The 65,853-nt window shown below is 37.9% G+C and overlaps 1 protein-coding gene across 2 annotated transcripts; it reads right to left on the bottom strand.

Moving 5' to 3' along the window:
* Positions 1-38,354: 38,354 nt before the first annotated feature.
* LOC121248772 (transcription factor JUNGBRUNNEN 1-like) lies at positions 38,355-41,340 on the bottom strand. 2 transcript variants are annotated; one of them, XM_041147327.1, is made up of 3 exons: positions 41,086-41,340; positions 39,904-40,220; positions 38,355-38,921 (listed from the first exon to the last, which is right to left on the bottom strand). In XM_041147327.1, the coding sequence occupies exons 1-3, from the start codon at positions 41,291-41,293 to the stop codon at positions 38,514-38,516; spliced, it is 933 nt and encodes a 310-aa protein (XP_041003261.1). In that variant the 5' UTR covers positions 41,294-41,340; the 3' UTR covers positions 38,355-38,513. The 2 variants fall into 2 exon arrangements, with proteins under 2 accessions (XP_041003261.1, XP_041003262.1); XM_041147328.1 differs by having other exon boundaries at positions 39,904-40,217.
* Between the last annotated feature and the right edge of the window lie 24,513 nt (positions 41,341-65,853).

Genomic DNA, 65,853 nt, shown 5'->3' with positions numbered 1-65,853 from the left:
AAGTCTAGTCTTTACACTTGCAAGAAGACGAGTCCCTTGACTCGCTATGTGATAAGCTCCTAAGTTCCCGAACTGGGTACTGACACCCCGTACAACAAAACTAAGTCTTTACACTTGCAAAAAGATGAGTCCCTTGACTCACTGCGGGGTAAGGGCAATTCTCAGGACAAGTCTCAAGACTTGGTCTGGAGCCCCCGTTCAACAAAGCCGAGTCGTTACACTCGCAAGAACAAGAGTTCCTTGACTCGCTGCGGGGTAAGGTCCTAAGTCCCCGTACTGGGTACTAACTCCCTGTACAACAAAGTCGAGTCTTTACACTCGTAAGAAGACGGGTCCCTTGACTCTCTACGGGGTAAGGGCAAGTCTCAGGACTTGGTCACGACCCCCCATTCAACAAAGCCTAGTCCTTACACTCCCAAGAAGATGGGTCCCTTGACTTGCTAAGCCGAGTCTCTACATTCGCACAAAAAAGGGTCTCTTGACTCACTGCAGGGTAAGGTCTGAAGTCTCCTGACTGGGTACCAACGCCCTGTCCAACAAAGCTGAGTATTTACACTCGCAAGAAGACGAATTCCTTGACAAGGTAAGGGGCAAGTCTTAGGAGAAGTCTTAGGACTTGCTCCTTGTCCCCTTCCAACGAAGTTGAGTTGTTACACTTGCAAGACGACGAGTCCCTTGACTCGTTTTGGGTACGGGCAAGTCATAGGACAAGTCTCAGAACTTGGTCCCAACCCCCATCCAACAAATTCGTGAAGTTACAATCGCAAGAAGACGAGTCCCTTGACTAGCTGCGGGGTAAGGGCAAGTCTTAGGACTTGGTGCTGATCCCCTGTCCAAAAAAGTCTAGTCCTTACACTCTCAAGAAGACAGGCCCCTTGGTACGCTAAGCCGAGTGTTTACTCTTACAAGAAGACTTGTCCCTTGACTCACTTTGGGATAAGATCCCAAGTCTCGAACTGGGTACCGACCCCCCATCCAACAAAGTCAAGTCTTTACACTTGCAAGAAGACGAGTCTCTTGACATGCTGCAGTGTAAGGTCCTAAATCCCCAGACTGGATACCGACCCCCCATCCAACAAAGCTGAGTGTTTACACACACAAGAAGATGAGTTCCTTTACTCGCTATGAGGTAAGGTCCCAAGTCCTCGTACTAGGTACCGACCCCTCGTACAACAAAGCTGAATCTTTACACTCAAAAGAAGACGAATCCCTTGACTCGTTCTGGGGTAAGACCAAGTCTCTGGACAAGTCTTAGGACTTGGATCCGATCCCCTGTCCAACAAAGCTGAGTCGTTATACTCGAAAGAAGACGAGTCCCTTGACTAGTTCTGGGTAAGGGCAAGTCTCTGGACAAGTCTCAGGACTTGGTCCTGACCCCCAGTCCAACAAAGTTGAGTTGTTACACTCGCAAGAAGACAAGTCCCTTAACTCTATGCGGGGTAAGGGAAAATCTCAGGACTTGGTCCAGACCCCCATCCTTACACTCGCAAGAAGACGGGTCTCTTGACTCATTGCGGCGTAATGTCCCAAGTCCCCGGGCTGGGTACTGACCCCACGTCCAACAAAGTCGAGTCTTTACACTTACAAGAAGATGAGTCCCTTAACTCACTACAAGGTAAGGTCCCAAGTCCCCAGACTGGGTAGTGACTGCCCGTCCAACAAAGTCGAGTCTTTACACTCACAAGAAGTGGAGTACCTTGACTCACTGCGAGGTAAGGTCCTAAATCTCCGTACTGGATATCGACCCCCCGTGCAACAAAGCCAAGTCTTTACACTAGCAAGAAGACGAGTCCCTTGACTCATTGTGGGGTAAGGGAAAATCTCAGGACTTGCTCCTGACCCCCCGTCCAACAAAGGTTAGTGGTTACACTCGCAAGAAGATGAGTCCCTTGACTCGTTCTGGGTAAGGGCGAGTCTCAGGACAAGTCTCAGGACTTGCCCTCGACCCCCTCTAACAAAGTCGAGTCATTACACTCGCAAGAAGATGAGTCCTCTGACTCGTTGCGAGGATAGGGCAAGTCTCAGGACTTGGTCCCGACCCCCGACCAACAGAGCCTAGTCCATACACTCGCAAACAGAGGGGTCCCTTGGCTCACTAAGCAGCGTCTTTACACTCGTAGGAAGACGAGTCCCTTGACTCACTGCGGGGTAAGGTCCCAAGTCCCCAGACTGGGTACTAACCCCCCGTACAACAAACTCGAGTCTTCACACTCGCAAGAAGATGAGTCCCTTAACTCGCTACCGGGTAAGGTCCCAAGTTCCCTAACTAGGTATCGACACCCCGTACAACAAAGCCGAGTCTTTACACTTGCAAGAAGACGAGTCCCTTGACTCACTACAGGGTAAGGGCAAGTCTTAGGACAAGTCTCAAGACTTGTTCCGGACCCCCGTCCAACAAAGTTGAGTCGTTACACTCATAAGAAGACGAGTTCCTTGACTCGCTGCGGGGTAATGTCCCAAGTCCCCGTACTGGGTATTGATACCCTGTACAACAAAGTCGAGTCTTTACACTCGCAAGAAGACGAGTCACTTGACTCGATGCGGGGGAAGGGAAACTCTCAGGACGTGGTCCCAACCCCCCATCCAACAAAGCCTAGTCCTTACACTTGCAGGAAGATGGGTCCCTTGACTTGTTGCAGCATAACGTCCCAAGTCCCCTGACTGGGTACCGACCCCCCGTCCAACAAAGTTAAGTTTACACTCGCAAGAAGACGAGTCCCTTGACTCACTGCAGGGTAAGGTCCCAAGTCCCCGAACTGGTAGCGACCCCCCATCAAACAAAGCCGGGTCTTTTCACTCGCAAGAAGAGGAGTATCTTGACTTACTGCGATGTAAGGTCCCAAATCCCTGTACAGGGTACCGACCCCCCGTATAACAAAGCCGAGTGTTTACACTCGCAAGAAGACGAGTTCCTTGACTCATTCTGGGTACGGGCAAGTCTCAGGACAAGTCTCAGGACTTGGTCCCAACCCCCCATCCAACAAATTCATGTCATTACACTCGCAAGAAGACGAGTCCCTTGGCTCGCCGCAGGGTAAGGACAAGTCTCAGAACTTGGTCCCAACCCCTCATCCAACGAAGCCTAGTCTTTACACTGGCAAGAAGACAGGTCTCTTGACTCACTAAGCCGAGTGTTTACACTTGCAAGTAAACAGGTCCCTTGACTCGCTGCGGGGTAAGGTCCCAAGTCTTGGGACTGGGTAGACACCCCCGGTCCAACAAAGCCGAGTCTTTACACTGGCAAGAAGACAGGTCTCTTGACTCACTAAGCCGAGTGTTTACACTTGCAAGTAAACGGGTCCCTTGACTCACTGCGGGGTAAGGTCCCAAGTCTTGGGACTGGGTAGACACCCCCGGTCCAACAAAGCCGAGTCTTTACACTTGCAAGAAGAGGAGTACCTTGACTCGCTGCGAGGTAAGGTCCCAAATCCCCGTACTGGGAACCGACCCCCAGTATAAGAAAGTCGAGTCTTTACACTCGCAAAGAAGACGAGTCCCTTGACTCGTTATGGGTATGGGCAAGTCTCAGGACATGTCTCAGGACTTGGTCCCAACCCCCCGTCCAACGAATTCGTGTCGTTACACTCACAAGAAGACGAGTCCCTTGACTCGCTGTAGGGTAAGGACAAGTCTTAGGACTTGGTCCCGACCTCCTGTCTAACAAAGCCTAGTCCTTACACTAGTAAGAAGATAGGTCCCTTGACTCGTTAAGCGAGTGTTTACACTTGCAAGAAGATAGGTCCCTTGACTCGCTACAGGGTAAGGTCCCAAGTTCCCGGCCAGGATATCAACCCCCCATCCAACAAAGCCGAGTGTTTACATTCACAAGAAGATAAGTTCCTTAACTCGCTATGAGGTAAGATCTCATGTTCCCGTACTGGGTACTGACCCCCCATACAAAAAAGCCCAGTCTTTACACTTGCAAGAAGATGAGTCCCTTGACTCATTTCGAGGTAAGGCCAAGTCTCAAGACTTGGTCTTGATCCCCCGTCCAACAAACCTGAGTCATTACACTCACAAGAAGACTAGTCCCTTGACTCGTTCTGGGTAAGGGCAAGTCTCAAGACTTGGTCCCAACCCCCCGTCCATCAAAGTCGAGTCGTTACACTCGCAAGAAGACGAGTCCCTTGAACTCGATGCAACATAAGGTCCCAAGTCCCCAGACTGGGTACCGACCCCCCATCCAATAAAGTCAAGTCTTTACACTCGCAAGAAGACTAGTCCCTTGACTCGCTGTGGGATAAGGGCAAATCTTAGGACAAGTCTCAGGACTTGGTCCAGACCCCCCGTCCAACAAAGTCAAGTTGTTACACTCGCAAGAAGATGAGTCGCTTGACTCGCTAAGGGTAAGGGCAAGTCTCAAAACCGCAAAAAGAAAAAAGAAAGAAGGAGGAGAGGAAAGAGAAACAAAAGAACACAATAGTTGCAAGAAACAAGTTTTCATTTAATTCATAATCAAACATACACAGTCACAAGAAAAACTCGGGAAGCGATATACGAAGTACTACAAAAAAAGAAGGGAATGGGAGGGGGGCAGAGCCCATCACTAGGGTGAAGGAGGCAAAGGAGTGCTCGGGGGGAACGAGGGATACCCTGGCTTCCCAAACCCAAAGTTTTTAATGTAAGCTTGCACCTCAGAACTCAGAGTAAGGGAGGATAGAGACAAAGTGCGCAAGTCCAGCTCGGGGGGGGGGGGGGGGGGTTCTGCAACAAGTGCTTGTGCATCCGATTGAGGCCATCTCGATAGTTGTGAGGTCAGGCTGCATCCCGAATTGCATTTGCATTCATGACCTGAGATCGGATCTCCCCAGACTATTTGGTGACGTCATCCAGATGAGACCTCAGGCAGGCAATCTCCATGTTACGGGATTGGAGGTCCATGTTCTTTTGGATCCCCAACTGTGGAAGCTCACCAATGCGTGCCTTTGCCTGTCGTAGCCGCTCTCTTAAGTGTTAGGCCTCATGAGAATGCCTAAAATGCCCAAACAACTTCCGTGAACATTGTTCGATGGCTAGAGCCCGATCCCATCGGGCTTCCTCTAGCTCCCTTCGGGCGGACTCCGTCTCCTCCCTAGACTCTCACAGTTCCTTATGAGCAGACTCCAACAACTCCTGAATGGCCTCCAACTCCGTTTCCCTAGTGACCAAACTCCGTTTGGAAGTTTGGCGAGCCTCTTCGATGTGCCTCTTCGCCGACATCAACCAAAGGATGTCCCGATTGGCATCGCGCAATAAACCCTTAATGGCCTTCTTCTTCTCTTTACACGTCACTGCGATCGCCTCCAGTTGCTGGTTTTATTCCTTCACATACACTACCTCCTGATAAGCTCATTATGCTCAGTCTTGAGGTTCTTTATTCTTCAGGCCGCCTGCTTCATCTTGAAATATCCAAAGCGTGACAAGGTCTCGAGCTCCCGGTTGGCCTCCTCCAGCTCGACAGAATACGCCAAATGAAGGAAGAGCCTACCTAGGCAAAAAGGGGTTGCAACATCTGGCTCACACACTCGGTGGCTACAACACGAGCCTCGTCTAGGGTCAAGGCCAGAGCCTATGTCCCTTCCGCTCCGAAGGAAGATGAGGGGCCAGCGACCGCTAGCTACCAAGAAAAATATGGATGGGATCCCTAGGTCTCACTGCATGGCCCGAGCACCATAGGAGATAGAGTTTCAGTGTCATCATCGTCACTCAGATCTATGACAATGGGAGGGTTTTGGAAATCTGAGCCGCAATCGGTCTCGCTCAGCCCGGTAGGCGAAAAGCGGAATAACCCCCACGACTAGAGAGGCAGGTCTGGCAGCCTCCTCTGAGCTCCGAGTTGTAGCAGGAGGAGCTTCGGATCTCAGCCCTTCTCTTTCTCCGCCGTCTCCATCTCCTTCTTCTTCATCTTCTGCCTCCATCCCTTCTTGGCTTGTGGCTCGGTAGGGGCTTGGCTCAGCCTCCCGCGACCCAGGCCCAGGGGCTGTCTCATCTTCATTACCTTCAGCGTCTCCATGGCTTGTGTCCTGGGAAGGAGTCTACATTATGTCTAGGGGCCCAGACACCGAGCTAGCTTTGGGGACCTTGCAGACCATCTCCTCTCGAAGTGTATCCTTGAAAGAAGTGAAGGGCTTGAACGAGCTAAGCCTACGAGAGTAAAAAAATACCACTTAAAGGTCGCAAGCATCCAATTCTTCTGTGGAAGGAAGCAACGGGTCTAGAAAACATTTAGCAGGAGCTGGCTGAGAGCACGCTGGTGTAGAGGGCCCGACAACAGAGCTTGAACCACTAGGAAATGATGTTGTGCTCCCCCATGATGAAGGAACCGGGATCTTCACACGTGTGAACACTTGGTCGCGAGGCAGGTGGGATCGACTTTCTGGTTCCCCAATGATACCACCGGAACAAGAAGAACCCCCAACCTCACCACTTTGTGGGAGAGGATTGTGGCGAACCTTTGGCCGCTTTGCCTGATGACTAGAAGAACTCGAGGCGCACTTTTGGGTCTAGGGAAAGAGTTGGGCTTGGGGAGAAGGGATACCAACCAAGAAATTTCTCTCGATAGCATACGAGCGATTAGGTGTAGACAAGTAATCGCGGATGTTCTCGTCTGAGAGGACCAGATCGGTCTACGACTGATTAGGATGGGCTCGCACCCAAGCTATTACCAACTCCTACCGAGCCTCTCCCTTTGATTAAGGGTAAGTTCCAGGCTCTTCGTGGAAGGGAGGAATCCCCAACACACCTGAATAGGATACTCCTTGTGGGTAGCCTCTCCCTTGGAGTACTCCCAATCTAGGCCTGACACGAAGAAAAACTTCCGGGACCACTCCTTTATGCTTGAGTGGCCCTGCTTGAGCGAGGTGATCTTTCGGCTGGGAGACCTGGCTTGGAAACTGCAGATGCTACATGGTCGGTAGTTAAGGCGGTATACGTACAAGAACTCCTGAGCCGTCAGATCTGGCTATTCTTTAGGGTTCTTGCTAAGTTTCATTCGGAAGATGATAGAACTAGATATCAGGAGCCGCCACGCATTAGGATGGAGCTGCATTGGGGCCAGCCCAAGATAATTTAGAACCTCGCGAACCGGACTATAGAACGAGAGGCAGAGACCATTGGCGAACATTAACTGGAAAAGAGCAACCCTCACCACTATGCCATTAGGATTCACCGCATGCTCGCCACTCCGAGGAATCTCCAGAACAACGGAAGGAGGAATCCTGTACTTAGAACGGAATGCCTTGTGGTCATTGCTGGAGATGGAGGAAACCCAGCATTTCCCCCCAAAATACGGAGGAACAGGATCGACTTTGGGTGCCATGACAGTGGTAGGAAGCAATGGAAAAGCGTGATGGCTTGGAAGACGGTGGCTGGAGAAACAAAGGGGAGAAAAGAGTGATGGCTAGAGAGAGGATGGGAGAAATGGTAGGAACACAGTGGCTGGAGAAAGAAACAAAGTGAAGCGACTAAGACACGCAGAACAATCGAAGGAAGAAATGGAGGAAGAAGAAGGAGAGGAGCACTTTATATAGGAGAGGAAGGCTGGAGGGAGTGCGGGAAACGAAGTGGTAATGACAGCAATGATGTTAGCAAACGCCATGAGGCACCAGCGGCCAAAACAACTGCACACATGGTAGCTGTCGGGTTAGACGATTGGGCGGCACTGACCAATGAGGTCCCAAGGCGTGAAGAAAGATAGTCGGCACGTCCAATCAATCATCAGGAGATGGGACGATTGCTGGAAATGAGGAGAAGCATTCATTCATTGAATGGGCAAGTGGCTTCTGGAAGCTGAATCAGTAGGAACCAAACGGGTGACCTCGAGAAACTTGAAGTGATGGAAGCCAAACAGGCGACCCCATAATTAAAAGTGTTATGAATTCCCATCATGTGCCTGTGATAGGATTTCGCAGGGCACTGTGAGGGAGGAGCCCTTCCCAGAAGGGCCCGGCCCAAGGAAGTCAAGCTACGGAACTTTAGGCCTAAAGACGAAACCCAACAGTGCGTTGTGAGCTCGGGCCAGAGGACCCCGTGCCGAGCCCGTAACCACAAATCAACTCGAGAAGGCCTTTCGACACTGAACTCAGATACACCAAGGAGAGCATCTCAGGACTTGGTGACCTATTGAGCCCTACTGTATGGCACCAAGCAGGACGTATTGTATGTGGACATCTGGTCCTGCCCAATCGTGGTCTCGTTAGACTCAAGGCACATCGCATCCAATGCATGTGTTAGAAGGCCAAGCATGCAACGGCGTGCCCCCAGAGCGTGTAGGACGGCTCGACCACGAACTGACACCCAGTCTTGGCAGAAGGGTGGCGACAGGTCTGACCTAGCACGACATGACACGCCATGATCTGCCTCGGCTGCCTAAGCCGCAGACTGACATACTGTTGCAGTAGGGAATGAGTGGTAGCGGGTCTGACTTAGGTACGGCCTGACACGCCACGATCTCCCTTAACTCAGGTATAAATAGTAGGCATCCCTTCTATGGGGAGGCTCTCTAACAAGCCTTTACTATTCTAACTTATCTTTTGAGCTTTACTCGTCACTAGAGGATTGTTCACTGACTTTGGCATTGAAGTGACCCCGAACGTCCCCGGAGCCTCTTCTCCCTTTAGTTGCAGGTGGCGTGGAGCTTGGTTATCGTGGTACTGCTCAGGCTACGAAACAAGACATCAAAAGGTACCATAGGCTATATAAGGGCATCGTATAATCTATAACTATTGAGTATTAACTTCCTCAAAAGTCTAGCCAAATTTAAAATATGATGAATTTGATCAAAATCCAGCCGCATTTGGATTCATCAAAGGGATGGATGGGAAGTTGTGAGTTACAATAAATCCATAAGATCCTTCAAATTTGTAGGGTTACTGTTCACCAAGCAAATTCATTTTTTAATTCTATTTTAATCAAGCAACGACCTTATTTTTTTTCTTTCTCTCTCTCCTTTTCCTCCCTTAGTCTTTTCTCTCGATTTTTGTTTTCCTAGTGCCCCCTTTCTCTCTTTCTCTTGTTTTCGCAGAGTCCAAAGATTCTTCATCTCTTCGCAATTCAGGTTCACCCGAGCAAAGTGCGCAAGAAATAGAGCAGAGCCACATTCAGGTTCACCCGATTTAGGTTCATGTGAGCTTCTTTCATGTACAGTTCATCTCCTTTCTTTTCCCCTACAACCCTAGTTTCAAGAAGAAATGGAACTGGTCAGTCCCGATAGGGCCTTTTGCTATTGATGAACGGCTAGGAACTTCATCTATTAGATCCAGCATACATTTTACTGACTTTGGTTAAATTCTTTTTTTGGCTGATTTTCTCAGGTGCACTCAGTGTTACGGATTGTCAAGCAACCACTCGGAAAAGGGTATTGTGTTTTTTCTTTCTGTAATGTATTGTTGGTATATTTCTAGATTTGCGTCTCCAGTGTGTGATAATTTATCTGTAGACTGTAATGTATTGTTGGTATATTTCACAATTTGCTATCACAGCTCATACATTACCAGTAAATTGAGATATATTATTCTTAACTTGAATTGCCTGTAAAAATGAAAGTTGAAATTTACACAAGTAAGATTGGTGTAGTTAATGGTAACATCTCGGACGAATCACAACAAAAAATCCAAAATATTTCATTAAGTAAATCCTCATTACCAACTAGAAAGGTGGGGATTCAATAATCTTATTATTGAAATGGACTCTCTTATAGTAGTGAATTGGATTAAAAACGACAAATGCACTCTTTGGTACCTAGAGGACTTTTGGGAAGACATTGTTAATATGTTGGCAGAGATGAAGTTTTATGTTTAGCACGTCTATCAAGAAGGAAATAAGGCTGCTGACTTTTTGGCCCGGCTTGGAAGTAGTGGTATATCCCATGAATGGTTAGGATAGATGGAACTCCCTCATCTGCTGAAGGGTATAATCCGAACAGACTCATGTGGGCTAGCTCACCTTTGGAAGTGTTGAAGGTCCTGGTATGAGTGATGAAATCATTGCTTGCGGCTTTGACGTTGCGTCTAGCTAGTTTTGTCTTGTTTTCATTTATAGCTGGTATTCTGGTTTTGATTGGTATGTTTGATATGGGGTTTTGTTTGGTACTTGGGGTTTTTATGTTTAGTTTCCCTATTCTTTGTAAAACCCAAGTACTATGATTGTTACCACAGTATTTCTTTGCCACAAGTGAGGGTTTATTAATAAATTTGGGTGGGGGTTACTATTGGACATGTGACTACTCTCTTATATATATATATAAAAAAAAAAAAACTAGAAAGGTGGAAAATAAAAAACCATAAGTACATACAGAAGCAACACTAAAGCCTTCACAATATGCATTACCTTCCCTCTCCTGCCAAATAGAATTGTATGAATCAGTTTGAAACTATCATCAGTCTTTCTTCTTGATAGCTTGAATGCCAATAGGAGAAAAAAACACTCAAGTTCACTATTATCATCCTTATCTTGAAACTATCATCAGTCTTTCTTTTTCAATTGCCTCTTTTTCATTTGGACTAGCATCTTCTTCCATTGCCTCTGTTTTCTATTCATCCATTTCTTTCTTTTCTGTTTTTTCTTTGCTTTCCTTTTTTGTTATTGAAATTAGTTTTCTTGATGAATAATTATGGGCTGCAAGGACCACTCCATCTCCATGCATGCATCGCTCTAGAACCTAGTCTATTTGCAATAGTCATGAAAGTAACTAGAACAGAAATGTACTTGGTTTTGTAAGTTGGTTTTGCATATGTATGTGTTGCCTTGTCTATTTTTTGCCTTGTATGTGCTGCCTTTTCTGGCAACTTAAACATTACGATTCTTCAAGGATTGACACTCCATTTGAGAAGGACCCTTTCTTCACCACTCTTTTAAAAAGTGGAGGAGAAGGTTGTAATAGCACTCTAACATACACGTAACATTCTAATGTTGTGGTCCAAAAAACCTCCATTCACGGTGAAAAGAGGCTTCTGGCAAAAAAAGTTCAAAGAGGTGTATCTTTCACCATTGAGAAGGATAACATACTTGTCTTCGGTTGGCTCAACATTAGCATTGATGCCATACGAGATACTGATAAAAAATCCACTCAAATGTGGGACATATTTTCTTTATCACAAGTATAAAAAACCAAATATTGTAAACCATTTGGTAGGGTCATTGATCAATCGTTGGTCCATAGAAATGCACAAACAAGTTTTGTGCATTTCTAGCGCAGGTAAAATCATTGCACCCGAGTGGTGTGACCGAGCAAGAAAATGTATGTACCATTTTCCTTTAATAATGTATTTATTTATCTAAGATTTATTTTCTGACAATATTCATTCACTTTTTCATATTGTAAAGGCAAAAATAATATACAAAGAGATGGAGAAGGGGAACTTCACACTGGAGCATTGTTGGTGTCTTTTGAGATACAACTCAAATGGCAGCAACACATGATTTCACTGAATACGAGGAGAAGACCAATTGATAAACGTCCAGCCAATGAGCAGTCAAGTGAAGTTGCCGACGACGTTGTGGAGGAGAACGTTGAGAGGCCTCTAGGCAAAAAAGCTGAGAAAGATAACGAGGAAGCGGAAGGCCTAGGAATCATGTGATGTTGAGTTCAACATGGCGTTAGAAAAAATGACTGAGGATAGAAAGTTGTTCATGGCAGATAGAAGATCATGGTGACGAAGGCAGATGACAATACATGTGCACAACTAGAACTTGATAAGAGAAAGTTCGAGGCGGAGATCATGAGCAAGGATCTTTCTGGCATGAATGCCATGCAGCAAGCCTACTTCCTAAATGGGAAATCTTAAATAATGAACAATAAAAAGGGGTTGCAAAATATGAAAGAAAAAATTAAAAATATTATTATTAAAAAAATTATATTATATTATTATTTTGATGAATCCATTGGCTAATCCAATGTGGGGTTATGGATAGAGAGGTTTTAGATATATGAAAAACATGTACTTTTCATCAAAATTTGAATATGAATTTGATGAGTCCAATGCTAGTGCTCTAAAGTCTGAGCATGTAGAACAAACTATATAAAGGCATAAAATATAAACAATAAATAAGTTGTAAGTATATTATAATTAATATGTATATCATATGTCTTGGACGTTTAGGGCCATATGCTCATGAGTTACATGTCAAAATTAAATTACATGATACAAACCTGTGTGGTTCGTAGCTAATATGCCAATATTGGCGATCATATTTATAGGATATACTCATAGATTATTAATTAGATAATTTAGATTTGTAAATTGTATCTATATGGTTAATAGATTATGCAAATTATCAAATTAATAATTATACTTATAGCAAGCATATTGAAGAACAATTTGTTAAATATAATTATAAATATTTCATGATATAACTCGTAGCGACTACTCTAAAATGTACTCTTCATACATATTGAGTATTTGTATTACTGTATAGTTTATATCATGATATACTTATATATACCAGTATTGACTATTGACTATATGTATACTATATATATATATATATATATATTAATTTATGCTATATGTACATGAGGATATAGATAACTGGAATTCAAGCCCTTCACTCTCTTGGAAAGGTGGGGTGTATTCTCTCTATAGTTCTTCAGAACTTAGAGGCTTCTCTCTTGGACGTTAGTTCGAAGAGTCCTTACTTTGGTTGTTTTCACGCTAAGTTATTGTAGTTCCATCCATGGCAGAAGAGCTCTCTAGCCTTTATGAGGGCCTATGTGTCACTAAGGAAGAGAAATAGGAAGTCCTCATCCCGAGCGAGGAAGTTTTGATCTCCATTGAAAAAAGTAAGAAGTGCTTGACTGCTCTTGTTGTAGCAAAAAAGGAGGTTAACAGAGGAGTTTTTCATTCTACCATGAGTAAGGTCTGGAAAGTGGAGGGCCAGGTTTCCTTTAAGGATCTTGGCATCAAGAAATTTTTGGTTGAGTTTCAAAGTGTTCCAGAAAAGGCTCGGGTCCTCTTGGGATGCCCCTGGTCTTTTGATAGGTCTCTGGTGTGTCTATTTGAATGTGAAGACTGCTTGGCTCCCAAGGATATCGCCTTCACCAAAGAACCATTCTAGCTACAGCTTCACGACTTGCCTTTTGCAGGTATGAACAAAACCATGGGGAAAAGGTTGGGTGCAGCTGCTGACACTGTTTTATCAGTGGATGTAGATGCTAGTGGAATGGCTTGGGGTAGCTTCCTCAGGGTGAAAGTGTTACTTGACATCTCGAAACCTCTTGCCTGTGGTTGATTTATTAATATGGTTTTGATGGATCCCGTGTTTTGGGAATGGTTTAAAATACTCTATCATATTTTGGGAGTTCTTTTGGAAAACACAACTCTTATTTTGAAGTGTTTATGCTATAAGAAAGCTTTGGGATATTTGAACTTATTGGTACCATGTGTCTTTTATTTTGCCACCGTGCTTAAGTTAGATAGAAAAAAGTTTTTTCGCTGTGATTTTTGTTGCATACTGCTAGATATTTGATACATTGCATCTTAACTGTCATGTACGAGGGGTATGTAGCCTTGTGTTACATGTCCCGACGCATTCAGTCACCGTTAAATCCCAAGCAGGGGCCGGGGGCATCGCAAAAATCACAATGTAAGGCAATGATGAAGAGAAGAAAGGAGGGCTTTTGGCCAAGCAAAAGTAGGCTACCACTTGGCGCCTAGACATAGAGACCTTTGGTCTCTCTATGTCAGAAATGATGATTAGAAGAGAGGTTGTGTGGGAAAATGAGGAGGTATATGAGGGGAGCATTTTGGGGCCAGCGCCTAAGACGGATATCCAAGAGTCATTTTGCCATTTTTCATTTTTGAAGATCTCTCTCTCTCTCTCTCTCTCTCTCTCTCTCTCACACACACACACACATGACCACCTTAGGGAAAGACCAAGTCCCTCACTTTCTCATCTACCAAACACACTTGCCTCACTTTTTTCTCCACTCAAACATTCCCTATGCCCACACCATTCCCTACCATCTCACCACACGGATGGAAGGAGGAGCAAAGAGCCCAAGAAATATGAATCTAGTCCACGACTAGTGCCCTTTTCATTCCGTTGCACTCTTCCATTCATTGCACATATCACTACTTTTATTTTCTCTTTGTGAATATTTTCATCATTTTACACGAGTTTGATTTTAAACAACTTTTTCCAAGGAAACAATTTAGGAATTTTATTCCTAATTATTACGTAACACCCTCCTGCACTTGGGATAGCATTTGTGCTGCTCTTTTTAGAGTGAGTTGGCTTGTATGTGTCATCTATGGATATTGTGATACTTGACCTTAACTAGTTTTCCATGGTTGTATTTGTTGTCTATGGATATTGTGATACTCAACCTTGACTAGTTTGCCAAGATCTGAATGTTGTTGCTTATCATGCTAGGCACCAAATGTTGTTTTATATTAAGTATATTGTGTGTTTGAATATTTTCAAACTGTAAATGTGATATGCTTAAAGGTGTTGCATGAAATTGTGTAACTCATGACCATGCATGATCCGGCCTTTCATAAAAGAAGAAGAGTCTCAAAGTTCATGTCACATGCATTTCGGATTGTGCATCGTTTCTCAAAAGAGTATGTCATTTTATATTTTTTCACGACCCCAAATGCTAAGACGAGGGAATATCTTAGTAGAACTCATTTGTCCACTCTAGAGTGCATAAATTGGAAGTGGTAATCCCTGGGTTGATGGAGCACAGTCCGTGGACCTCAAATGGGTTCTTTCTAAAGGACACTGGAGCAAGGTGGCACCTAACACTAGTGGGTGCCATAAGATGGATGTAGTGAAGGCAAAATGTGAACTGGTACATAATGATAAAAACTCTGACGTAATCAATAGCAGTCAAGTGGGCCGAGAAGTGATGCGATAACTAGCAAGGAGCCCACGGTGCGTAGGGGAGCCGTGAGGTGCCCACCCATATGTTACAATGACTATAAGGCTACATGCAATGTGTAAAACGAAAAGAAGAAAAGTGTTTTTCTGAAAAGTCAAGCATCATTTTCTGTTACAAGATTTCACATTACCGATTTCTAAAATGTACATGCATAAGTCAAGTTTTCGGGTCAAGTACGTGTCCATGCATACATTCTCATGGTTTGTCCTTACATGTTGGTATTATCTACTTGTATGTTATTTGTTAACTTACTGAGATTTCTCGAAATCTCATTGTGGTAGTTTCCACTACCATCCCTCATTCAGAATGATAGAAGTTGTAATAGAACAATGAATCAACCATGGGGAAATGCAAGAAATAGGATCCCCCAACAGTTAAGGATGCCCCAAAGAGATATCGAATATTTTTTTTAATGAGCTTGTTATTTTAGTAATTTCATTAAATATTTTTAAGTCGAATGAAAAATCTTTTTATGGGCCGAGTAAATTTATAGAACAAGTATAACTTTTTCTAAGGATGATTCGAGGCCCAAAACTCACAAAGGAGCCAATTTATTAATATTTTATTTTTTTCACTACGAAACATGTGCCAAATATTTGAAATGGCCCAGTGTATTTATCAAGCCCAAGCCCGTGAGAACCAAGAATAGACCTCAGGTCATGCATGACTCCATGCCATGCACGTCTTCTTCTCTAGGGTTTTCCACCACCTTTATATATACATATGAGAACCTTCTTGTTGATAATTATCAAGCTGTGGCTGCCGCAGCATCTGGATAAACTGAGAGAAAGAAACCAACCTCGTCTTAGACACGTCCAACATAGGCCAAGGTTGTCCAGCTAGAGACACCATGCCGCTTCCACCTTGGAAAGCCAACAATCACCATGAAAACAACCGAGAGCCACCCAAACACACGGCACCAAGCCGCTAGCCCACTGCCTTAAACCCTACACAACTAACCATTGAGCAACACCCAGTCCCATAGATGGGATCCTTCCCGCCTCCATGCCGACAACCCCACTACCAAGCTCCTCCACGTAGTTGCCACCACCTTATTTGGAAGCAGAAACAGAAACCATCCCTCGCCTCAAAGCCCAAGGTCCCAAACCAAGAGGACAACGCCACTGCCCAGCCCACGCAAAACCAGGAACCACCTTGCCCACACTTCACTGCCACCCAATTGCACCATCGTAGCTCAAATTCTCCACACCGTCCGAAACCCAGCCCAACGCCTCCACCCACGCACGTACCCAAATGGCTATGTTTTGCACCATCTTAGACGCATCAACCACGACAAAAGCCATCCATAAACAACCATATGACTCTGATCCACCTCCAAGCCACAAACCTCGGAAGGCCCTGTTTCCCCTCACCAAAAACAAAGCATAGCTGTCTCATGACCCACCCCAGTCACTGCCCCTCATTGGAGCCACCTTGGTGAGCCTCCACTGCTCAGACCCATCATTGTGAGCCTCACTCACCAGTCCAAGTAGCCCCATCGTAAACCACCGAATAGGTGCACTTGAAGCCTCTAAGCACAGCAATGTCGTAAATCCTCAGCTCTCTCACTCTTCGTTTTCTCTCTCCCTCTCATCACTCATCTCTCGCAATGCCCAAACGCCTAGCTAGCCGGCACCGTCGTCTCATCACCCAGATCCTCCGATCTCCATCGTGAGTTGCACTCTCTCTTGGTGAGAGCATTCACATTGGGTTCCCCATAAAATTTCCTATAATTTAGCTAAAAAGCACATTCCCTAAAATGTTTTCCTAAATTTTACTTATCTTTCAAAAACCTTCTACATCTCATTCCCTATCTATTCCCTATTCTATTAAAGTAATATTTCTGTATTCTTTCTCTATTACTTTTTTCTCTCACGTTCATTTACAAATTTAACTACTCAATATTTTTTCTTATGTTTTGAACTATTACTTTAGTGAATATTTTAAATAAAAATTTTAATTATTTTAATTATTTTTAAATTATTTTTTTATATCTTCGTAGTTATTTAAATTATTTTTAAAACTATTATTTAAGACTATAACAAATATGAGTATGAGAGAAGGTGTAGATGATTAGAAGAAGAAATAATTTAATTGAAATGAATAAAATATTGATAAAAGTGATTTAGGAGATGAATAGTGGTTCCCCATATTTGGAAAACCACTTTTCATTCCCTAAATATTTTCCCTAAAATAGGGATCCGGATGGAGGGAGGTTTTGGGAGCATTCCATAAATTTTTCCTCAAATTATAGGGAAAAAGAGGTTATGAGGAACCCAATGGGAATGCTCTGAGTAGGGACTCTCCTCTGCTGCACAGTTTGGGTCTGGAAGTTTTTAGAATATCAGATTTCCTTTTGTTTCCATGCCTTTCACAAAGAGCCCATGTTTAGGTTTTAGTTTCCCAAAACGTCCTTGTGATTAGGATGGTTTCATATTTGGCATATTTTTACATTAAACCTGTTTTGCGTGGGTGTTGTGGGAAGTATAAGAAGTTGTATAGAAAATAAATAAGGATTTTAAATTTTATTATTGGTAGTAAATTATTTTTAATAAATTGAAAATTTAGAAGCAAAGGTAGGTGTGTAGTTTTATTTGAACGTCTTAAATTTGATTAAGGCTATTTTATTAAATGAAATTTCTACCAGTACTTACATTAGTGAATATAGAATAAATTGAGAAGTGATGATATTTTTGTGGTTAAGAGAATTTTAAACAAGTAGGAAAATAGGTTATTTTAGTACTTCAGGTTTAAATATCGAGATACATGTTTGATCGAAAATTTACGAAAATTATGTGATTATTTTATAAGTGACGATTTTTAGTTGTTCGACATTGTTGAGAAAATTTTCTGAAAAGCTAAGAAGTTCAGGTAAACAGGATTCCTATGTTAGATTTTGCATAAAAAATAAAATGGGTTGAGGTTGATTTTTGGAAAATATGCATGTTTTGTTATGAAAAGAAGTTTGAAACAACTTCAATTATTTGTTCGGCATTACTCATGAAATTCAGTATAAGAATAAAGTATTTGGGAATGACTGGTGTAAACATGAGCTATTTTGACATTTTGTTTATGAACTGTGCAAAATAGAACGAATCTGAAAATTTGTGCATAAATTATATTTTTGTGATTTGATTATGTTCTGTTCTGAAAATGTTCTGTACTCTAGTATGAAATGATGTGATTTCTGAAACCTCTGGCATGACATTCTGTTTCTGTTCCATTCTAACCTTACCATGAGTGTAAAATTGTGGCTTCTGTTCGGGTTGGTACCAACTTTTCTATTTCTGGTGTACCCACTTTGGAAACAAAGTGGTTTTATGCGTGGTCTTTCCTATATGCACACTCGGGGCTCCAAGAATAATAAAGGGAAAATTAACATTTTGTTTCTGCTCGGTTGGCTTTCAGGCTTTGCACAACCCTACCACAGGGGTTAAATATGGAATCTGTTTTGATGTGATGTTTCCATTATGCTGTGCTAAAGGAATTTTGAATAAAAATATTTTTGAACTTTTGTTCAGATATTTTTTATAACATGTTCTGATTCTGCATTCTGAAAATAAAAATATTTTGTACTACATTCTAAATTCTGTAAATGCTCATGTTTACATACTATTATATGTTTTCTGCTTACTAAGTTGTTAATAACTCACCCTTATCTCCACAATATTTTCAGATGTTTGATTGTTTCAACTGGGGATCAAGAATCAAAAGCATGTTTAAGACTACGTGAGCATAGTGGGATAAAGTACAAAGATGGTACTTTGGTTATTAGAGAATTTTATTCAATGGTTTTGTTTTGCTCTGTTGATTGGGTATTTTGGAAGGTTGATATTTATTTTGAGATTTTGTGGTGTTTATAATAATTATATTGGAGCAGTTGATTAACAATCTTCCAGCATTCTGAGAGCGATCCTTGGATGATCAAGATAGCGTTTCCTTTCTCTTGCTTGGAACGTCTGGTCTCCCAGGCCTTTCCAAGATCGGTTTCGTGTGTTGAAACTTTGGTGCATCGGGTTGCCTTCTACTGCAACCTTTGCCCCTCCAATAGCCACCCCGTCGGCAGGGCCTGTAGTTTCTTCAGGTCTTGCAGTCTCCTACACTCAGGTGGTGAACAAGAAGGTGGAGACTTCAACATTCAAAATTCCTATGCAGCTCCCAGTGGTGATTAATGGTGAATTGGGTTTTATATTTTCTGAACATGAAATGACGAAGGCAGTGGAAGAATTTCGTTTTGCCTTGGTGCTGAAGTTCTTGAAGGTCCAACCCTCGATTGACAAAATCCGGTTGTCTATGGTAAAGACTTGGGGCTTGCAGGAAATTCCAACGATAAGTTTTATGGATGATTACCATGTTCTTATTCAGATGAAAAACGAACGGGACTTTGTGCATGGATGCACATGTGAAGGCAGAACAATGCCAGGGATCAACTTTCGGCTTTTCAAATGGACAAAGGACTTCGATGTGAATAAAGAATCATCTTTGGCTCCACAATGGATTTATTTTCCAGGGCTATCGATGCATTTATATAGAACATATTTCTTGGAAATCTTGGCGACCCGTTTTGGTCGATATCTTGGCACTGATAATGCAACCCTGAATCGCACGAGAGCGTTGGGGGCGCATATCTATGTGGAAGTAGATTTGTCTTTGGAACCAGTGAAAGGTTGTCCTATTGTTTTGGCACCTAACACTTGTATTTGGTAGGAAGCAAAGTATGAAAAAATCAGGTTTTATTGTTCTAACTATTCCCGCAAAGGACATACATCAGTGGTTTGCAAGTTTGGCCAAAAGAAACAAGATGATGGCAAACAGAAGGACACGTTGAAATGGTAGCCAAAGAGTAACAAAGATTTAGTAAATGACTCTACTAGTTTGAATGGACGGGCAGTGGAAGGGGATAATAAGGTAGGTCCAAGAAATACGCAGGTGGTGAAAGAAGTGAATAATCCAGTGGTTATTGAAAATACAGTGGTGGAAGGCCAAGAGAATGAGGAAAAAACAGAGGAGGCTATGGAGGAACCGCAACTGCATTTTCGAAATAATGAGTGATGTCAGAAGGCTACAATGTTTTGAATGACCGGGTGGAAGACGAAGTAAATACAGCAGGTCCAAGCAGTATTATGCAGGCCATGAATGATGTGCATACTCCGGTGGGTATGGAAAAGCCTGTGGTGGAAGTTCAAGAAAAGGAGGAAAAAATAAAGGAAGTTGGAATGGAACAACAGTTAAAAGAAAATCAGAATGTGAGAGGTGGTATATCAGAGAGTAGTGATGAGGAATGTGAGGAAGTGTGGTGTGATGAAATGCGAGCTCCTGGAGAAATAATGCCTCAAATAACTGAGGTACTCGAGGATGTGAACAATAGTTTAAATCAAGAGGAATTGGTGCTAGGTTGTGTGTCGAATGGAGAGGAGGGTGAAATACCATGTATGATGGGAAAGGAAAAATTGTACAGGTCGGATATGGAGCAATGTTTGAGTACCGAAAAACCAAAAAAGGCAACAATGGTGAGGAAATCTACAAGGGTGCCCATCCGATCTCAAAAAATAAGTTTATGACGGAAACAATTTTTTTATGGAATATAAGAGGTTTGAGAAAATCTAAAGGCAGGATGAAGAAACTTCTTACTAAGTTCAATGTTAAACTGTGTGCCATCTCGGAATCAGTTGCAACTAAGAACCGTATGCCTGTATTGGGGAATTTCCTACAATATAATTACTTTGTTTCTAATGAAAGACATGGTGGTAAGCTGTGGTTGTTTTGGCAAGATTCGAATGATTTTGAGGTATGTTCTTGTACTCCTCAAATGATCTCTGGAAGGTTGGTCATGGTTGGCCATAAAATTTTATTACTTTTGTTTATGCCAAATGCAATTATATGGAAAAAAGGGAGTTATGGCAGCAATTAGTAGTGTCTCAAGTGGCAGACACACCATGGATGATTTTGGGTGATTTCAATGTGATATACATGGACTCGGAAAGAATTGGTAGAAACCCAAGACCGATCATTTCTATGTCAGAGTTTAATGATTGTTTAGATCATTGTGGTTAAGTTGATTTAACAAATACTGGCCAACGTATGTCTTGGTGTAATGGCCATGAAGGGGTATCTAGAAGTTGGGCAAAGCTGGACAAAGTGCTTATTAATGATGATTTCTTGAGGCATTTTGTGTCGGCGTAGTTTAAGTATTTGATGCGGAAATCTTCTGACCACTGCCCGATGGTGGTCTACCTGGAGGTGCCATTTTCATCATATGGTCCTTCGCCATTCTGTTTTCTCAATATGTGGTGCTCACATGAGTCATTCCTGGCGTGTGTCAAAGATGCGTGGAATATGCAAGACCTGGCTTCTAGTCTTCTGAAACTTGCTCTTAAACTGAAAAGAACCAAAGTGACTTTACGTGCTTGGAATAAAAATGTTTTCGGGAGAGTGGAAGATAATTTAAAATTTCTTGGGGAATGAATGGAATTTTTGGAAAATCAATTACAGGATGGTGCTTGCCGACGAAAGAAAACTTGAGGGGGCCAAAACTGTACATAATGAAGCTACATTTTTCTTTTGTAATCTTCTCTCAAATAATTCGAGTGTTGAGGAGTGTGACCTCTCGAATTTGATTCAGAGAATAATATCTAAGGATGAGAATTTATCCCTTTGCATGGAACCATCAGGTGAAGAAGTTAAACAAGGAGTTTTTACCATTCCCAAAGAGAGCAGTCCAAGTCCAGATGGTTTCGGGTCCAAATTTTACATGTCTTGCTTGGATATTATTAACCATGATGTTATTGAGGCTGCTAGAGATTTTTTTAGGGGTGCGCCCCTAACCAAGTTTTATTTTTCCTATTTTATTGTTTTAATTCCGAAAGTGCCTGATCCTTCAAGTTTTGATAAATTTAGATCGATTAGTTTGTGTTCAGTGGCCTATAAGATCTTTTCTAAAATTATTATTTCAAGGCTAACTATGGTTTTAGAAAAGTTAGTCTCTCATGAACAAGGGGCATTCATTCCTGGTCGAAGTATTTTTGAAAATATCACTCTTGCACAGGAAATGGAACACTATTTATATAAGAAAAGTATTGGTGGCAATGTAATGGTGAAATTGGACATGGCAAAAGCTTATGACAAGGTGAACTGGGGTTTCCTTTTGAAGGTCTTTAGGGCCTTTGGTTTTTCTAATAATTTTTGCAGATTAATTCAGAATTGTGTGGAATCCTCGTGGTTTTATGTTATGATGAATGAGGCTTTCATTGGTTATTTCCAATCTACTTGGGGATTATGTCAAGGGGACCCTCTTTCACCATTGTTATTTGTTATTATGGAGGAAGTACTGACAAGATTACTAAGGAAAAGATTTGAGTCAGGGCGCATTGAAAAATTCCACCATCCAATGGGTCCTCCTCTAGTATCGCATTGCGAATGGGGGCAAGAGGTGTATAAAAAACCTTGTTCATACTCTTGAGAATTATGAGAAGTGGTCGGATCAAATTATTAGCAAAAAGAAATCTGCTCTGTTTATGTCAAAGCATATTTCGCCATCCCGTCAACGGGGTTTGATGAGACTTACAGGTTTTAAAGTAGGTAAATTTCCTATTACGTACTTGGGGGCGCCATTGGTATCAGGAAGATTGACGGCCAGGATAGTGGAACTGTTTAATGAAAAAATAAGGAAGAAAATAGCAGGATGGAAATGTAAGCTTCTTTCGCAAGGAGGAAGATTAATTTTATTGAGACATGTTTTATCTAGCATGCCGATTCACTTAATGTCTATAATAAATATACCCTTGGTGACCATGGCTCGTATTAACACTCTTTTGGCCAGTTTTCTATGGGGGGAGGCGGACGACAAAAGAAAGTTGCATTGGAAATCTTGGGGGAAAATTTGTAAGCCTATATCAGAAGGGGGAATGGGCTTGAGAGAGCTCAAAGATGTATAGAAATATCTTAAAATGAAATTTACTTACTGGTTATTAATTGCTAATAATTTGTGGACTGAGTTTTTCCGAGCAAAATACTTCAGAAATGTGCATATTTCGTCTTACGTTGAGAGGCATACTGACTCCTGTTTTTGGAAGTCGGTTATGTTATGTCTTCTGGAAGTAATGGAGAATGTTAAAGTGCTGGTGAGAGGTGGAAATGCTTCGTTCTGGTTTGACAAATGGCTTGCTTCAGGTGCATTATCACTAAGGGTTGAGGCTGTGTTAAACTCCAAATTGTGTATTTAGGATTGTTGGCTTAATGATTCTTGGAACGTGGATCAGTTAATGGAATTAATGGGTGCGGAAATAACAGAGGAGATTTTACAAAATGTGCCGGCTGGAAAAAAGGAAGAGACATTTTTGTTTGAAAACCTACTCCTGATGGTAGTTTCTCTACTAGAATGGCGTGGGAGGTGGTGAGAAGTAAATGCCCCTTAATACGTTGTATCATGAATGGTTTTGGCATAGGGTGTTGCCGAAACGAATTTCTGTATGTCTGTGGAAAGTGTGGTCTAACTGTTTAGCCGTGGATGACAGAGTGCAGAGAAAGGGTATCTATCTGGCTTCATCCTGTGATTGCACGAACGGAAAGACACCGAAACAACTGATCACTTGCTTTCATTAGGAGATATGGCCTCGGTGGTTTGGTCAAAGGCAAGTGCTGTGATGGGAGTCCCGTTTATGAAACATTGGCCTTGGAAAACCAGAATTATGATCTGGTTTTATTATGAAAAAAAAAGCTTCAATCAAAGGTACGTTAGTTGGTTTAATTCCTTGCCTAATTACTTGGTGTTTATGGAGAAGAAGGTGTAAGGCTAGAATGGAAGTTGTGCAGGATAATGTAGAAAAAATTTGGAGAGAGGTTCCCTTATGGGTAAATTCAGTGGCTGGTAATCTTAGCTCTTTCCAAAAATTATCTAAACAAGACATGAAAATCCTAGAAGAATTCCAGATTGAACGTCCAAGGATTGAGGAGAAAGCTATAAAAATGGTCACATGGTCCAGACCCCCTATGGGTTGGGTGAAACTTAATTGTGATGGGAGTTGTCGTGAAAATCCGGGTAATTCAGGTGGTGGTGGGGTTATCCGTGAAAATAACGGCGTGGTTAAAGCAGTGTTTTCAGCTCAGTTTGGAAACGGAACGAACAATGGGGCCGAACTAAAGGCTATTTTGGAGGGCATTCATCTATGTATACAATTCCGCTTGTTTAACGTCATTGTTGAGAGTGACTCTAATATTGTTGTAGACTGGTTCCGAAAATGGAGATGTACCTTATGGTATCTTTGGGATTACTGGGACGATGTAATGGCGGAGCTTGAGGGAGTAAATTATGTGGCGGTTCACCAATATAGGGAAGGCAACAGTGTGGCTGATTTGCTAGCTAGAGAATGAGAAATGGGAAAAAACAATATCTATGAAGGACACACTTATTTACCACATCATCTCAAAGGGATATTTGTTGAGAAGATGGGTATTCCTTACTTTCGTAAATGAAGGTGTTCCTTTGGTTTTTGTTTCAGTTTTGCTGGGTTGTATTTTTTTGTGTTGGTTTTGTTGGTTTGAAGCTGGGAGGATTTTGTAATCTCCCAGATGTCTGGCTTGTAACCATAGTATTCCTCCGCCATAAGTGAGGTTTTGTTTTTTAAATAAACTTGGAACAGGGCCGCTATTGTACATGTGGCTACCGGCACTTTAATAAAAAAAATATTGGAGCAATTGATTTGGAATAGAGAGTCCTATACGTCATTATGATTGTATGGTTGAAATATGATTTTTAAGTGATAAGAGGAAATTCTCCGACCCACGCGGGACCGGGATGTTACAAGATGGATACAAAGAAGGCCAAAAAAATTAGTTAAATCCTCCAAGATTTCATTGAGTAACTTGCGTAACTCGACTAACGATGCCAGAATACTGTACAAAGACCTAACTATGGAGGCTGCAAGCTCCGTGTTGCGTCTACGGCGTCTAGTCGATCTCCTCTAGTCTGCCAGTGTTTCCAACCTGCTCTGATCCTGACACATCGTTTACCAATTGAGGGGAATGGTAGTTAGGACTGCTACAGTCAAATTTAATTACAAATCTCAGCAAGTTAACAAGAAACTTCCACACAGGTAAAGGATACATGCATGTCAGTAAAAACATGAATGCATAATCAAAGTCATAAGTAAGCATAGCATAACTTGACATATAACATGGCATGAATGACATAACTTGAGCTGAAACTAAAACTTAGCTTGACGTGACATGGAATGTACGTGAACTTAAAATATAACATGGACTAGCAACATAACATGAACGTGAACTTGAAACATAACATGGACTTGAAACATAGCATGAACGTGAACATACATAATTTGAACATAAACTTGAACATAACATGAATCTAAGCACAACCTAACATAAACGTGAACTTGAAACATAATGGGCACGTGAATATGACATAACATGAACGTGAACTTGAACATAACATGAACATAAACATAACATGACATAAACATGAACTTGAAACTTGACATGAACGTAAACTTGAACATAACATAAGAAACATCACTTGAACGTGAAATACATGAACTTAGAATCTTATTCAATAGAATTAATTAATAAAAGTGACCATACGGGTGCTACACGGGTCCCCTTAAGTCGTGTGTCCCCTACTAATTACCGCATCACAATACATGTATCTATACCAGCTGTGAGTGCGTTAATACGTACTTCATAGTTGTTGTGGCCCCACGTATCCTACGTGTCACAATTGCTGTGCCTCACGTAGTGTATGCTCCACAGTTGTTGTGGCCCCATACTTCATGCTCCAGAATTGTTGTGGCCCCATGAATTGTTTGTGCCACAATTGCTGTGGACACGTGTAACATAAAGTATGGCTCTATCGGTGTTAGTGCCCGGCGCGCTCTGGTGACCAGCTAGTTAGGCCCCATTCGCAACCTGTTGATAGTACTTCGTCAACCCAGGGAATTTCACACATATTTAGACACTCCAGTGTGAACAAAGGAGTTCCACTAGGATATTACCCCATCCTAGTGCTTAGGGTCGTGATTGACATGAATAATTTAACTCGCATACATGACATCTCGTAACGTGACGTGACATGAACGTGACATAAAAGACAGAAGTCTTGACATAGCGTAACATGACATGAACGTAAGATGACAGACATGACATACTTTGAGACATAAATATAACAAAAAATATTTCATAATATGGCATAACATGTGACAGTGAATATTGTGTGACATGATATACATGTAACAGATGATATACGTAATGTGGCATACTTGCAATAAATAGTAACATGTGACAGAATATATTATATAACAGATAAGATTTTCGTGACAGAATAATTCGTGTAGTAGATAAACATGTGATCACATGGCATGGAATGGCATATATAACAACATATGTACATAAACTGTAGTTCACTTTCCCATCACACAAACACAGTAAACTCATAATAAGTTAAGAGCTAACATACCTCGATCGTCGCGTTCTACGAGATTAAAGCGCAAAACACGAGGAACTGTAAGAGGGTATTCTAAAAGTTAGAAATTTAATTACAAACAATTAGAAATGTGAAAAGAGACAACTTAGAGTAAAATTACCATTTTACCTTTTACATGTGAGAAAATGACCATTTTACCCTTAACTTAAGGATTTCACATCCTAATTCTAAAGAATACCAAAGTTTACATTCCTCATGTAAATTTTATTCTAGACTCAAATATCAACTCAAAAAAATTTAAAACATTTCACAACTATGAAAAACCCACAATGGCCGAAACATTCATACGCCATTTCTCTTGATTTTGATTGTAATTTCTTCCATCATCAAAACCCATGATTAAATCAAAATTTTGTAACAAACAACTTCCTATCCGAAGTTTGAAAACACACTTAAAATATCCATTAAGAAAAAGCTAATCATCAACACCAAACTTTTTGTAAAAATACCCAAACTTTTTAACAAAAAGTAAACACCATAAGTCACTAGTTTTGACCTTAATAAAAACATCTCCAATAATTCTAAAAAAAAAAATCTTACTTCTAACACATTCATAACATCATCCTAAGATCAATCATGCTTTAAATCATAAAAAAAAAAGGCCACCAAAAATCACAAAACAACACTTAGAGTTTTTGGTTTTAAACTTAGTCAAAAACAGAAACTTTTTCCTCCACTAACTTTGATCAATCTCTTGATCTATGGCTTAAACACATGTGATCTTCAAAATAAAACATATCATGGTTTAAAAATGTGTCCTGAAAAATATTCAACCATCAAACTTAAAATCACATGGCTAAAACTCAATAAAACATGGATCTAATCCAAAAACATCAAATCTTAGGCCTAACCGTACTCCTCTTGCATAGAAAATTCATACCTTTAAAACTCATACTAAATATCTTCAAAATAACATCCTAATATGTATATAAGAGACTTAGGATCATCATATAAAAATATCAAAACCTTTGGAGTAAGATCGAACCATGAAATATTCCAACATTCACAAAACAAAAATTGTTTTTCCACTTCCAGTTTTCAAGTTTCTAAGTCTAAGGAAATCTATCATCAAAAGCTTTATTTGTACAACAAAACCTCAATGAAAATTCATAAACACATGCTAACAACACTCCATAAAATTTTCGGACCAAAATATGTCCATTAGCCTGGTAAAAAATTCCAAAACATATCATACTCTCCAGTTTCACACCCAAAATGACATTTCTATGGTTAAAAATACTTTTGACAGACCAAATGGGCATTAGAGAGACTAATAAGATATCTACAGAAACTAGACTGAAAGATAAACAACTTTTATGAATGAGTCATCGTGAGAGAATACATAGAAAGGGTCAAAAATAGCCACGCAAAAAAAACCCAGAAATCTGTCTGAGAGAGCTCTTTGGGGTTTCTCTCTAAGAACGGGGGGAATAAATGATAAAATGGGGAGAAGTGTGTCTTGCATGACTTTAGACTCCTGGAGGGGGAAGTTATGGGCTTGAAAGACCCGTGATTGAAGTTGGCTATGTGACATAAAGTGGAGAGTAATGAGGGCAAAGGACTACCTGCAGCAGTTGTGAGAGATGGAGGTTGATGGAGTGGACTTCTCCTTCACATCAAACCACTAATAGGTGCAGCCAATGGCAGTGGATGGTCTGCCATGTGGGGGAGAAAACTTCTTCAAGAAGCTTTGCCAAGGTGACCAAATTCGTGGGTCTTGGTGGGCCCAAACCAAGTGGGCTTCAATTTGGGGTTTAAAGGGAGTTTGGTTAGGGTTTGAGATGCTATCAAGCCCAAATCCAATTTTTCTTCGCCCAATCAAATTTTCGAGGTTTAAAAGGTTTGATAATTATGTCATAATAAGGATTTGATTAATTAATAGCATGTGAAAGTGATTTAATCAAGTGATTAAACACAATGCTAGAAATCGGATTAAAATAGTTTTGGAGGCCAACTTTAGGGTTTAGGGAAACCGTTTAGGGTTTTGGTTTCAATCAAGTTTTTGAGGTTTCAATTGGATTCCAACCATTTAGGGTTTTGCTAGGGTTGAAACCTTTTTTGGTCTGACACAATTTGGTTGATCAGATGAAACAAAGTTTTGCTTAGGTGGCATGATCTTACACCTTGACTTCTTTCACAAATCCATCTAATTGTTCCTCATGGTGCCAAGTGTCTAATACTATTCATTATGTGTGGCTAAGATTTTGCCAAGTGTCCAAATAAAACTTTTCTAACCTAATTTGGATATTCCATACTGTGATTTTGAAAACACTACACTGGGTGTGCTTATCGAGGTTACTATTCACTCTAAAAAAATGCGTAATAAACTTAGTACTGAAAAATCCTAAATATTCATATTAACCTATAGTGAAAATTGTTTACCGAAATTCAACCCCAAAGTGCCCCTAAAAATAATTTCACAATTTCGAATAGCCATTTCGTCCGGAATTATGAAAACCGGCCATTGCGCCATAAAATCCTAAATAATCAACTGAGTCTAATGGCATAGACCAAAGCACATTCTGACACTTCTAACTACCTTAAATAATTAAACTCATATTTCTATCATCATAGTGAGTGATAACACTGACTATGTTGACAGACTAAAACCTGCACGATTGGTCGATTCGTAAAAACTTATGGGGTTTTCATAAGGTTCCTAAAGTCAATAGAAATTCCTTGTGGAATTTCTAGTGGGTTGTTACATCCTCCACTCCTAAAAAAAAGATTTCGTTCTCGAAATCAACGCAAGTATAAACATAAAACACGCTCGGAAGAAGAAGTTACTTACCAACCTACTATCCGTCACTGGATGCCTCATCATGCTCATGGGGCAGGTAACGTTCTTCTTGAGGTAACGCCTTCCTCTCATAGTCAACACTATTCTTACCTATAACCATCACATGGTTACACAAAATAACCACCACTATAACATATGGGTATAACATAAAGGTATAAGACTTCCAAAGGTTATTGCCTAAACTTAATGACTTGTAGGCTAACCTTCTAGGATACTGAATCCTCGCTTAAGTGAAATTACTGGTCTCCTTACTAATCAAAGAATTACCCACAATGCATATATATATATATATATATCTACCATTCTTAACTCTCTCTCTCTCAAATCATATCAATTTGTACTGAAATCATTCCACAGAGTAGGTCAAGTCGTACTAGTGTACTCTCTAAATCAAAAACGTCAAGTATTTACACAGTTCAATTTGGAAAAATTTAATCCATACACTACTGAATTCACTTTCTCTATTTCCTCAAGGAATTATATCTGCCGAGGACTAGCTTACTCCTTTATAATCACAACGAATCGTTCCTCCTCCTAGGTGATACCTCGATAAGCGATCAACTATTAACCTCAACTCAAGACTTACTCTCTTATGATTGGCCTAGCTCTTCTATCTATCATAAGTTGCCTCTTATTCTGACTCTAATCAAAAGAATATGTTCATACTATTCACGTAAACCCTCAAGACAAAGATTTACTACCCATATAAAAGTCTCCAATATAATGGCGATCTACGTTTTCCACAAACACAATGCTTTGCCAAAAACACTTAATGGTAGCTAGATAAAACTACCATCATAAGCGAATCCTACTACAGCCAAAGCCTCTCCCAAACACTTTACTCTTCCGAACACAAATTCCTTTGGATCCTCAAAAACAAAGCAACTCCAAATATGAGGAATACTAATTTATTAACTTTCAATATCCTTCCACCAACTGCTAAAGGGTATTCCATATCTACACTGATATGAACAATAATACTCTTAATAAGAATTGTTACTCTTATCACCTGGGTAACAATTCGGCTTCCGAACTTAAACTCTCGTGTAATACTACAATCTCAAAAAAAAAAAAAAAAAAAAAAAAAAAAAAAAATAGGGACTCACTTGAATCAATAGCGTACAAATTACAAACTAGACTTGACATTCCCCAAAATAGCAATAATGCCACAATACAATCAATTATAATCAAATCAACCTTACATAAGCTTAACAATACCTAGATCTTAGAAAAATACCAGTGATGGTGCCAGCTTCTTTAGTTCCTGGCGCGTCAGCATCTGCGTCTCCCTGAGCAACAGCATACACTCTCATGGGCACGTGTTGCCTCGACTTTGGTTTGTAGCCGCTGTTGAGAGAAACCCCCTTTCTTTCATTCCTCAAAGCAACACTGGGGCAGTCTTTAATCATATGACTCAGTTTGCCACACTTGAAACAAGTTCTCAACGCAATTCTGCACTTGCCTCCATGGTGTTTATTGCACTCTCCACAAGGTGGAAATATGATCGACATTGAGCTCCCAGTCTCAATGCCTTTTCCTTTATCTGATCCAGTAAACATCTTCTTCCTTTCCGAACTTTCTTCAGTAGCATACAATGAAGTTCTTTTTCGTTTAGTATTGATTTGGATCACCAGATCTCTCTGCTTAGCCTCTGCTATCGCGGCCACGTTTACCAATTCTTGGTAATTCTCTATTCTTAGGTAAGCTACTTGGCTACGGATCCTTGGCTGAAGTCTTGCTTGAAACTTCTGCACCTACATCCTTTGAGTAGAAATCAAGTGTGGTGCAAACCTTCCTAACGCCATAAATTTAGCGGCGTACTGTTCTACGATCAAACTGCCTTGAGTTAAAGTTGCAAACTCCTGCGCCTTCAGCTGTTTGACAGAATCTGCAAGGAATCTGTTGTCGAACTCTTCCTTAAATCTCTCCCAAGGCAATGCAACCAAACTTCCTAGTTCCCTAACTAGAAGCTGCCTTCGCCTATCCAACCATATTCCAGCTTCTCCTTGGAATTGGTATCCAGCATATAGAACCTTTTGGTCCTCAGTACATCCACAGATCTCGTATGTCATTTTGAGATCCATAATCCATTTCTCGACTTTCAGTGGCTCTTTATTACCAGAAAAGTTTGGATAACAATGGATCAAGAACTTCTCACACAAAAAACCCCAGACTCCGGGTCTGCGTACGTGCGCTTGCTGCTGTTGTCTAAGCATGTCAGCCAGTAGACGTATAGCTTCAGCTAATCCTCCATCCATATGGGGATTCTGATTCTCCTGATTTGTGGCTCCCTCAGGGTTTCGAGGTATCCTACTGTGAGTCATGTGTCACTTTCAGAAACACATGAGTACACGTATTACAACCATGTACTATCTCTCATATTTCAAAAATTCAAGCCTAATGAAGACTAAAATTTTAAGCCTAATATTTTGTGCATTTCCTAAGGACATGTGGATTTAAACCAAGAGACGTATTGCTCTGATACCACCCTGTGACACCCCTAGATTCCGCTTGGGATTGGATGGGCATCCGAAGCTTTGGGACATGCAGCACAAGGTTACATGTCCATGTTCATGACATATAAGATGCAATGTTCCTAACATGCATCTAGCATTATGCAATATTCGCAGCGGATAATTATTTTTTTAGCAATACTATGCACCAAACTTATAATATCTCAAATAGTTAAAACATAATCCATGCATACTTAACAAAATAAACATCCACGATTTCAGCACGAGTCTGAGAAGATTGTAATATCAAAACAACGGATACCTGACTCCATCAATATAATGCCAAAGTACATTATTGGGCTAGTTCGTTGAGTAACTCGGGTAACACAACTAACGATGCCGAAATACTATCAAAAGACCTAATTATGGAGGCTGCAAGCTCCGTGTTGCGTCTACGGCGTCTAGTCAACCTCTTTCAGTCTGCCAGTGTTTGCTCCTTGCTCTGATCCTGACACATCGCCTACCATTCGGGGGGAATGGTAGTTGGGACTACCACGGTGAGATTTGATTACAAATATCAGTAAGTTAATAGGAAACTTCCACACATGTTAATGATGCATGCATGGTAGTAAAAGCATGAAGGTATAATCAAAGTCATAAGTAAGCAAATCATAACTTGACAGAACTTGAACTGAAACTGAAACTTAGTTTGACGTGACATGTACGTGAACGTAAAATGTAACATGGACTAACAACATAGCATGAACGTGAACTTGAAATATAACATAGACTTGAAACATAGCATGAATGTGAACATACATAATTTGAACATGAACTTGAACATAACATGAACCTGAGCACAACCTAACATAAACGTGAACTTGAAACATAACGTGAGCGTGAACATGACATAACATTAACGTGAACATGACATAACATTAACGTGAACTTGAGCATAACATGACATAAACATGAACTTGAAACTTAACATGAACGTAAATTTGAATATTACATAATGTGAAACATGACTTGAACGTGAAATACATGAATTTGGAATCTTATTCAATAGACTTAATTAATAAAAGTGACCATACGGGTATTACACGGGTCCCCTTGAGCCGTGTGTCCTTGCCGATTACCGCATCACAAACATGAGTCTATAACAGCTGTGAGTGCGTTAATATGTACTCCACAGTTGTTGTGGCCCCACGTATTCTAAGTGTCACAATTGCTGTGTCTCATGAAATGTATGCTCCACAGTTGTTGTGGCCCCATACTTCATACTCCACAGTTGTTGTGGCCCCATGAATTGTTTGTGCCACACTTGTTGTGGACACACGTAACATAAAGTGTGGCTCCATCAGCGTTAGTGTCTGACGCACTCCGGTGACCAGCTAGTTAGGCCTCATTCGCAACTTGTTGATTGTACCTCGTCAACCCAGAGAATCTCACACCTATTTAGACACTCCAGCGTGAACAATGGAGTTCTACTAGGATATTACCACATCCTATTGCTTAGGGTTGTGATTGATATGAATAATTTAACTGGCATAAATGACATCTCATAACGTGACGTGACATGAACGTGACATAAAAGACAGAAGTCCTGACATAACGTAACATGACATGAACGTAAGATGACAGACATGACATACTTTGATACATAAATGTAACAGAAAATATTTCATAACATGACATACATGTAACAGATAATATTTCGTGACATGGCATAACATGTAACAGACAATATTTCGTGACATGGCATAATATGTAACAGACAATATTTCATAACTTGGCATAACATGTGATAGTGAATATTATGTGACATGATATACATGTAACAAATGACATACATAATGTGACATACTTGGAACAGATGGTAACATGTGATCGAAATATTATGTAACAGATAAGATTTTCATGATAAAATAATTCATGTAATAGATAAACATGTGATGACATGGCATGACAAGACATTTATAACAACATACGAACATAAATTGTAGTTCCCTTATCCATCACACATACACAGTAAACTGATAGTAAGTTAAGAGCTAACTTAGCTCGATCGTTGCGTTCTACGAAATTAAAGCGCGAAACACAAGGAACTTTAAGAGGGTATTCTAAAAGTTAGAAATTTAATTACTAATAATTAGAAATGTGAAAAGAGACAACTTAGAGTAAAATTACTATTTTACTATTTACATGTGGAAAAATGACCATGTTATCCCTAACTTAAGGATTTCACATCCTAACTCCAAAAATTACCAAAATTTACATTCCTCATGTAAATTTTATCCTAAACTCAAATATCAACTCAGAAAAATTTAAAGCCATTCAGAATTATGGAAAACCCACAATAGCCGAAACATTCATCGGTCATTTCTCTTGATTTTGGTTGTAATTTCTTCCATCATCAAAACCCATGATTAAACTAAAATTTTGTAACAAACAACTTCCTATCATAAGTTTAAAAAGATACTTAAAATATCCATTAAGAAAAAGCTAATTATCAACACCAAACCTTTTGTAAAAAGACCCAAACTTTTTAACAAAAAGTAAACACCATAAGTCACAAGTTTTGACCTTAATAAAAACATCTCCAAGAATTCCGTAAAAACAAATCTTACTTCTAACACATTCATAACATCATCCTAAGATTAACCATGCTTTAAATCATCAAACAAAAGCCACAAAAAATCACAAAACAACACTTGGAGTTTTTGGTTTTAAACTTAGTCCAAAACATAAACTTTTCCCTCCACTAACTTTGATCAATCTCTTGATTCATGGCTTAAACACATGTGATCTTCAAACTAAAACATATCATGGTTTAAAAATGTGTCCTGAAAAAGATTCAACCATCAAACTTAAAATCACATGGCTAAAACTCAATAAAACATGGATCTAATCCAAAAACATCAAATCTTAGGCCTAATCGTACTCCTCTTGCATAGAAAATTCATACCTTTAAAACCAATACTAAATATCTTCAAAATAACATCCTAATATGTATATAAGAGGCTTAGAATCATCATATAAAAATATCAAAACCTTTGGAGTAAGATCAAACCACAAAGTATTCCAACTTTCACAAAACAAAAACTGCTTTTCCACTTCCATTTTTCAAGTTTCTAAATCTAAGTAAATCTATCATCAAAAGCTTTATCCATGCAACAAAACCTCAATGAAAATTTATAAACACATGCTAAAAACACTCCATAAAATTTTCGGATCAAGATATGTCTATTAGCTTGGTCAAAAATTCCAAAACATATCATACTCTTCAGTTTCACGCCCAGAATGACCTTTCCATGGTTAAAAATACTTTTGACAGATCAAATGAGTATTTAATGAGACTAATAAGATATCCACGGAAACTAGAATCAAATACGAACAACTTTTATGAGGAGTTATCATGAGAAAATACTTATAAAGGGCTGAAAATGGTCACGCAAAAAGACCCAGAAATCTACCCGAGAGAGCTCTTTTGGGTTTCTCTCTAAGAATGGGAGAAAGAAGTGATAAAATAGAGAGAAATGTGTCTTGCACCACTTTAGACTCTCGGAGGGGGAAGTTATGGGCTTGAAAGACCATTGATTGAAGTTGGCTATATGACATAAAGTGGAGAGTAATGAGGGCAAAGGACTGCCTGCAGCAGCTGTGAGAGATGGAGTGGACTTCTCCTTCACATCAAGGCACTAATGGGTGTAGCCAATGGCAGTGGATGATCTGCCATATGGGGGAGAAAACTTCTTCAAGAAGCTTTGCCAAGATGGCCAAATTTGTGGGCCTTGGTTGGCTCCAACCAAGTGAGCTTCAATTTGGGATTTAAAGGGGGTTTGGTTAGGGTTTGAGATGCTATTAAGCCCAAATCTAATTTTTCTTGACCCAATCAAATTTTCGAAGTTTAAAAGGTTGGATAATTATGTCATAACAATAATTTGATTAATTAATAGCATGTGAAAATGATTTAATCAAGTGATTAAATACAATGCTAGAAATCAGATTAAAAAAGGTTTGGAGGCCAACTTTAGGATTTAGGGAAACCGTTTAGGATTTTGGTTTCAATCAAGCTTTTGGGGTTTCAATTGGATTCCAACCATTTAGGGTTTTGCTAGGGTTGAAACTCTCTTTACTCTGGCACAATTTGGTTGATCAGATGAAATAAAGTTTTGCTTAGGTGGCATGATCTCACACCTTGACTTCCTTCACAAATCCATCTAATGGTTTATCATGGTGCCAAGTGTATAATATTATTCATTGTGTGTGGCTAAGATCTTGCCAAGTATCGAAATAAAACTTCTCTAACCTAATTTGGATATTCCACACTGTGATTTTGAAAACATTGCACTGGGTGTGCTTATTGAAGTTACTATTCACTCTAAAAAAATGCATAATAAACTTAGTACGGAAAAATCCTAAATATTCATATTAACTCATAGTGAAAATCGTTTACCTAAATTCAACCCTGAAGTGCCTCTAGAAATAATTTCACAATTTCAAATAGTCATTTCGTCCGAAATTATGAAAATCGGCTATTGCGCTATAAAATCCTAAATAATCAACTGAGTCTAATGTCGTAGACCAAAACACATTCTGACACTTCTAACTAACTCAAATAATTAAATTCATATTTCTAGCATCATAGTGAGTGATAACAATGACTATGTTGACAGACTAAAACCTGTAGAATTAGTTTATTCGTAAAAATTTATAGGATTTTCACGAAGTTTCTAAAGTCAATAGAAATTTTATCAATAAATTTATAGTGGGATGTTATAACAGTGCCTTAGACAAAATCATAACACGTAGTCACATTGATACTACCCCAAGCATAATACCCGTACAGCCGAATATCCCTATCCTATCCATCAAAATTTTCTGCAACTTCCCTCTCTCTCCTTGAATTTAAAGCAATTATCTGCAGACCTAGGCTAAAGGATCAAGTGCAACACATAGTTTGTAGTAATAGACATGTCATTGCCGAGTAGACTGATCCAATGAGAGACACCGTGCAGCCGAACCATCCCATGCATCAGATTTTTGGCCATTCAAGTTTCTGTAGAAGCACTGCCCCTATCAGTTATTCCACTCTAAAAATACAGACCTAATGCTAGGTTAGAGTGCAGCTTCTCCATAGGCATTCACGAGTCAAACTTGTTCACCCAGGAAAGGAAACATGGCCAGCCGAACAGCACCACTATTTTGCTAACTTTCCGCAGCAAACTCAGGCATCTCCACACGCTTCAAACTTTTTCCTTTAAGCCTAAAAATAGAGTCCCAAAGCATCCTCATGTCACAACCAGATTTCACCCATTTAATGATCAAGGTGATGGAAGAAGTTAGTGGAGACCATGTGCTACTCTCGGCTGAAGCACACTCTCAAACCCTCTCTTATTTTTCCTACAACTTAATGCCAAGTGTCCCTTATTCAACTCCTCAATATTCACATGGGAAGACTACCATACCAGCACCTACAAAGTACTTAGATCATAGCACAGATTTGAATAAAAATTCGAGAGCTAATAGACTAAATTGGGAAGAAAACCATCAACCATACCTGGTTTCTTTCGGAATTGGAAACCACCATCCGGGCTTTTGAGTTACCAAAATCCTAAAGTCTCTCACCCCCTTTTTTTCCATATCTCGTCTAGGTTCATTGCACCTAGTGTAGAACACAAATGGAATGACATGTGGCACTATGTGATGAGTTGGGCATGTGCCCTAAGGTCCACTAGGGTTTCCAAACCCTAAACCTATGTGATGGCCGAAATCTATGGGCCTTGTGGGCTTCCCTTTTGGGCTTAGATGCCTAATGTATCAGGTCCAATGTTTCTAAGTATTCTCTACCATCTTGCTCGGCCCAACAACCATAAATAACCTGATAACGAAATATGAACGAAAGTTTGGCTAAGTCTGGATTATCACATTATGAAAATATTATTAGAATATTATCAGTTGAAATTTATTAGTGTTTAAAAAGAAAATTGGGCCGTGACACATGGTATCCTGTGATATGATAAAATTATCACATGATGTCCATGCTCCGAAAGTACCTGGTAATTACTCTTAACTCACACCATAATTTTTGTAATATCCACGAACATATTCAACCACATATTCTTGAGTGATGCTCTTAGTCTTCTTGAACTCTATATTTTTTGTTGTCTTCTTCAATATTTACGTGAAGCTATCCACAAATCCAAATTCTTAAGAAGCTTTGTTGACACTTAAGCTATAGGTGTTTTTTCCTTCATAAAAGAATATAACAAAATAGAATGGTATGCAAATAAGGTGCCGTTTGAATAGTGAGTTGAGATGGAAGTTAAAAGTTGAATAAAACGTCATTATTAAAATATTATTTTTAATATTATTATTATGAGATTTAAAAAAATTGAATTGTTTATTATATTTTGTAAAAATTTGAGAAATTTGTAATGATAAGATGAGATGAGATGAAACACTTCTTGTATCCAAACTGGGCCTACATCATTAAAAATACAAATCCTTTATATTTGTCTATGAGAAATAATAACCTAATTATGAGAAATCTCAAAAGTATATTTATGATCTGAACACTATAGTTAAAAGGAAAAATATTATTCATCATCTTTATAATCATTATCATTTTATCATCTCTTGACGTAGCATGAAATAATTGTTAGATAAAGATAACAAACAATTTTCCAAATATTTTATACTACATCAAGAGATTATAAATGGATAACGACTAATTAAAGCATCATGATGAACATGCAGTATCTCTCTTTAAAAAAACTGTCTGTCACTGGCGATCGCTAAACAAATATTTATATGAACTACAGTTAACCCAAGAGCTAAATTAAAGAAAAAGTAAAAATGAACAAGTCACAGCTCTATGAACATCTATATAATTATCTACAGTCATATGTAAACTTGTGATGGATCATTGGCTAGCTGAACCACTGGTCCTAGCTCATCCCAGCTTCCGTTTGAAAAGAAATAATCATCTGCGCTTGGGTACCTAAAACTTGAGTAGGATGATGGAAATGGAAATTGGGTGGTTGCAGAGTTCAAGTACTGTCCCTCAAAACAATGGTGGTTTCTTTCATCAAACTGTTGGATGAACGGTTTTCTTTCGTCACTTTGTTGAAGGACCGAGTCTTCAAAACTAATGCATAGCTCCTTGTTGTCATTGTCAGACTCCAAACTACATGGTTTGGAACATGAATCTGTCTGATTTTGTTTGCTCGAGGTTTCCAATTTCCAATTGGTTGGATACTTTTTATAAGATGCGACACGTTTGAATATTCGGCAAAGTGTCCATACTTCCTGCAAACCGGCCATTAGAATGACCAAGTTAGCTTTTTATGGCAATTGCTTTGAAACTGAATGATATCATCGAAGTATTTTCGAATTAATTAAAGTTCTTAATTAATTTTCTTACTTGGCATGCAACCAAATAGTATATGTATGTAAGAATACAGTTTTGGACTAAGCAAACAAGATTTGAATTGGATTATCACAAACAATAAGTAGTTCCAAAAGTCATCAATCTTATAAATTGACTTCTACCTATTATATTAAAAGAGATGATCATGATTCATGGGACGTACCATCTATCACAAAGAGACTAGTCCATGTGGCAAAAAAATAACATTGTAGAACATTTAAAAGTAATGAAGCAAAAATTATGCGCAGAACTTTCCAAAAAATCTTATTCAAGTTAATATATATAATTAACTAGTATACAATATGGCTTCCACTAACCTTTAAAATTCGAATAAAAACTCTAATGGCCGATCTCTTCTTAATTTCAGTTTTACTGAGATAGGTTCCTAGCTAATTGTCAAGATGAAAATCTTTCCTCTCATATATTTCCGTGGAGAAGTTCTAGTGATTAGGGGATACCCTTTTGGAAGTTCAAAAAGAGTTTAATAAAAGCTCTGCAGGTATTCCCCGCCTATACTTTAGCATCGGTTTCTTGTAAGTTAAGAAAGGGTATATGTGTGTGTACTTAGGCCCATTTTAGATACAGAAATGGTTTCATCTCATCTCTTTTCATCATTACAACTGTTTCAAATTCTCACATAAAATATAATAAACAAATCAATTTTTTCAAATCTCAAAACAATATTAATAATATTAAAAATTAATATTATAATAATATTTTATTCAACTTTCAACTTTCCTCTAAAACCATCTCATCCTATCTCACTATCCAAATCGGGCTTAGATGCATTTAAGGTGTGTAGATGATTAAGGAAAATAATATTTAATTAAGGAAAAGCTAGATTAATGAGAATAATCTTACAGCTTCTTGAGCAATATTGCTGGCATTCCTGAGCTGGTTGCTACTTTTAGTAGTACCGTTTGGTGGAAGGCGAAACTCGTGCATCATCCAATCAGTTTTAGTACCTTTACCAGCACTTCCACGATAGTAGACTAAGGACTTCTTGAGGCCAATGCATTCACGAGGTTCGTGGACTGAGTATATGGGCTTATCAATGCCTGTGGCTTTCCAGAATCCAGACCCTGTGACTCTGTTAGGTCTGATGCTGTTCCTATATTTCCTCCCTCTTATGCAGAAGAAATACCACTCCTTGTCCCCAGCGTTTGTAATGTCTTCTTCTTCATTGTTAACAGATGGACATAAATCAGAGCAAATCGTATACACACACACACACAGATCATGATATAAATAGGAAGCAAGACAAACGGTTTCTCAACACTTTCGAGGTAATTAGTATACTTATGGTTGCAAGCTGATGTAACTGAATTTAGAAATTGAATATACTGAGGTTAGTTAGACCAAACGCTTATGTCCGTTTCAAAGGACCGGACTTTTTCCACTCACCTAATTTGAATTCCCCATCAAGAAAAGGTTTACAGTAACAATCTTTTTTGGTTTCCCCCTTAACACCAGTGCATGTGAACATCGTAACTCCTGTTTGGATGGCAAGAAATGAAATTTTATGGCACCTCTTTCAATTAGAAAAATACGATTAGAATTGTTCTTTTTTTATTTTTGTCATCTCAAAACTCGCTAATATGCGTTGAAGACCATCATACGAGGAATACTGCATGTGGCCTTTCCATTGATTTTTGAAAGTCATGTCATTGATCAGGTGGAGATTGTGAAAGTGGAAGCTGCTTAAGCCTATACTATAGTACATATATATATATAGAAGAAGCTGCAAAGGTTACAATTAATTTGAAGCCTTCGATCGAATTCAATAATGCATGTGTAACTTGAAAGGAACGCTTCAAACCTATGAATTAATCTTTAATCAGATCCAACTATATATCTCATCTATGATCGAGCAACGACTGTTATTAATTAAGACTTCTGATCATGAGCCTTGATCTCTACCACTGATCATTCTTGTGGTCTAAAATTTATATGTAGTACTGGTTTTACGAAGGTTCTTTCATGGTACTGGATATACATATATATATGTAGAACAAATTACTAGCTAAAAGCAGAAGTACTTACTTGCAAGATCCCATGGATCATATTTGTATATGTCAATTTGTTTGATGAGTTCAATACTGATTGGTTTCTTCTCCACCTTTCTGAGCAAATAAAACCCAACAAGCTCTTCATCGGTTGGATGAAATCGAAAACCTGGAAGCATAATTTCTTTATCGTTGCCCTTATTTTTAAAGTTGTATGCAGAGCTGATCACCTTTGCTACTTCCATCTTCTCTCTCTCTCTCTCTCTCTCTCTCTGTGGAACATTAGCAATACTTGAACAAAGTCTTGATCGACTAAGAAGCTTCTTATAATGGGTAGAATCATAACATCTGGATCAGGGAGGTTGTTTTAGTCAAGTCTCAGGAAGGGACTTTGATTATGAGATCAGTAAAAGGCCAAAAGAGTCATTGAAGAAGTCTTCAATTTGCTGATAATTCATGACCTAATTAATAAAACAAAAATTATCTAATATCTTATAAAAGGCTAAACACGGAATTAAGGTTAAAAAACACGTGGCAATGGAACTTTGAAATTAACAAGATCTTGCTATAATAAGAACTATAAAAGTCCACTTCAGTGGGCATTACATTTTGACTTAGATCGGCCAACTTACACTAGCATAGAGAAAAAGTCAAAACTAGAAGCTTTCAAACAAATTAATGTGAGGAAAAAAAATATTTGAAAGCAACCAGGGAAGATCACTATATATATTCGTATCGAGAAGATATATAAATATATATATATATATATATAAATGAAAAGTTGTAATCATGAATGCGTAAACGTCGTGTAATTAATTGGAAAAAAATGAATAAATATAATATTTACATGAAAAGAAATTAATTTTTTAATAATAAATCTCTCTCTTTTTTAAAGTGACTGTACGATACTTGCACACTCTACGACTGTACCTAGCATTACTTATATCCTATTATCAGAACTAATAATGCATCAAGAAAAATAAACCTTCGCCCTCCTTTATAGACTAGATTGTCAACTTGGACAATCAAGCTCCACGGATGAAAATAGTTGTTATATATATTCCGTTCTTACTTCGTACGTAGTACTATTTTAGTTTTCTTAAAGCCGCCCAAGAAATAATGCCTTTCTGGTAATAAGATTACTTTAATTTCTTTGTTTTTTTTTTTTTTATTTGAATGTCATTTTTGTTTTTTTCTAACTGAGTGATTTTATTGTTCCCATTAGTTTCCCCACTCCATTTTGTGTTCTTGATTCCTTAGTTGATAGTACCGTGCGCAAGTAATATTTAGATTTAGGACCTGTTAGCTAGGGGCTGCATTAGAAATTTTAGAAAGTACTTAAATAGCTTTAAAAGCTGATAAATAGAAAAATTAAATTGTTTAGATGTTACATATTAACGAATAATATGCTTAATAGGAAACGAGCTTTTAAAATACTACTTTTTAGCTTATTTGAGATTAAAAAATACTTTTTAAAGTCCTCAAACATGCTCTTCCAAATAATCCAGAATATACAAATTTTAAAAAAATTACCAATAGGCGAAAACAATCATACAACTTTAAAATAATTACAACTTTCAAAGTTTTAAAAATATAATCATAAATTTTAAAAAATTATCTTAAAGACTATGATCATAATCTTTAAAGATATGATCATAATTTTGAAAGATGTAATTATCTTAAAGATATGGTCATAATCTTTAAAAAATCTAATGATCGTCATTTTTACCTAATAAAATATTTTTTTAATTTGTGTCCAAACAAATGTAACATGTTTGAAAGTACTTTAAACATAAAGTTACCAAACAGTAAATAACTTTTTAATAGTAGAACTTATTATTTAAACTATAAGTTTTAAACCATAAAATTATAATTAGCTATATTTCCTACCGCAATTTCAAACATTCACTTAGACCGACCATGCTTTTTTATACGCGTTAGCTTATTCATAAATGTCATTTAATATTATTTTATATATATGCTATATATATAATTTCTGAAACACAAAACTCTTCCCCTGTTAAGCATATTATTCTTTTTATCATTTAAATTAGATTAATATAAATTATTATAAGACTTAAATTTGAAATGTCATAATATAACCCTTCATTTTCTTGTCAGCGTTGCATACTTTTATCACCAATAGTATTTCATTACCTCGTTACTCTTGTAATTCTCACCCTTATTATTACTTCTACCGCTTTATTATTTACATGTCTAGTTGTGTACTTCTCGTGGTCAATGCTTTCATCATTTTGTCTTCTTTTGTCCATAATATTTTGTATTTTTTTGTTTATATGTATTTTATAAATATTACTAATCCAATAAGACCATCTTTAAACAATTTCACATAATCAAGTTATAAGCAAAATTATAAATTGAATAGAATTTAAATACTTAACATAATCATGTCGCGCAGGGGTACAACTAGTTTTTTATTTTTTATTTTTGTAGGTAAGAGAATGAGGATTGATCATTAGTTCTCTTACTAAAAAATGAAAGTATTGTTAATTGATCCAAAAGATCTTGGTAGGCGTCTGACTATTTAGATGTATGTGCTAAGACACAAAGGGTATAATGCTTGGTTCGTAGAACCGGAAGCTCACGAGGAATAGTTATCAATGTTTTGAATACCGTACCGGACGTCGTACCGGTCAAGGCACTGGAACGAAATATTTCAGTACTGGTACCGTTTTGGGATAGCGTTTCGGGATAATATTTCGGGATAATCGATATATGAATAAATTATATATATAAATATATATAAAAATTATATTCCAAAATAATAGTCTATATATAAATAAATTATATATAAATACACATATATATATAAATTATAAATAATCTAGTCTGAATTGGGGGTTAAAAAATAAACTTATAGTTTGAAAAAATAAAAAAAAAAAAACACAGGCCGAAATATCGGCCGGTAACGGCCGAAATATAGGCCGGTACAGGCCAAAATTTAGGTCGAAACGACCGGTACCGGCCGGTATTTTGGCCGGTACGGAACATATATAGTACCTGTACCGGCCGAAACGAAAAATTTCGGCCGTACCGGCCGGTATGGTACGAAATTTAAAACTACGATAGCTATTCCTTTTGTTTGATTGACTTTCTTGGATGATGAATAGTCATTCCATGAGACTAGTTGCCAACCAATCTTCAATTATACGAGGAATAGTTTTTCCTTAAAAAAAAAAAAGGAAGACATGACTATTCCAACAACAAAATGTGTAAAATTCTAATAATTTTTTTTCATAATTTTTTCAAACCGTGGGTTCGCCGAAGCACCCCAAAAATATCAATCTAGGGGTGGTCCAATCACCCCATGACCCTCAGCTCATTCGGGATGGCCAAGGTCAGTAAGCCGATAGCCACGGGGGCTAGCCACCCCAAAAGAGCATTTCGGGATAGTTTGGCCACCCCCAAGCCTTGGTAGGTGAGCCGGATACCCAAAAGTGGGTGGTCGGCCACCCTTTTTTATTTATTTATTTATTTTAAGATTAAAAATAAGAATAATGATAATTCTATTAAATGCTTGTGATGTTAGAATATTTTGAAAAAATCACTTTAATCCTTTTGGAACAGTCATATTTTGTCACTAAACAAAAGAATAGGAATAAACATTAATCCATTTCTATAGGAATGGAAATAGAAATTCTCATTCTTTAGGATTAATAAGAATTCCCATTCGACGAACCAAAAATGTACTAAAACTTTTTAAGTTGAGCAACCTTATTATAGTTTCATTTTTTATTTCGATGAAATTGAGAGATTGGTACTGTAACATGTGTGTGGGGGCGCATGTGTGCGTCAAGTTTTATAAATGAATAGTACTTGTATGTTGTTCTATTTTTTTGACCGTTCATGTATTTAAATTTTTTATTTAATTTTTTTACTTAATGGTTAAGAAAGTGACTATTAGTGTATTGATATTTTTTTTTAATTTTTTAAAAATGTTTAAACATGTTTAAAAAATATTTTTTTAAAAAAAGTACAATTTGCACGAGACACACCAAGTGAATAAACTGAATGGGCATAGTAGCACTACCTTATATTTATCTAGTTGGAGATCATTGCATGCAATTACTATTAGATATGAATTACTAAATTTGTTAAATAAGAAATATTATATCCGACTAATTAAGCCATGCATTATATAATTAAGGAAATTTTTAAAAGAGTATCATCATTAGCACATTGATTTGATCTCTCAAAATTTGTTGAATACATTATTAGTCTTGATCTTACTCATTCTATATTAATAACTGGATGGAGGGACCAATATCTCTCTCTTTTTTTTTTTTTTTTTTTAGGAAATAGAGTTCATTTATAATTTATGAAAGTGAAGTTACAGCTGTGACTAATACATACAGAAAAAAATTCATATTACAAGCAAACTACTCACGGTTTGGACTCCACCAGTACACAAATTCTTTTGTGATTGGTATGGTCTTAACTTCTAGAACTCTCTACAAACAAATCATCTGAGAGACAACACTTTGCCTAAAGTAGAGATTTCAAACCCCATACTCCAGAGGAGGAGAGGACTTTCACTCTATAGACAAAAAGTCCAAGAGATTATTATTATTTTTTATTATTAACCTAAAACAAAGGAAATAACATAAAACGTAAATGATACATGGGAAAATAGTGAAATACAACTTCAAAAGCTGTAGATCCACATTTTCAACCTTAGAGAAAATAAAAAAAGCAAACACATGGACTGTGGTGCCCGTGAGGGATATGCGCCATCCTAGAAGTACAGCAGATAGTCGAGTCCAAAGAAACCGATAGCCCTCAGAAATGCCTTGCGTGGCGGCAGTAAAGCTCCTCTTGCGGTGGCGCATGTATGTCACGTGCACACTTTGGACGGTGGCGGGTAGCTCACGCGCCACTCTATTCGACGAGATTATCTGCCCGTCTGAAAGATCGATGCCTTGAAAATCTTGCGATATAGCGCGTGGTGGTCACCAAGCTCTGAAGAACAATAGATCAAAATTTTGCCCTACTTTAAAAGAAAAACACACAACTAAAAAAGTAGATAAATAAAAGAAAAAACTAGAGAGAAGATTGAGATGGGAGGAGAGAGGAGCCGAAGCTCCAACCCCCCTCCTCTGGTTTGGGATTTTTTAAGGGCTACTCTAAAGAAAAAAGGGAGAGAGCGAGAGGTGTGCTAGGGTTTCCGGTGTAGCCTTTATTTTTAATATAGTTGATCTAATCCGATGCTACAACCTTAGACAATAATCGATGCATGTGCTGGTTTTAGTACTTCATATGAAAGTTTTAGATCAGGTCACATACCAATATATCTCTTTAGATATTATTATTCCGGATGGAAAAGTAAATATTTTTAGTAATAAAGTAACTTGGCCTTCAATATTAAAATGTTTGGAAGAATTATCTTACTAATTTTAAATAATAATTGTAAAGTAAAGAGAAACTTAAATTACAACTGATTTTGATTTTTTATCTAAATTCATATACATATTGCAATAGGCGAATTAAAACAAAAATCCGATGGCCTACTTCTGAAAAAGATATATTAATATAATGAATCGTTTTAGAATCACTGATCAATCGTTCATGAATTCAAACATGTTCTCACTTGCACAGGTGGCCAGTGAACATGTTTATAGATCAGTTTAATTAATATGATTACGTCATCATGACATGTATAGATGTGTCAATTAACTAACACGTTTTAGACAGCTGAGGGATCGACATTATTATCAATTATCAGGCCGCCATGACTTTATTGACATGTTTCTACAAAGCCCAGCCTCTTAAAGTGACCAATGCATATGTGACAAAAGTTATGAATGGCTGAATCTAGTGCAGTAGAACCTTTAATTAAAGCTAGCTAGGTAGGTACATGAGTAATTTTAAAGGAAATGAAAGGTATGCCGTATGCATCAGTTTCTATTCATATTCATATTTTATATTTATATTTTTTTTAATAAATAAAATCATAATTAATAATAATAATTAATAATAATTAATAATTAATAAAAAAATTTTTCTTTTAAAATATAAAATCAGTACTTAATATATATGATGATGATGATGCTGTCTTAATATCGATCAGTTACAAATATACATGATCTGTACGGTGCAACAATTGCTATATAGCTACTACAATATGGTGATCAATAGAGTCAAGCCATGTGGCAATATGACCAAAAAAAACAAATCAATGGTCACCTACCAACGAAAGAATTCAAACTATATATATCTAAATTAGGCAATCTAGCACGTACGTACGTACCGTTCCTACAATGAATATTAGACAATCGAATTGAAAAAACTGTAACTTCTTTGACACAGTATATACAATTATATATGTTAATTAGTCAGTTTGTTGAGACGACTGATTCGATCAATACACGCCTTCCCCGTGGATCAACCCCAAGCTGGGGCTTGTATTGTTTAGCGGCGAGTATGAACCCCAAGGGGCTTGTAGTACCAGCCATGAAGACGAGTTAAGGTTGTAAGTGGCTTACTGTGTTAAGTCGTGTAGAAAAAAACTGGCACATCGATCGATCGATCTTCATGATAGTCGTCCATAACAGAATTTTTCAAAGGTTTTGTTTAAAATCGTTGGTTATTATGGATCGTAGAGATCGATCTTCCAGTACTCTAAACTGATGCAACAGTTTTGTATTGTAAAGATCATAAGATCATCGATCCCAATGAATTATACACATGATGGACGATCGATGAAAGGTTTTGATCCGAACTCGGGTTCCTTTCCTTTGGTGGTAGCTGGGTACGGAGGCGAGCATATATCATATGAACAACAAACCACCGCTTCCTCAATCAATTTAGATCATCACAATCAATATTTCAAAGTATATATGAACTTAAATTTACAGGATGTAAGGAAATTGTAGCGCATATATATGCTCTATTTATTAATCACAGAACACACACACATATATATATATATAAAATAATGTAACTTTGTGGATTAAAATTACTAATCTGAAGATGTATTGTCGAATGTTTATATAACCTCAAAAGAATAATACATAGTATTAAATATTAAAACAAAAATGCCATACCACACTACAACAAAAGAGATTTTTTGGGACGAAAATTTTCCTTCCAAAAAATTATGATTTTGTCCCAAAACATATTTTGAAACGAGAAAAAATATCCTAAGGTCGTTCCAATATCACCGTCTTGAAAAGGTTTTTTTGAACGAAATTTAGCAAAACCGTTCGATAGCGTTTGAACAAAAAGTTTTTTTTTTGGATGATTAAATTTCGTCCCAGATATACGGTTGAACACTACAATCATTATGTTGGACCGTGAAGCATCTTCGAATGCATACTTCGTGAGTGGTCGACCGAAATAAATTTGTTCAAACTTATTGACATGGAAAAACGTTCAACGTTAAATTTAGTTGTCAAACATACAACTATGTTTGAATGCATTATGTTGAATGTTCAATTGGATTATTATATGTTTGAACGATTTTCTAGGAGATGATGTTCGAACGTAGATGTCATGTTCGATATGGTCACTAAGCATTCGAACGATTATTACGTTTGAATGGTGTCCGATTGATGTTTGAACACCGATTACGGATTACATTTGAATGTTCTATGTAACTATTCGAATGGTTTGATTGATTATGTTCAAGCAATTGTTGGTCATTCTAATAGTTGGAATTTGATTTCACCCAATAATGAAAATCCAAATACACATACATAACATCTTAAAAAATACATTACAATTTGTCCAATAAACTTAAAAGTAGTCTTATAAGTGTGAATTAAATAAATAAAACAGTAGTGTTCATCATACAAAAAAAATTTATAAAATGTATATAATGTAACTTAGTTGGTTGGAGGCCTGAATTGTTGCATAAATATCTACATTTGGAGTTGCATCTCTCTCCTGAACTCCTCTTGGTTTTGTTCATGTTGTTCTAGTCGCATCTCCATGTCTCCTTGTTGCACAATTTGAACCTTTAACTCATTCTATCTTGTCCTCAATTCCTCGATCTCAGACCACATTTCCTCTAAGGCTCTAGAGGTGTTGGAGGCATTGTTGGACGATGAGGAAGAGCTAAGAGGCTTGACACAAGAATCTAAACCCCTCAAATATCCTAATCATGGATCTAGAACTTTTGTAAAAATGTCAACACTTGTTGAGAAATTTTGATCTGATATAGATTCAGCACATAGGGCAATCATTTTTTTCCTATACATAAGATAAATAATTAATATTGCCACAAATATTCAAATATGTTTAATTTAAAATAGTTAATAATACTTACATAATTTTCACGGTATCGGGATGAGCTCACTCTCCATTACGATCAACATATGATGCAACATATAATTTTGTCCAAATTTAATCGGTATCTGAATCTTGCTACAAGACACTTATTTTATAGATATAAAGTCATTAGAATATGATAAACAACAAACTATATACAATCAAATATATAAAAAAGCATTACCAACTTCTCAGAGAGGCAATGGAAATATCTTGAGCCTGCATGATGATGAATCTTCAAGTTTTATCTATTTGTTTTGTTTATAGAATTCCGCTCATGTATAGAAGTTGTAAATATTAGTAAGAGAAAATTATAAAATATGACATGTAAAACAATTATTTTATCTTATATGCAGGATCCTCAAACATGTTACAAAATTTTTCCAATCAGAAGGTCGGACATCCTAAAAAGGATGTTAGCGTCCCTTATCGTTCTCCTCGAACTTATTATAATGCTTATGACATCTCGCCTTATATTTGCAGAATACATTACGCATAAGCTCATCACCAGTCTTACAATCCGATATCTGGCAAAAATTTAATTCGAAGTCATCCTTGAAAAAATATATACAGAAACAAATCATTTGCATATTCTATCTTTTGCATACATATTAAATAATTTTAGAAATCAATCAAACATTAACAAATAACACTTCTTGATAAGGTTTTTGACATGTTGTGGGATTTTATAACATGAACTGGTAGCCAAAGATGCATAAGTTCATGTAAGAGCACTCACAAGCGATGCAAGTCAATCTGCTGGTTGTCCTTCACCTTCTGTATGTTCGTCAGGATTGTTAACCTTAATCTTACCCACTTTAATATATTTTTTCAATGTCACGTCTCTAATAGGACATGAACATAATTTGAAAGACATGACTTACTTTTTTTTTTTTTTTTAAGTAAAGACATGACTTGGTTGAGATAGAAATATTTTGTAACATGACATAACATGTAACATACAATATTTTGTAATATGACAGAACATGTAATAGACAACATACTTAACATGACATACTTACAACAATGAATATTACATGACATGACATACATGTAACAAAAGACATACTTAACATGACGTACTTGCAATATGTGACAAAATATCTTATATAACAGATGAACAATTCATGGCAGAATAAATTCTGTGTAACTGATGAATATGTAATGACTTGACATATCACATATGATAACATACATACATACATACATTGTAGTTCCTTTACTCATCACACATACATATTAAGCTGATAGTAAGTTAAAAGCTAGCTTACCTATGTTTTCGCCTTTTTAAGCAAAACTCAAACGCGATAACGAGGAACTGAAAGTAGTGATTTCTAAAAATTAGAACTTAATCACTAACAATTAAAAATATGAAAAAATATTAACTTAGATTAAAATTACTATTTTACCATTTACATGTAGAAAAATGATCATTTTACTCATAACTTAAAAATTTTGCATCCTAACTAAAAAAATACCAAAATTGTAAATTTTGTCGTAAACTTAAATATCAATTCAGAAAAATTTAAAGCTAAACACAACCATGAAAACTCTATAGGGGCTGAAACTTACATAGGCTATTTCCCTTGATTTTTGTTGCAATTCTTTCAAATTTCAAAACTCATGATTAAACAAAAAATTTTCGGACGAAACGCCTGTTCGAAACTATGAAATTATTTGTAAGGGTACTTCGAGGTTAAATTTTGATAAACGATTTTCACTATAGGTTAATATGAATATTTAGGATTTTTCAGTAATAAGTTTATTATGCACTTTTTTAAACTGAATAGTAACCTCGATAGGTGCACTATATGCAGTGTTTTCAAAATCACAGTGTGGATCATGCCACCTAAGTAAAAACCCTAGTCCATCTAATCAATCAAATTGTAACAAAGCAAAGAGGATTTACACCCTAGTAAAACCCTATATGGTTGGAATCCAACCGAGAACCTAAAACCATAGTTGAAACCAAAATCCTAAACGATTTTTATCCGGACCCTAAAGTTGACTTCTAAATCCTAACTGAATTGATTTCTAGCATTGTGTTTAATCATTTTATTCAATTTATTCCATACGCTATTAAATCTTCAAATTTATGTTATGATATCATTATCTAACATTTTTAACCTTAGATATTAGATTGGGCAAAAATAATTGGATTTGGGCTTGATAGCAACCCAAACTCTCTTAAAACCCGAAATTGAGGCACATTCGATTTAGGCCCATTAAGGCCCACGAATTTGGAAACCTTGACATTCGTTCTTGGCTATGTAATTTCACCCCCACATGGCTGATCAGATCTGCTCAAGAGGGCCTAAAGGGTACTTGAAGTGAAAGACTACAAGGCCACCTCACTCTTTCCATTCTACACTCCACCCTAGAAGAAATATCATCGACTGATTTTTCTATATTGTATTGGGTAGAAAAGACCAACACTCAAGCTTCATTTCAGCCTTATCACTTTCCATAACTTGTGTAAGAAGCCCTCCAGCCCACTTCCCATGCAAATCAATTCTTCTTTACACTATTCTTTAAAAGAACACAAAAGATACTCGGACAGCTTTTCTGAGCTCTTTTGCACGCTTGATTCAAAGCTCCTGTAAGTGTCTTCTCACAAAGTTTCCTTCATGGAAGTTGTTCTATTTTAGTATAGTTTATGTATATATCTTATTTGTTCCATTTGGAGATCATTTGTCAGCTAAAAATTATTTTAAAACCCAGATAGATCATTCTAGGTGATAAACTGGAGAGTGTGTTATATTTGGAGTTTTTGACCAAGCTAATGGATAAATCTTGGTCCAAAAATTTTGTGGAGTACTGTTAACTTGTGTATATCATTATTCGTTGAAACTTTGTTGCATGATTAAAAATTTTGATGAAAGATTTTCTTAGATCTAGAAACTTAGAAACTGGAAGATGAAAAATAGTTTATGTTTTAAGAAAGTTTGGATCTTTTGTAAATTAAATCAACTCCACTAACTTTGATAATTTTATTGGAGGATCTTAAGTCTCTTATATACATGTTAAAATATTAGTTTGAATATATTTGATATTATATTCAACGATATGAATTTTCATGCAATGAGATATTCGGATAGGTCAAAGAATTGATGTCCTTAGCTAAATCCATGTTTTGGTTGATTTATAACCATGTGATCTTGAGTTTAAAGCTTAAATCTATTTTGTGACAGCTTTTTAAACCTTGTGATGTTTTGATTTGAAAATTACATCTTTATAAGTTATGGATCAAAAGGTTGATCAAAACTAGTTTAGAAACAAAAATTTGTTTTTGAACTTAGAAAGAAACTAAAAATTTCAAATCTTTTTTTAAGTGATTTTGATTATTTTGTTCATGATTCAAAACATAATTATTCTTAGGAATATATTATGAGTATATTAGTGAAAATGGACTTTCTTTTCGTAAAATATTTCCCCCTTCAGTGCCTTCATTTCTGCAAGAATGCAATGCATTCTTGTATAAGTGCATTCATTTGAAAACATCACTGGACGGAGTTTTCTTTTGAGTAAAACGTTTCCCCTATCAGTGCCTTCATTTCTTAAAAGTTCGTGCGTTCGTGCGTTACGTGCATACGTGCATACATACATACATGCATTCTTTCTTGTCACTTTCATAGGCCAGTACACACTGTTGCACCCCGTGTGTTGGGGTTAGCGGTCTTCTTTTGGACCTGGACTCCGCCCGTGGCCACGAGTTGGGAATCCCTTTTCAGTCAGGGGGTAGCACTGGGTGCACTACCAGTACTACTTACCCGGCATTGCAATCTGCCCATTCATTGGTACCCTTTTCATTCATTCATGTGGTCGTTACGTATCTTCATACATTTTATGCTTTCATGCTTTTCGTTCATTCGTTCATGTCAGCTCTAAAGAGCTGGAGCTTTCATTCAGTTCTTTCTTTCCTTTAACAGTCCTTTCATAAGAAAACATTCCTTTTCATGAGAAAGCATTTCTTTTCATGTGAAAACATCGTTTGGGGCGTAAGCCTGTAAATCGTCTTTGCTTTTTCAGTTCATTTCAGTCATGTCCTTCATTTAACAGTTCGTTCATGGAAAACTTCATTTAAAAACATGCATGGCTTAAACGTCAGCTTTCATAGCATCCACAAGCATCATCTTGAACGTCGTCTTTCATGGCACCCATGAGCATCACCTCATGGCGCACATAAGAGCGTTGGTTCGTAGGACCCATAAAAGCATCAGTTTCATGCTTTTCGTGCATTTTCATTAGTTCGTGAATTTTTTTAGAAAATACATACAATAGATACAGCGTATAGTCATCCATTCACATGCGTACAATTAATACTTTTGTTGCATAAAAAGGGGCTGCCAAGGAGGGGCCGTACATACGTATACCTTTGAACAATTAGCATTTTTTTCGTAAAACGTCTTTCACGTCTTTTCTTAAAGCATCGTGAAGAAAAGTGTTTCATTTTCGTTTCTTTATATTTTAGAAGAATCTAAAATAGTGTGAACGTAACACTTACCTGGACTCCATGCTACTTGCATATCATGCAGTCCATTCATGTGCTTGTCAGATGGCAACCTACATGCATACACATACTTTAGCATCATTCTCTATCTAATGCATAAGCAACTTAAACTATAAATAGAACTACGCTATACTTGGAACATTTTCCTTCTATCCCATGCACTTGCGTACCTTTTACTATGTTAAAACCTTCGGGGGACCACTACGGTCACCACATCTTCCAACTCAAGGTCTTGCCTCGAGTGCTCATCCACTAAAGTGAATCTATGATTCACCTTAGGATTAAGACACTAAGACCATAATCTTACTCTTCTTACTAACCACATTCCGATGCATGATTCCGACCGATGGAATCACGCATCCCAATCCTAACAATGCACCCGTCACTACTTTCATGCACCTTAGCCCATACTAAATCCTCATTCCCAACCATACAAGCCACACGACTCTAAGCCAACTCTGAGGCTTAAGCATTGTGTAACTATACTCAGGACAGACTACCCATTACATATGGTAAATCCGTCCGACACATGTGTCTAACCAGATTACACATGTGCCTTACCCCTTTATCACCTAAGATCAACATATAACACATTGATCACCTGCTTGAAGGGACAAGGGTCATACTCCGATACCAACATTCTCTTAACCTGGCTAGCATGACTCTTCATGCTATCCGTCCCTTTTGACGTTCATCCCAACACTTAACATGACAAGGCTCCATTCACCATTATGTCTTATGTCACGTCATATAGCTCGAGACTATACTCAAGCTATACCATGACCTTGTCACGTCACCTGACATCCCTCTACGTCATTCTTACATCAACTCCTTAACTCATCACGAGTACGGTTCCTTACATACTCCTGTCACATCGTGACATCTCGTCACGATCCTGTTACATCATTTCTACACTAACTCCTCACCCATCATAAGCATGACTGTTAGTAACCACGTCACTTCGTGATGTTGCCCAGTCATGTTTCCGCTGCGTACTCTTATACTTATTCTGCTACTTCCCGCATACTCCTAGCCATAAGTCCATCACGGTGACACTTGTCACTTCAGACTACAGGCTGTGCCATAACTACTTCGGAACACTGTTCCACAATTTCTGACACTATTCACCACAGTCCATGCCCATCAATCACACAACCATCCCTATCTCTGTGACACGCCACACGGAGTGTCGTTGCCTCGTGAAGTACACTCCACGTATACTCCCTTTTCACATGCTACAACCTATCATCAATATGGCATACCCGCCATACGATGCATCACTCTGCCACATGGAGTACACTCCGTATGTACTCCCTTCATACACTTTATGCCATATCACCACTATGGCATACCCGCCATACGGTGCATCACTCCACCACATGGAGTACATTTCACTCGTACTCCATTCACACACGGTACAACCTATCATTAATATGGCATATCTACCATACGATGCATCACTTCACCACATGGAGTACACTCCGCGTGTACTTCCTTCATACACTCTACACCATATCACCACTATGGCATACCTGCCATATGGTACATCACTCCACCACATGGAGTACACTTCACGCGTACTCCATTCACACACACTACGACCCATTACCATTATGGCATACTTGCCATATAGTGTATCTCTCCACCACATAGAGTACACTCCACATGTACTCTCTTCATACACGCCACATCACCATTATGGCATTCCCGCCATATGGTGCATCTCTTCACCATATAGAGTACACTTCTCGTATACTCTCTTCACACACGTTACGCCACATCACCATGATGGCATACCCGCCATATGGTGCGTCACTCCACCACATGGAGTACACTTCACGTGTACTCCATTCACACACCACGCCATACAGAGTACACTCTACGTGTACTCTTCCCATTCCACAATACGCCAGGAGAGTATATTCTACATATACTCTCTTTATCCCACACTACGCCACACACAGAGTACACTCAGCGTGTACTATTCCCACTCCACGTGCCACGACACCAATACAACACTTACTCCACAGCCACACTACACTGCACAGTCCACAACACTGCACAACACAATCCCCAACTACGTTCCACACTTTGCAGCGCACTACACAGATAAGCCCAACACTTCACTACACGGCATATCACAATACAACAAACTCCACAATACTAACAGCACAGTCCACAACCTATTCCACTAATCAATATCTAACATAAATAATCGAGGGATAGAGGGTTATACCATCGACGGGAGAACCAGTACGTTGCTCGTTGACCGTCACGGTCGATGACGCCAGAAAGGTCATAGGTGGTGGCTAACCCACGTACTATGACTGCTTGGGCGTTTAGATAGTTAAGTGTGGTCTTGGAAGGGCTCGTGAAGGCCTTGTGATGGTGGCAAGGAGCGTAACATGGTGGATCTAGCCATGTACAGTGGCGGTCAGTCACGCGCAGTGACTGTCCATCACGTGCAATGGCTACCCACCACATAAAGTGGTGGTTTGGACCTGAGGTTCGGCTAAGGGAGGTGTGGTGGATCTCATGGTGGCGTCGAGGTGGCGCCACGGTGGCTCACGGCGGCGGTTCTTGCATCACAGTGGAGGAGAAGCTGTGGGAGGGTGAGAGAGAGTGTGCCTGCATGGGTGACAGATCGGGGCCGTGGGTGGTTGGCTTGGCTTGGTGGTGGCCTAAGGAGGCTGAAGGTGGCGGTTACACACCGTGGGTGGTGGTGCACGGTGGTGGAGGGTGTAAAACCCGTGCCTGTGAGGGGGAGGAAGCCGTGTGGTGGAGGGAGGCTTCTGGCCATGGGTCACGTGGAGGAGGAAGGGGAAGGAAGAGGGAGGCTCAAGGTGGTGCCTGGTGGCCGTGGGTGTCGCGCAAGGCGGCGCTAGGAGCATCAGTGACCTTGAGACCGTGGGAACCCATTTTCATGGGTATGATGCGTGTGCTCGACGGAGGAGGAGAGGGAGGCTGAGCTTGCTAGAAGATGATGGCTGGCAGGAGGAGAAGCTGCCATGGGAGTGGTGGCACCGTTGGGTGGCGCATGGCGGTGGAATGGGCATCATGCCCATTTGGGCTTTACAGTTCCGAAAGGGAGAAAGGGAGGGCATGAGGGAGAGAGATTGGGCTGGGGAGGCTTGCCGATGTGAGGCAGAGCTGGTGGTGCCGGCGGTGAGGTTTGGCGACGCACGGCGGCGCCGGGTTGAGCAGTGGAGTCTTCGGTGTGAAGGAGCTGCGTACAACGTACGCCGAAGGAGAGAGGGAGGAGAGAGAGAGGGCTGGGGGAAAAGTGAGGGAAACAGAGAGGGGGTCTGGGTATTTAATCCAGTCCCTTTGTCTTGGAGTCTACAACGCGATCTAACGACGAAGGATAAAAATACTGATTTGAAAGTGTGTAACGTTAACTTAATTAAAAGCACTAAGAGGAATTAAGGTAAATATTATTTTAAACTAACTTTAGTTTATAAAATAATATTTCTTCATCATTAATAAAATGATGAAGTCTTATTTAATATATTTAAAATGATGAAACCATTTAATTTAATTAAAGCTTTCAACATAATTTAAATCTCATAATATTTTAAATAACTGAAATCATTTTAATATTATTATTAAAATGATTTCCAACAATTATAATATTTTTGGAGCTCTTCAAGAATATTATAATTGTCGTATTTAAAATCAAGTTTAGTTCAATAATACTGGAAATACTCCTTATAAATATTTTCAGTACATTTAAAACACTGGGCGTGCCTTAGAAGTCACCTAATATCTTTAAAGACACGCCATCAGGATTCGGCATGCATGATAAGGTTCGCAGTCGCTAGATGGAAGGGGCAGACAGATCACATAATCTCTGCCCTCAGGATTTGCTTACGTCATAAAACGGAACGTACGTCATAAAGGAGAAACGTACGTAAGAAGGAAGGAGCAGGGTATTATAGCTAGTCCCTACCAATTTTCATGCCAAAACAACGAAAAAGACCAAAGAAAATCACACACAAAGGCCACCAAGTCACACTTTCCAGATTCACATATCAAAGTAATCTTAGGAATTCAATAATCCTATCACAAGTAATCCACCTATAGCAATTCATAGAGTGTGTGTGTGTTCCAAACTATATCTATCTAACCAGAAGCCCTGACACATGCAACATCAAGAATATCTCAAGCAAAAGGTTCAACTCCATAACTCACGGGTATAAAAGTATTTTGTGTGAGGATTCTCTTTATGGAGTTAACAATGGGTGTACACACACTCTCACGGGATTTAGGTAATTATGAACAAGCAACAAATAAATATTGATCTTATGATAGAAATACTAACACATGAGAATTAAACTATTCTTTCCATAGACTTACTTGGGATCAAAACGATTAAAACAAGGTTGTAATGTAGCTTAGGTTAGGCTATATGACAAGAAAATGAAAATGATTCAAAAACTTTCAAGTACATACCTAAGGAATCTTCTTGAACATCTCAATAAACCACATCTCTCACTTAATGTACTCTTCAACTTTTCAAATCACAGAGTAAAGCCCTTTTTTTTCATTTGTTATTTTTTTATTTTCAGCTCAACAATTTGGTGAACAAGTATATGTCACCCTGATATTCTGTTATTTCTACCCATTCTTGGTATTTTTGCTTTTGAAGCTCACTCACTTGAACACCTTGTAACTCAAGTTCTTCCATTTTTCTTTCTTTTTTTATTCATTGCCAAAAAAAAAAAAAAAAAAGAATTCCACATCTAGTATACACTTGGAAGTAACAAGAGTAAGAAAAATCAGTGTATATATTATACTCCAATGTGGAGAGGTTTGGATAATAGGTATATTAAGAAAAAAAAAACTATGTGTTTCTTGGCTCAAAGTTGGCTACTAGAGATCTATAATTCAAAGGGCTGGTTTGAAAGGCTCAAACGTTAATCCTAAATTAATCTTCATCATATCTCATGTATATCTGCCATCTTACCACAAATCATGTAATGATATTCTCAAAAAAAATGTCCAATTTAACAAATCAATGAACGCTTATCACAATTTACTATATTTGTAGGCTCTCAATCTTCTCCAAAAATCACATGAATACTTAAACAGAAGAGTTATCTAACTATATGTGTCAAACCACCATCTTACCACGAAACTCGGATGAGTGCATTAGGGGTTCTGTGAATGCTTCAGCAAAAAATGATTATGGTGGGTTTGGTGAATTCACAAAGATGACTATGAATGAGAATGAGTACACATGTGAAAATGATGCATCTGTGATGCAAAATTAAAAAGAATTTGACACATGAGAATATGCCACAGAGTTCCAACAAACATTTTTAAATATTGAATTTGCACCACCACCCCCAACTTAAATAAAACATTGTCCTCAATGTTTAAGAATCAAATTTGAATGAGAAGTAATTAAAAATGGTAGAATACACCTAATGAGTGACGTGGGTAGCTCGCTAAGCACCAAAGATGGTAACCTGAAATGACAAAATCAAACTAACCCACAAAACAAAAAACAACAACAACAAACAAAAAGGAAAAGAAAGAAAATAAGAGAAAACAAAAATAAAACAAAGCAAACAACAAGAATAAAGAAAAACATACATACGTGGTGTGGTCAAGGTTGACAGACTGGATCAACAAGTTGAATGTCTTCCACTTTCGAAACTTGCCTATCAATTAATACTTTAAGGCGTTGATCATTTAATTTAATGATCCGACCATCCCTAGGATCCTCTATTTCTACTGCCCCATTTTCAAAACCATGCTTTACTACAAAGGGGCCGGTCCACCTAAACCGAAGTTTTTCTGAGTGCTTGTGAAGTCTAAAATCATATAAGTATACTCAGTCATTAGGCTTAAACTTCTTCCTAATAATATTTTTATCATGAAACACTTTCATTTTAGCTTTATAGATTTTAGAGTTCACATAAATATTATTTCTCAACTCCTCCAACTCGGTCAACTGAAATTTTCTAAGCTTACCAGCATTTAATTTCGAAGAAATACTAACCGAAAAAGTGTCACCTCGATCGAGAAATGCATGCTTAAGACCTGAGGGCAGTGGCTTCAATTCCAATTTGGGACTATCCATGCTTGTAGGAATCTGCTTTTCACATTTCTTAGACAACTCTTCAAATTTCGGTTGCCAAATATATGGGTCATAATCCTGAGGTTTATCAAAAATAGCACAAACATCAACAACATTAGATGAATCATTCATAGTATCAAACCAGAACTAACAAGAAAATATTCATGGGAATCATAATCATAAGTTGTGTGAACTCCCTTGTCTATGAGTGTGTCAATCATGTACATTTGGTGGCGCTCGTCATCCTCTATTGGTTGTTTTTCAATATAAAAAATATTCACCTCAAGAGTCATATTCCCAAAAGAGAGCTTCATTAGACCATTCTTAAAATTAATAAGAGCATTAGCAATAGTGAGGAAATATCTACCTAAAATTAAGAGGATTTTAGAATTAGAGTCAACAATAGAACTAGTATCAAGGATTAAGAAATCAACAGGGTAGTAAAACTTGTCAATTTGGATCAAAACATCCCAACTATTCCTCTTGATTTCTTAACTGAATGGTCAGCCAATTGAAGCATAACATAAGTGGGCTTAATTTCACCCAAACCAAGCTACAAATAAATGGAATAAGGCATCAAATTTACATTAGCTCCTAAATCTAGCAAAGCTTGCCCAAACTCATGATTTTCAATGTTGCCGACAATGGTTGGACAACGAGGATCCTTATACTTGGGAGGAATCCGCTGCTCAATTAGAGCACTAACTTGCTCTATCAAGAATGCTATCTTCTTCACATGGTGCTTCCTCTTAACTATACACAAATCTTTGAGAATTTTTGCATAAGTAGGAACTTGTTTAATCACATACAAAAGTGGAAGATTGATCTTCACCTGCCTGAGGTTCTCCAAGATTTCATTGCTAGAATCCAAAGTTTTCATATCAGATTTTAAAGTTTGAGGAAATGGTACCTTAAATGGGCTCTTGATTACCTCGGCTTCCTTGGGCAATTCGGCACCATTATTGCTTTGTTCCTCTTCAACATCCTCTGGCTTATGAGTTGTTGGAATGTGTAAGGACTTACCACTTCATGTCACAATGGAATTGACCTCCTGCAAATTTCCTTGAGCCATATGTTGACTTCAGGGTGTGGATTGAGTTTGAGAAGGGAACTTACCTTGCTCATTCACACTCAAGGAGCTCATCAATTTGGACACTCGGCTCTTTATCTCATTGTTTTCTTCAACAACTTGCATAATTAAAGATTCAAAATTTTAGTTAGTCTTACCATGTGCCTCAATAAAAGCATACAAAGTGTCTTCTAAAGGATCCTAGAAGATGAAAGTGTATGATATGGTGCAGGATATGATCTAAAGGGTTGTGTAGGCGGCTGATTTTTAGACTTCCAGCTAAAATTGGGGTAATTGCACCACCTCGGATTATAGGTATCAGAGAAAAGTGTAAAAAGTTTCTTGTACATATTTAAGGCATTACATTGTTTCTCATAGCCCGCCACACACAAAACATGGTCTAAAAAACTCTACATGATTAGCCACGTGTGTTGGCTTTAAGTCCTTAGCTTTTAACACATCTAGCTCCCTAATGAGTATCTCAACCTTAGTATTTAGGTATCCTCTTCCCTGAGATGGTAAATTCCACCACCATTTGGGTTTCCTGCAGGTTGTGACCTATCTGTGCTCTCAGTAGCACTAGGTCTAGTCCAAGTTTGAACTTTTTCAGCACGCTCATTGAGGTATTATATGGCTTCATCAGGATCTTTCTATAAGAACTCACCATTACACATCATATCCACAGATTGACGTTCTCTAGGTGTAAGTCTCTTATAAAAATAGCTCACTAAGCACTGATGGCACATACTCAATAACTCCTTAAATTTCTCCCAAGACTAATACAAAGTCTCACTGTCCTTTTGTGCAAATATGAAGATTTGCATTTTTAAAGCATTGGTCTTATGCTGGGGAAAGTATTTATTAAAGAAGACCTGAGTCATCTCATTCCATGACCTAATAGATCGTGGTATCAGCTAGTATAGTCAACTCTTAGCTCTATCATTCAAAGAGAAAGGAAAGAATTTAAGTCTTACAACGTCATCAGTTGTATTTTGAGTATGAAAAGTCGCAACTACTTCCTCACACTCTATAATGTGCACATATAGGTTTTCATTTTCCAAGTCATGAAAAGTAGGGAGTAACTGTATCATCCCTGTTTTAAAATCTAGTTGGCGAGTATTAGCTGGAAACATGATGCATGATGGTGTGGTTGTGCGTGTAGGGTGGAGGTAATCCTGAAGAGTTCTACTGAGTTGATCTTCGTGTTCACTCATTTCTTCGGGACTAGATGGATTGTCAAATAAATAATTTAAAAAATTTGATTATGACTCTAGCATAGGCTTACAAGCAAATCTATCTGAGGTATCTCTATATTTGTGCATGCAAGGTAACAAAATACTAAAAAAAATAAAAATACTATAAAAAGAAAGAAGAAAAAAATAATGCAGCAATCAAAAAGAAGGAACGAAGTTACCGTCTTTACAAACTGCTGAAAAGAAAAACTATCTAGCAATTCTTCTACTGTCTCCCCGTAATGGCGCCAAAATTTGATTACATCCAAACTAGTATGCGGTGTTATAGTATAGTTCAGGGTGTCAATTCTCAGGGAGTCAGAAGAAAGACAACAAGACGCAAGTTTAAAAGAAAATATCAAATTATGATATGACAAGAATTTGAAAATTCTACCTAAAGAACGTAATTAAAATGAGATTATGGCATGGATAAAAATGCAAGTAAAGCTTTGGGCTTTTTTCAACCAGATCCAATACTATGACTTTTTCAATCCAAACGTCATACACAATTAAGAATTATAGCACCAAATTCCTAATTGGAAGATATGACATTATATTCATCTATTTTCTTAAATTTAATTCTAGAATCTATTCTTCCTTTACAAACCACAATTTTTATATATAAAAATGAATATCAAATCTAAAGACGTCCCTATGTTCATAAGCACTTGTGCAGCAGAAGATCACATCAATAGTATGAAAAGCTTGTTTAAGTCACAGTCATATATTCATAATCATATAGCTCAACAAAATCAAGTCATAGCAAGATTTAATATAATTGTCTCAAACTTCTAATATCCAAAATAAATGGAGAATTGAATTCTAGAATCTTAAATAATAAAGCTTAACATATGAATTGAAATAAAATCAAAGTATTTTCACTAATCAATTTTTACTACAGGATTTACCCAAGATTTAGTTCTCCATAGAAAAACTAAATAATAAAAATGGAATTTTTCTCTTCTCTAAAATTGTGCCTCCTCCTCTCTAAAAATCCCATAATTCCATGCTAATGAAATGCTTATATTGGGTAGGAAAGAAACCACAATGTCTTTCATATTCCCGCATACAAAATCGGCTAAATTTTAGGACTAATCTTGGCAGCCACGTATGCACTTTAGGAGTTAGAATTTAGAAATCTTTATTAGAGACAACTTTGTAGCCCTTTAAGATAGTTTTCCAACACATCAATAATCACATCAATTCAATATTTGAGCAGAAAGTTATGATCAAAATACTAAAGTATGTACAAGTTGTCTTCTAGTGAATTTCAAACTGACTTTTTCTCTTGATCCGAATTACTCTCAAACCCCATCATTATCCTTATTTGAAGAGTCCTACATTTGTTGAAAGTTCTAAGTTTGTTCCAATGTCTTACAAACTTGAAAGTCCTTTGAATTTGACTGAGTTTGGACTTGCTCTTTTATAGACTCTGAAATTAAATATAAAAATCTACTCAGGAGTGTTTCAAAGAAAATCAAAACTCAATTCAAGAATACACATTAATTCCTATGATTTCTATTCACATTTTAGCATTTTAGTCCAATAATGAGGTATTTAGAATGCACTTTCCTACACTCATCAATACTTCAGATGAGTCAACATTTTTCTCAACTGTCGCATCAACAATTTTAGCCTCAATATCTTCCATATGTAATGGAAGTATCTTATATTCGCTCAAATCACAAACAAGTTAAAGACAGGTTGAGTCTCTTGATATGCTTCTTGAGTTAGAGGGATCATCTTCTTCTTCGTCTTGTGCCTCTGCCTCGGGGATAACATCATATATATTTCTTTGATAAAACTTTTGTATCACTCCCCATTGATTTCCTAACTCAGGATCATCTAAGTAGAATACTTGAGATACTTGGGAAGCCAAAACAAAAGGATTATCATCAAACCATTTTGCGATGTAATAAGACTCAAGAAATGCTCATCATCACGCGTTCCCCTTCAAGGATTGCTTAAAAAATCCCAATAATCACACTTAAATGGATATACCACAAGCTCCCCAAATATTTCAACTCAATTATATTGATAGCATCCCCATAGAAATCAATGTTTTCTCGGTCATTACTTCATTCGACTAGAACATCATTATTTTGTGTTTCCCTAAGACATTCTCGATCCATTATGTGATACCTACTTCTCCGAGAAATATATGTAGAATATCAAGCAACAAGTCTCGAGGGGTCACGTGCCAATACATATAGTTCGTCCAAGATATCGTTTGGATTACTCGTATGCATTTGTACAACTTACATATTGAATAAAGCATAAACATATGAAAAATAAACAATCATAATATTAATGTGGTAATTCAAACTCTCATTTGTAATGTCACTACCCGTTGTTCAAACCATTTCAGTAATTCCTCTTCATATTTTTGGTTTATATTATTTACTCTCTATTCTTTGTGAACGTTAATATGATCACTGAAGTTAAAGATTACCATATAATTAATAAATAATGACAATTTACTTCAAGTAACTCTCTATCTCAAGCCACTTGTTCAGCACGTACCATTGAGCTTTCTCAAACTCTCTTCCACACAAATCATAACCACGCGCTGCATCAAGTGGACGTACATATTGGAAAAATACATAAAACACATTCATTTTTCTTGATTGCTCGGCATCAAAGTTTCTTTCTGGCTGACCAAATCTCGTGTCAACTCTGAAAGTATTTGAAATAGAATATATGCCACTCATCATCAATATATGCTTATACAATTGACCCTTCTAAATGAGCCTTGTTACCCACTATGAGTTTCAACTTAACAAGAAACCGTTCAATGAGATACATCCATCTATACTGGACTGGTCCTGCAAGTCGAGCCTAATGTGGAAAATGAATGCCTAAATGAACCATGACATGGAAGAATGATGGTGGGTTAATATTCTCCAACTTACACAATATTATATCAATTTCTCATTCCATACGATCCAAAACTTCTACAATCAACGTTCTAGCATATAAATCTTTAAAAAATGAACCAAATTCAGTCAAAGTCACAAGCACATCTATCGTCAAGTACTCATGAATACCAACAGACAAGATACATTGTAATAATACATGACAATCATGACTTTTTAATTCAATCATTTTCTATTCATTTGTTCTTACACACTTTATTAAATTCGAGGCATACTCATCTAGTAATTTAATCTTTATTAGTCACTCACAAAATCTAACTCTTTCATTCCTTGACTATATATACTAATCAATTGGCATGACAGATGAATCACCTTGTAGCAAGTGCATTTCCGGTCTTATTCCCAACTACTTTAGATCCTTCTGTGAGTTTAATGTATCTTTGTTTTGGCTTCAATTAACATCAAATTTTTCAACACAAACTCACATATATTTTTCTCAATATGCATAATATCGAGATTATGCCGCAATTTTAACGTCGACCAGCATGAGAGTTCAAAAGATATGACATTCTTTGTCCAATTCAACTCATTCGCGATTCACTTTCTCTTCTATTGTTTTTTACTAATTGTGCAAGTACATCTTAGCCAAAAAAATATGGTGGTGGATAGGTGCCCCCATTCAACAGTACCATCAAACATTCTTGAGTTTACAAGCCATCTATAGTCACCAGGTAACAATCGATG

This window comes from Juglans microcarpa x Juglans regia, chromosome 2D (genome assembly GCF_004785595.1).
Source record: "Juglans microcarpa x Juglans regia isolate MS1-56 chromosome 2D, Jm3101_v1.0, whole genome shotgun sequence".
Taxonomy (NCBI): Eukaryota; Viridiplantae; Streptophyta; class Magnoliopsida; order Fagales; family Juglandaceae; genus Juglans; species Juglans microcarpa x Juglans regia.
The sequence above is the reverse complement of the archived record's forward strand: the minus strand, read 5'-3'. Positions and strand labels throughout refer to the sequence as shown.

What these genes read in the sequence shown, in the direction of transcription:
- LOC121248772 (XM_041147327.1), bottom strand. Translation starts at nt 41,293, where the DNA reads ATGGAAGTAGCAAAGGTGATCAGCTCTGCATACAACTTTAAAAATAAG. An exon ending in TGATCCATGGGATCTTGCAA is followed by an intron (nt 40,221 to 41,085) that starts GTAAGTACTTCT and finishes TTAACAATGAAG; the next exon opens with AAGAAGACATTACAAACGCT. An exon ending in GCAATATTGCTCAAGAAGCT is followed by an intron (nt 38,922 to 39,903) that starts GTAAGATTATTC and finishes GCCGGTTTGCAG; the next exon opens with GAAGTATGGACACTTTGCCG.